Genomic DNA, 72,089 nt, shown 5'->3' on the forward strand with positions numbered 1-72,089 from the left:
GATCTCGGTTCTCCATTTCATTGTTTGACTTTGTTTTGACTTTTCAAATTTCAAAAATCCAAAAATATTTTCATTTTCATTTTCATTTTATTTTATTTTTCAAAAAATTTTCAAAAATACAAAATATTTTAGTTTATTTAGTTTTTAATTATTAATGTTTATTCAATTAAAAAAAAAACAAAACAAAACAAAACAAAAATCCAAAAATATTTTATTTTATTTTATTTTACAATTTTTAATTTTAATTTCAATTTTTAATTTTAGTTTGTCATTTTTCAAAAATTTCAAAAATTTCAAAAACTACTTTGAGGAAAGTTCATCAAAGTTCGATCGATCTGAAGTCTCAGTTCGATCGATCGAACTAATCGGGAAATGTTTTTAAAATAGACCTGGAGGGTCTTAAGATCGATCATTTAGATTGATCCAACCCTCCAAACCCTTGCTTCCCTTATTGCCACTGTGCACTCTCCATCTTCCTCATCTCCGGCGAGATCCAAGCTACACTCTCTCCCTCATCTTGGATTTTACTTCCTTTGTACCTTTTCCACTTCTCTCATCGTTTTGAGGTAAAATCCGAGATCTCATCTATGATTTAAGCTTCGATATGATGATTACACGCTTTATATGTTACATTCATGCTTTATACATGATTGAATCTCCATTTTTGAAGCTTCGAAGCACTGAGTTATAGATATGTGTATACATGTTTGAATATATGTTTTATATATTTTTGATTCATTTTGGGAGAATGGGCATTCTACAGTGATGGGATTTGATGATGTGTTGTGTTGATGGGCCCACGACCACGTTCGTGTGGGCCCCGTGCTTCCAAAGTCACAGATCTGTGACTATTTACATTCATCGCACAGTTCGATCGATCTAACTTCAATCTCAGATCGATCTTTAGAGATCGATTGAACTCATAGCTCAGATCGATCGAAGTTTTGAAATCTATCTCAAACCTTTTTATGATCAATCGAACTTTAGAGATCTCACACACACACTTCATTTATCATGCCTTATGGTAAAGCTATCTCATATATGCCCAATGCCTGTGATATTCCACATTGGATGCATTTCATATTTACATTGTTTAGCATGTTTCATATCATGTCACTTACATAGATTTATGTCATCTATATGATTTGTCTATCTTATTTGACATGCATGTTTCTATTCGTGCTTTCAATTCTTAATTCTGGTACTTACTCCCCTTGCAAGTTTTTAAATTATTTTTCAGGCTATGACTAAGCGCAAGACCGTTGCCAAAAGGCAACACGAGCCTCAGAGACATATCAGACCACAACTAGAGGAGCCAGCAGAGCCCTCTCATGCACAGGAGGAGCCAGTACAGCCTACACCACCTCAGTCACCTGCTCATGAGGCTGAGGATGACCATAGTCCATCCACCTCTGTGGCTCATCCTGCCTTTACACCATCACCATCTCCACCACGTGCTGGAGCTGAGCATTCACCAATACCATCTCCACCACGCTAGCCAGCTCAAGAGTGTGATAGGCCCGCGCTTAGATATGCACATATGGCAGTCGACCATGAGTTGGTGTTCGACACCGCCTTTTTCTCCAGATCGGTGCTGACCCGATTAGCTTACCACAATATCATTCAGAGGGGCCTTGCAGCTATTCTTGTCCCAGTTACAGAGCCAGTGTACCCGTGGCTGGTACGGTTGTTCTTCCAGAACCTCCGACCATCCCCGCGTACCACAACAGAGCTGATCACTTCTATAGATGGCCATCAGATCACTATCACTGTGGACTCACTAGCCCGCTCTTGCCAGTGTCCACACAGATGCCCTCTGGAGCTCCAGGAGCTATATCCGAGGCTATACAGGCCTTCTTATGCCGACATGGCGGTATTTCTTACAGGTCACCATACCGATGGCGAGACTTTCGCCACCCGGACATATCTTCCAGATGACCTGTGGTTCATTGATTCCGTGCTCTTTCGGAACATCTACATGGCAGGGCACAAGATTTAGAGGAGGGGAGACTATCTGACAGCCCTCTACGCTTTCTATACGGGCCACTGGGTATCTATTCCCACGCTCATCTAGAGCGTGATAAGGAAGCTATTTGACGAGTATATTAGCAAGGAGACGCCCAGACAGGCTAAGTCTCTCCCATTCGGCCACCTCATCACCCAGATTCTGATGGACCAGCGCTACCCTATTCATCCTCGGGAGCACCCTGAGAGAGGTTACTATCACTTCTTAAAGAAGGACTGGAACAAGAGCTACAATGCCATCATTACTAGACTGCAAGACCACGCAGTAGTAGCTGTAAAGGAGCTAAAGGCAGAGGTAGCAGCAGCAGATCCCGCAGCGGACGACGCACCAATCGATCTAGCTACCGAGCATATAGATATTGATTTAGAGCGCCCTGTAGACGCCACAGAGCAGTACTCTCTAGCTGGGTCGCCTATTCACGACCAGGAGCAGACTCAGGAGTTTTCTTCTGATTCATCTATACCTGAGGCTCTAGATCTGACCCCCGGCTTTGAAGTACGCCTACAGACTCTTGAGGATGCTGTTGTTACTATACAAGTTGATCTTATAGCCCACAGAGCTGATTTTGCTACCTTGCGTACGGATGTCGCGACTATATTCCGAGATCTATCCAGAGATATCCACGGAGCCCGACCTGCCCGTCTTACCTCATCATCCTGAGTTCCCAGTTCCTTCTACCTTTTGATCCATCTCTGCTCTCTGATCTCTATTTTTGTCACTGTACAATACTATTATTTTTGTAGCCGGTTTGCCAGCTTTGATATTTCTGTTGTACTTGCACTTTATTTATTTTATATATCTATTTTTACTATGGATGTCATATGATTATGTTCTCATATCTGTATATTTGACTCCATCAGGTGCATCATAGTGACTTTAGTGAGAGAGTGCTACCCGATTTTCAGGACCACCCTTATACCTCTCTCATCTCTTTATCTGTTTATCCCATTTACACTTGCATGTCCACTGTGCACTAATTATCCCATTTTGTTATCTGATGAGTTTATCCAAGTGTCAATTTTCAGGACCACAGTTCATCCCAAGTTTGGGGGGGCCATGCCACCCACTTTGGATACTTTAGTCCCGATCATTCTTGCTTAGTTGCACTGGCATACTCTTTCCCTTGTTCTCTTGCACATTGAGGACATTGTGCCATTTAAGTTTCGGGGGAATGGTGCTTTGTAGTGTTAGCTTTAAATTTCAAGATTTTGAGTATGACTTGTGTATTTGAGGGATATTTCTATGATTTGTCCATATCTAGCTATAATTTTGATCTTTTGAGGACTATATTGCTTAAAATTTAAAAATTGTTTGACTCGAGAGTCCAATACTCCTTGTATGCCTTATGGAAGCCATTTAGGAGTAAATTTTTTGAAAGATTGATATCTTGTTTGCACTTGTGGTCCACATCATCTTGATTTTGTGATTGCTTTGAGATTCATTTTAGGATTCTACACTAGCATAGGCGCACACTAGCATTCATTTGTGGGGTACATGCTTTGTTGATTATTGAATTAGTTATATCCCAATTAAGCTAGTAGTGCATTGAAAGCTTTCATTATTGATAAAGGTGGATAACGACCCCTTTTCACTGAGTAGCCGGGATTTTAGCCTCTTCAAGCACTGAACTTCTCGCTCCGAAAGGTGGAGGGCCCAAACTCTAGGTTAATAATTGAACTTATTCAATAAATAAATAAATAAATAAATAAATAAATAATAAAGGTGATATAAAAAGTGAGGACTTCTCCCAAATGGTGAGAAGTGGGTAATGATTAGATAGAGGTTGTCTTGATTTGTAGCCTAGTTGATTTGAGCTTGTAAGTCTGTAGGGGTATTTGAATGCCTAATGCCCTTAAACCGTCTAGTTTGCGAGTCATTGACCTAATGCTCGACCTCATGAATCACTAGAAAGCTTAATAGATCAACACATTGCACTATGCTTCCATCTTTGATCCTATAAAAAATATATAGTGGCTTCTATAAATGTAAAACTTGGCCCTCACCTAAATTACACACTGTTAAGCTTGTGGTGCGGCGACACACCAGTCATTTTTTTAGTGGACATACTCTGCCTTTAACAGTCTTTGGTCCTGATTTTTCCCAGATTGTTCCAAAGATGTGTGTGCCAAACTCTTCACTAAACCAAGATAGTATTCCAGCTTGATTTCTGACAGATGAAGCTGTTTTCTTCAATCTGTTTGCTATGGCAAATCTGGGCTACTTTAGGAAGAAGGATGAACTCTCTCTTGAGCACACACAAGTGCTTTATTTTCTTGCCAATAATGAGTATATTATGCTTGGAGAGTCTATTGTGTAGCTTATGATAGCTCATTACAAGAAAAACTCGCCCAAGTATTCTTCTCCCTTTTCGATGATTATCATGGAAATTCTAAAAAAGAAGAATGTGTCAATTCCTCCAAGGGCTAATCATAAGCCTATCATGACTGAGTTAGACCCTCGCGCCTTGGATAAGTCAAAAACTGCTCGTGAGAATGCTAGAAAGGTGAGGAGATCTGTTGATGAGGGGCCGTCACAAGTTTTAGAATTTACTCAACTATTTTCTTCAAGAGGGACTTTCATGAAATCTGATGCAAACCTCATGTATTCCCATCTACTTCAGCATCAGACTTTATTACTTGAGAAGATGATGGTTAAGATCTGAGATCTCAAATTACAGGTCGCTCAGCTGAGAGGACAGCCATCTGGGGTTCCGGATGAGGATGTCTACAGGCCTGTGCCTCCAGATCCGTCTCTGTAGGCTGAAGATGAGGGAGATGATGAAGAGGGGGCTGAGTATACAAATGAAGATGAGGAGAATGAGGAAGACGAAGAGAGTGATGAAGACTAGAGATGATGATTTCTTTTCTCTGAGTTATTGAGGGGGCATGGTGTTGCTTTTAATGTTATTTTTACATGTATCATGACATTATGGTTGGTTTAATTATTGCACAACTTATCTCTATTTTTGGATATTCCTGGAATATGCTTTCTTAGACTTTATGCTTATCTGAATTGTGCTTTAATTGACTTTATTGACCTGGAATTTACTATGCTTGTATTCTTTCACTCCTTTGTCAATTTGTTACAAAAAGGGGGAGATAATGCTCTACCTATTAATGTGAGGAGGAGATAACATGAGGGAATAAATAATAAGAAATAATTGGAAATACTGGAGATTTACTTCAGGGGAAGTTTTTAAGTTCTTATTTATTAAACTTCATTGGTAGTAGTTGCTTGATAGTGTGCAGGAAACAGGTCAAATTTTGAATCCAAGAAGAACAGTGTTCCAATTACCTTTAAGCAAATCATGTAATTTACTTTTCTATTTTGGGTAGATTGCAAATATTGTTTTCAGGGTTTTGTCACGAAATTCCCAAAGGGGGAGATTGTGAGATATTATTTATTTTTTGGCAATTATCGTAGACATAACAAGTCCAAGTTGAGTTCTAATTTAAATTACTTGTTCTACAAGTCATCAAGTTCAACAGGAATTACACAACTGGGAAGGAGTTCAAACTTACCATACTTAAAGAGTGTGTGATAAAAGGGTAAGGACACTACATTAGGAAGGAATATGAACAAGGTTAGATATTCTACATTTTCCATGTTAGTCTACAATTTTCGTAGAATGAACTAAGGCTGAAGGAATTTGAAATCCAAGTCTGCCAACTTTGAACCGGTTCAGCTTCCTTGAACCAGTTCAAGATGTTCAAGTTTGACACACTGCCAAACTTGAACCGGAAAGCGGTTCAAGACCTCCTGTTTGCAATACAACTTTAGTTTCTTTTTTCTAATTAATTTCCCAGTTGGTCTAGAATTGTACCAAATCCTATACACGAAATTTACCTTATTTTCAGATGGATTAGGTCATTCTATAATCTATATAAACCATGTCATATACATTGGTTTATTCATGGCTTTTATATTATAATTCAGATATTATTCAAAGCCTTAGGAAGAAAATCAGAGTTGATTTTTCTAATATCTTTCTAGAACACATACACATAAACATAGTTTAGAGTTGTCTGTTCGAATCCTGTTTGTGATCATACAGTTGTATAAACATCGATCAGACAGAGCAGATCTTCTTCTACATCATTCAGACGATTAAAGAACAGAAGTAAACGCAGTCACACTTTGGAAGGATTGGAGCATTCGCGGAGTACAATCTGATCTACCTGCTACTCTTCTACAAATATAAAGTGTAAGCCTGAGATTAAGTTGATGTTGGACAGGGAGTGGCAAAGCCAGAGGATCGTCAGTGGTTAGTGTGATATAGAACGATAGGGTGTGAGCTAGAGTCAAAGTTCAGTATACTTTGTTCCAATAATAATGGATTGGTTTACTTTAGACTGCACAAGTCCACGAGGTTTTTCCCATAACAGTTGACGTATTTTATCAACTGGGGTTTCCTCGCTAAAATCCTGGTGTCATCTCTAACTTTATACTTTGCTTTATTTTATCTGCATGTGATTAACTGTTTAATTGCTAAAATATAATATAAGTAAAGTAGTTAAGGACACAGATCTGTTTTATAAAACAAATAAAAACTTTCTTATATACATTCCACTGCGTAGGACTCATAATTTGATATCAGAGCAGATCTCTATACACTGAGTTTATCCTTGTTGGAAAGTTTAGTTTTGTTGTGTTTCTCAAAAATTGTTTTCAACATCATGTCTTATGCGTTAAAAGAGGGTGGCTCTAATCAACGTGGTCCTTTATTTGAAGGAGATAATTACAATTTTTGGAAATCAAAGATGAGAGCCTATTTGCAAAATTCTGGTGGTAAAACTTGGGCAATAGTTGAATCTGGCTATACACCTCCAACAGTTGATACAACTGTGGATGGTAAAATAGTTAAAGAGTTAAAAGATACTTTTGGTTTTACTGCTGTTGAAACTGAGCGTAATGATGCTAATGGCAAAGCTTTATATTCAATTATTAATTATGTTGTTCCATCTGAATATGCTAGAATTTCTGATTGTAAAACTGCTAAAGAAGCTTGGGATATTTTGCAGGTTACTTATGAAGGAACTTCAAAAGTGAAGTTGTCCAAAATTTAGTTGCTCTCTCATAAATTTGGCGACATCGTGATGAAAGAAGATGAATCCTTTTCTGACTTTTATTCTAGTCTTCTTGAAATAATTTCTTAACTGCGTCACTTAAGGAAAAAAGTTAGTAATAAAAAAATCTGTGAGAAAATCTTAAGGTCTTTACCTAAAAGATTTCAGATTAGGGTTGAAACTATCTCTGAACATTAGGATTTGACTACCTGTCGAGTTGACGAGATGGTTGGTTCATTAAAAACTTTTAAGATGCAGAATTTTGATTTAAATCAGAAGGAGAAAAATCTTGCTTTAAAATCTACACAGGTTGAGAATTCTGTAAATGATGACTCTGATGATGACATTGCATTCTTGTCAAGGCAATTCAGTCAGATTTTGCAAAGGCAACAGAGGAGAAGGAATAACAACAAGGCTAATCCTCAAAATTTTGACAAAACTTCAAAGTTTAGATTTAATGAAAAGAAAGTAGAAGAATCAAAAGAAACAGAATTTACTTGCTGGAATTGTGGTGGCAAAGGTCATGCAGCCAATGTTTGTCCTAGTCCTAGGAAAGAATAAAAGGATAGGAATAAAGGAAATACAATGAAAGTTTCTATGGTTGAAAATTCTACTTTAAGTGATAGTGATTCTCCTCAAGATGATTCTAATGATTTTTCTTATGTCGCTTTTCTTGATACGGATCCTCATGTCGTTCATTTATCTGACTCTAACAGTTCAGATAGTGAAGAAAATGAAGTTCATGATGAACAGATTGAAAAAGTTGAAAAGGACGATGAAAGATTGAAGAAGATGGTCAAAGAAACCATTGAGACCAAATAGGCAATTAATAAGCTAGCAAAGGAGCTTATCCATGCAAAAGGAGAGAATGAAGATCTAAAGAAACAGATTGATGAAGGCAAAAGGAAGGCTATTGAAAGCAAGTCTGTCATCACTAAGCTTGAGAAACAGATCATCATTCTTAAGGATAAGGTAAGTGTTGCTAATTCATTAAAGGAATGCCTTGCTTTGAAAATTGATTATCTTGAAATTGAGTTGAAATCTGAAAGAGATAAACTGAAAAGGTTCAATATGAGTCAAAACTGTTTGAATAAGATAATCAACATGGGTAAGGATGTGAATGATAAAACAGGGTTAGGATTTGTTAAAGGTTCTTCTAGTAATCAAGATAAAAGAATGTTTGTTAAACCTGCTATTATGCCTAAACCATGTTTGCCTGATGCATCACATTCTGCTATATCTTATGTGCCTAAATTGTTGCATTACACTTTTTGTGGAAAAAATGGACATAAGTATAACTTATGCCTTTATAGGAAAAAGAAAGATTTTTCTAAAATTGAGTCTCACAATTTTCATTCTAAAACACAAGGTGCGTTCTAAAGGGAAAAAGAAATTGTCACCTAAGGTTTCTAGAACTGAAATTTTGCCTAAGAAAGAGGTAAAGAGGGAAAAAGAATTTCAGGAAGTGAGAGTGAGAACTGTGTGGATCAAAAAGTTTGATTTGATCAATTATGTGCCTGTTGAGTCCTTGGACCAAGTTTCCAAGAGGACTTTACCCTTAAACTGAGTTCTACAAAATTCAATGATCATGGCATGTGTTTAAAAAAAGTTTTTTTGCCATTGGATCATTTGTTAGGGTTTGGTTAGGGTTTGATTTTCTGATCATGATCTTCCTTGTATACATGTGAAAGTTCTTTTGAAGAATTTATGATCTATCTTTGAATGCAAATAGAGACACATGATAATTTGAATAAACATAGATTCTTGGTTTGTAATCTATACAGTGAAAGATGATTTTCATTGTTTAGGGGATTTTTAGAGTTGAATCTCTTAAGTTCATAGACTTTTGTGCACTAGTCCATCTTTGACAAATTTGGTTGAAAATCTTTTGATCTGTTGACTAGGGTTTATTGTTCACAAAAGCTATAAAGGTTATTGTTTTTAAAAAATAGGAGATAAAAACCAAAATAAAAAGATTGAAAAATATATTCAGCTTGAAAGAAAAAGAAGAAAAAAAATGCTGAATAAATGGCTAATGAAAAAGCTACCTATTGAGATTTGATCGAAAGCTCCCATTAAACTATGAATTGAAGAGAAAAGTGGAGATACGTTGAGTTAGGGAAATTGCTGACTACTCTTTAGAGTGAAAGCCACCTTGGAAAAATTGCTCAAAACAATTTTATCTTGATGTTTTTCAATAAGGTTTAGACAATGATCTGTTGAAATTCAACTGAAGATGGATTAGATTGGATTTCACACACACACATGAACTTGTTAGATTAATTTCTAAATCTTTTAGTAAAATTTGCAAGTTTGATTTCATATTGTGATTACTTTCTAAGATTTGAAATTATTTGAAAAGTATGTGGAGTCAAATATTTGTTCTCTGAGATAATCTTAAAATTCTCTGAAAGGGTTTTGAATCGTGTGTTAACTGGATGATTTTAATGATTGGTGATTTTATTTTTAGTTGATTTATAAAAATAAAAATAAAAATAAAAATAAAAAGAAAAAAAATTGAAAAATTTTGAAAAATTCAAAAAGATTTTGATTTTTAGGTTTTTAGTTTGTTTTGTTCCTAGTTTTAATCACTGATGTGTTAAAATTTCTGGAAAATCATTGGAATACTTATTTTTCAAAAACAACACTGTTGTTTCAAGACTGGAGGTCTTGAACCGGTTCAATGAGGGATGAACCGGTTCAAGCATGTCATTTGACCACAATCAAGTGACTGTCAATCTTGAACCGGTTCAAGATTGTGGAACCGGTTCAAGTCTTGTGCACTAAAGTGCACTGCCCTTTTTGAACTGGTACAAGAAGGCTGAACCGGTTCAAGAGCACGAGCTTTGGTTTTTAAAACAAGCCTCAGGCCTCATTTTTGCATACCGTACTCCATCTCTCTTGCTCTCCTTCACTCCATATCCATACACCACTTACATATATATATTCATATGCATCATATCAATTTCTTGTCATTTATCCATGATATATAATTGATCATTACATAGTCTATATGAAATTGAAAACAAGAATTGAAGATTGTGAGGGTTGAAAGTTGACAAATGGGTTTAGATGAGTTATATGGAGTTTAGGATTAGAACTTAGAGGATTGGTTAGTCTTTTGCATTGCTTGAAGAGATTGAAGCTTGATTGTACTTGGGGAATACCACTTCGCATTTGTTGATTGATTTTGGGGTGAAGTAAAGATCAAAACAAGGTTTACTATAAACACTTTTGGGGTTGCATACCAAGTGTTTGATAAAATTCCTGAACGAGTTTCAAAGCTTCAAAGTGAGAAATTTTTTTAAACAACATGCCTCCTAAATTATCTAAAGAAGCTAAAGGAAAAGGAATTACAAATCCTAGACCACCAAAGAGGTCTAGAACTAGCATTTCTATTCAAGAACCCCAAAGTAGTTCTCAAGCTCCAAGCATGGCTCCTATTCGATATCCTTCAGTTTTTAGCACTGGAAAGATTGAATTTACAGCATCACATTTTTATAATGAAGAGGCTTGGAAAGTGTATAACTCTGTTTACAAGGATGAACCAATCAAAACAGAGAGAAATGTTAATCTACAGAAGCTTCAAGACACTGCGGGACAAGCTCTAGTGAACTACATCAAAGCTCGTCATTGGTTTTATTTCACTAGACTTGGCAAAGGCGTTTATTGTCCGGATATGATTAGCTATTTCTATGCTAATATCCGTGAAGTTCATGACTCTCACTTCATTATATCGCTATTTGGAGTTGATTATACTATTGAAAAGGAGGATATTGAAACTATCATTGGTCTTCAGGACAGTTGTTGATGAGCGCTAAAAAATGCATATTTAAACCCCTTAAGCTTAGGCATTCTAGTACCGTTATCTACCTTACTTTACTGTTTTAGATTGATTTTGTATTATTTCCATTTTCAGGCACTTATCCCAAAAATAAGCTAACTCAGCCAAATAAGAGCTTAATTGAAGCAATTCTGGGATTAAACAAAAAAAGGAGTAAAGTGGAGAAAGAAAGAAGCAAATGAAGCCAAAGGTGGGAAGCAGCAAAGTTCGATCGATTCAACTTCAAGGTTCGATCGATCGAACACTGATCAATCTTAGTACTTCAAGATAGATCCAAACCTTGACCCAGAGCAGATAGTCCAAAGTTCGATAGATCCAACACCACCCTTCGATCGATCGAACACTTTTGTCCTTATTCAAATGATTGATCTTATCCACAGCTGTTCCACCCACTAACCACTTTTGTCCTTTTCCCAAAAATATCTCCCAAAATATCTCGGATTTGTCTTTTCCCAAAAAACTCAACCAGTTGGATCGATCCAGCCTCAGTTCGATAGATTTCAGCCAAGTTCGATCAATCCAAGTCTAAGGTTCAATCGATCAAACTTCCTCTAGTGCGAAAAAGTTAAAAAACCAGCTTGTTCAATCCGTCATCTATCCAATCATTAGAGAATATTCTTTGTACGACCCCAGCTCATTTTGTGTGTCACTTGACCTACCTATAAAAGGAATATGATGCACTTTTTGAGATATAGACAATTGTAGGGATTATTCTCAAAGGAGGCAAGCTTAGAGGAGGAGGAGGCTAGAGACACCATTGGAGTTCTTCATCAACAAGGAACAGATTTCTTCAATGGAGTTAGCCCTTGAGGGTTGGAGCAACATCACCATGAGTGGCTAGACATCCTCTTGGGGCTAGAGTTAGCCCCAAGCATGCTTTCTATATCTTAATCTTGTGTATTATTGAGGTATTAGTGTTGTAATTAATGTTTTGACACTTTGATATATATAAATCTTGATTGTTCAATGATTTATGTGGTTAAATGCTTTCAATTGATCATTTCATTCTATCCATATGTCTATGTATGTTAGAATAGATGTTCATGTGCGTGTCTCTAGATTTTGTGTTATTGATGCATGTCTATGTGTATTGATGCTATAGATTTAGAGATTGTCAAAACATAGTGCTTAACGGAATGCTCTTGTGATTTTCTTGATGGTTCATACTTATTCCTTGATGGATTATGTCTCTCCCTTAGTTTATTTTCATGCTAGTAGTATAGATGTAGTGTAGTTGTAGTGTAGTGTTAAATGGGAGGACAATCCATGCTTGTTGTTTGATGATCCAAGCTTTTGAATGTAAGTAGCATATGTCTCTAACCTTGTGTTGTATTTGGATTATGAGCTTAATGAAAGGATTACTGGCTTGTTTTGATCTATTGTGCCTTTCACGTGTTGTTTAGACAATATATGCTTCATTGCTTAGATATATTGTGCCTTTCACATGATGTTTAGACAATACATGCTTAACTAGTCATCCTTGCTTGTTGAATCAACCAAAAACACACACACACACACACACCAATATTGCAACACACCATTTACCCTCATTAATCACTTGTCAATGGTATAGAAATGCATTGTTTGGTGGTGACCTCTAAACCCCAAGACCCTTTTCTCTTATTTGCTCTTAATTGCATTCTTTTGTTATCACTTAGTTTAATTTAGTTGCTCTCTAGTCTAATCAACCACCCAACCATTTGTTTGATCACTCGACCTACTAGCCCTAATAGCAATTCCACAACCTTTTTCGACCCTCACAATTGATCGGTTGGTCAATTAACATCAACCTTCGCAATAGCACGAATCATTGTAAAATAGGGCTATTGGTCGGGTAAGTCGAACCACTGGGACTGCGCTAGTCTTACGGCAACCTTAGTGTCTAGAATCTTTCTAGAATGATGAAGGGTTTATAAAGGTTTTGTTGTTTGTCACTTAAGCTAAGAATATTGAAATTGCATAAATTAGAAACTTGCAAGAATTAAAAAGAAATGAAATACAAGTAGAGAAAAACTAGGGAAATGAATCCGCTCCAACCCTATACAAATTCTAGATTGAGATTAAATTGGGAAAATCAACATAAATGATGGTCATGACACATAACAACCCTTGGTTGCTATACTATCCTCAAGAGGTTCATTAAATCAAAAACAAGAATAATCCATCAAAGATTCACATGCTTGAACTACCTAAACTAGGGTGTAGTCTTCAACATGCTCCCTAAGCCAAAGATTATCAAGCCCTTAATTAAATGATGAGAGCACACAAAGTTAAGAATCAAGTATAAACCATCAAAGGGCATCCTAAGCAATGATTTATCAAAGTTCTCAAACTCCATGCCATTAAAACCATTCTATGATCTAACTTCCATTGTCACTATGGAAATGCAAGCAATATGATTAGGAAGAGAAACCATCTAAGACAAGATGAATAGCTCAAAATAATCATGTATAGACATTAGAATTCATTACAACACATATGATGCTCTAGATCATAAAATCACCAACAATAATACATTGAAATCCCAAAAGTAAAATCTACACTAGAACATGCTTACAAGGGAGGGGCTTCATCACCTCCCTAGAGAAGATTTAGTTACCCATAGGAGCAATGGAAGAAGGAAGAAGCTTGAAGACCTCCTCCATTTTCGTGCTCCCTTCTTCAAGCTTGAAGAACTCTCTCTCCTTGCTCTCTTCTCTCTCCTCTAATCTTGTAGAATATAGGATAATGATATGTGTGGCCTTCCTTGCCTTATCTCCTTCAACAAAGCTCTCTCTCTCCTCCAAAAAAACATCCCCAACCACCTCATAAAGAAGTAAGTAGAAAATGAGGAAACCAATGCACAAGTGGCTGCCAAAATGAGAATTCCCGAAGGCAATTCTGCCCCAAATTCGAGCACTCTAAGCAAGGCCTCGAGCGCTCGAATTTAGTGTAAAAATGCCCATGCTTCACTTGCTCCGCCCAGACCTACTTTGGTTAAACAGCCATAACTTTGCGCTCCGAACTCCGAATGACAAACCGTTTAAAGATTTGGAGAGCTGATTCAGAGCTTTAAAAACTTCATGTTTTGATGAAGACCCAAATCTCAAGTCTGGTTGGTCGAAAATGGGGATCAAGGCAGAATTTCATTGCTGCCAGGCAGTTCCGCGCACCTCTGGTAACAAGGCCATAACTCTCTGGTCCGAGCTCCGAATGACGAACTTCTTGAAGATTTGGGAAGCTGATTCAGAGCTCTAAATATGCCATTTTATAATGGAAGTCCAGTTCTCGAGTTTGCAAGGTCAAAATGGTGAGCAAAGTCCTGACTCCACTGCTGCCAGAAATTCAGAATTGTGCCTTTTGATGGCCAAAACTCCACAAAGCCTTGATTTTGCTCCTTTTTTGGCAAATGGACCTGAAAATGCATAAAAACATAGAAATGAAGATAATCTACATAAATTAACATACAACGGACTTTACTAATGCAATTTAAGGCGCTTGAATATATAATATTCGGCGCTTATTATACCCCCAAACTTACATTTTGCTAGTCCCTTTGCAAAACTACAATGAAAAATTTAATGAAAAGACAACCATGGGCTTGCTACTGCAAAAATATCATCCATGGTAAAATAAGATATATACATTGCTCAAAAAATAACTTGAAATAGAAAAAGAGCTGGAGATGGGGTCATTGGGAAGACTACCTTGCATATATGAAGCGTTGATACAAAAATTGGCTAAATACATTTCCACATACATGCATCAACATCAAAGTCTATATAAATAACTCAATTATCATCTCTTGAATGGAAATCAACTCTAGCTTCAGTGAAAGTGAATTAGATTCTCAACATGCGGCTTTTACTTTCTTTTCCAATTCCAAAGCGCAAGTTTTCAAATCATTGAATTCCCCTTTAAATGAGGTCCCTAAGGCATGATTTTATTTACAAGACAACTTTTGTTGCTTGTTGACAATTTATTGTAACTCAAGCGAAACATAGAATGGTTGTGCAATGCTGAAGTCCCTTAAGCTTTCTAACCAACCCTTGTAGCAAGCGTTAGGCCAACAACTCCCAAACCAGATGGCTTTAGGGTGTTAAGTGTAGAGACACTCCATAGGGCTTAATAGCTCAAGTTGAAAAGGCTACGAACTCCAACGAACCATGTTTATTACCAGTTTATTTTTTTTGAATGACCGTGCAATGTTTAAGTCCCTTAAGCTTTCTAACCAACCCCTGTAGCAAGTGTTAGGCCAACAACTCCCAAACCAGACGGTTTTAGGGTGCTAAGTGTAGAGACACTCCTAGGGCTTAATAACTCGAGTTGGAAAGGCTACGAACGTCAACTGATCATTATTTTCTTTCTTTCTAAGTTTTTTTTTTTTTTTTTTTTTTTTTTTTTTTTTTAGATTCATGCCAAAAGTATTCATCCATTAGGTTCATCAAATCAGATTAACTAGGGCAAGGTCAAGGTCAATCAAGTTGCATGCCTCACAGTTAAGTTTCCAATGTGCATCTGTGCATTGTGAAGCTTAAAAGAGTGTCAAATCCAGCGAGAATTTAATTGAGACATTTATACAGACTAATTTGAATCTACATGATCATTTCAACTCAAATTTTCTTTATTTTCAAAAATATCAGCTGCTTCTATACACAAAGTTTTAAACATATGCTTTCATCTCCAACAGGTTTCAAATTCCATTATCATTGCTTAGCAAAAATGTAAAACCAAAAATACATAAATGCACCCCCAAACTTGAATGTCACATTGTCCTCAATGTGAGAAGACAAGTAAATCAAAATAAGCGCAAAGAGGGTAAAAGAACAATAATACCAAGTGGAGTGACGACGACGTAGATGTTCAGCCATGTGAGTGCGCAACGGCGTCCCCCAAACTTGGACATGAAGACCTATCAAGACAGAACTAATGTACACAGGTGAAAGCATAGGTCTCTTAAGAAAAAAAATCAAAACAGAAATGAAAACACTAAGACGAATGTGATTGCAAGGTAAAAATCCATACAAAATACAAATTGGCACACATGAGTCATAAGTGTAAAATGGAAAACAAAACAATGCCAAAAGCCGTGCATTTAGAGAGATAAAGTTGGCTTAGGCAATTCGTCAAACACGTGGTGTGCAAGACAAAAAGGAAGAGGGCCAAAGGTTGATTAGAGATGAGAAAATCCAAAAATTTGGCCCTGCAAATGCAATACACAACTCCCAAACAATCACAAATCCTTCACACAAGCAATCCCATCCTCCATTGATCAAAAATTGAAAGAAAAAGAGGGTAGACACTTACCCAACAATGGAGAACACAAGGCCCATTATTTGTGGTTAATGGAAGATGTGGATGAGAGGTTGATGATGGTGCTTGGGTTAGAGGAGAGTGGGGAAAAAGGTGGAGGAGGTGAAGGTGGGTTTGCATGGGGTGGTGAGGTTGGTGGTTGGGTTGTGAAGTTGGTGGAGGAGAGGGGTTGGCAGCCGAGGAGAGGAGATGAGGAAGGTTGGGGGGTTGATGGTGGTTGAATGGTGTGAGGCCGAGAGGGATGGTGGTTCACATTTAGAGCACTCCAAATGGGAGCTAGAGTGCTCTAAATGAAGGCAGTAGCTTGGGATGAGATTGGTTCACATTTAGAGCACTCTAAAATGGAATTAGAGTGCTCTAAATACAAGCAGCAGCCTCGGAATGATGGTGGAGAAGTTTGGAGCAATCCAAATGGAAGCTAGAGCACTCCAAACTTGGGCAGTGAGCATGCAAAATTGGTGTGGTAATTTGGAGTAATCTGAATGGGATTTGGAGGGCACGAAATTGGCTCAGTAGGCTAGGGGGTGAGCTCGGCTGTGAGGACTGAAGCAATGAGTGAAAGGGAAAACATGCAAGACAGTGAGCACCATAGAAGTTGAATTTGTTGCAATGGAATATGGAATGTGAGCAACATGGAAATGGAAGTTGTTCAAAATGGAGTCCATGCATGGAAATTCAGTGGCTTGGAGATGAAAGAATGCATGCAATGAATGCATGCAATGAAAGAATGCATGCAATGAATTTTAATGTAGGGAAAATTTTTGAAGCCTTGCAAGAGAATTCCAATCCAATGCATGGATGGAAAATTTTTGAAACTTAGCACTTTATCTCTAAAGCATGGAAAAAATTTTAAAATTTGCAAATTCAGTCCATTCCACTGCATGGATGGAAAATTTTTGGAAAAATTGTCGAATTGCTCAACATTTCTAATGCCTAGATGAAAAATTTTCAAACTTTGCATTTCATCTCCAATGCATGGAAAATTTTGGGGAACCATGATCCAACAATGCGTTGAAAATGAGAGGTTGTGCACATGAGTTGCATGCCAAAGATCCTATGAACTTGCTCGAAAGCGATGGAAATTTCCGGGAATGAAAATTAGAGCTGAGAAGGTCTAAGAGGCCAGTCTAAAATTGCGGAACGCAACTGAAGATCATTTCAGAAAAATCAAATTTTTGGCTTTTCTAAACCATTTCCCAGAAAATTTCAAGGCACGAGCAATTTGAGAAGGTAGGGATGTTTGGAACATCGAAAGAATTTCTTCCCTTGCTTTGCTAAATTTAATGTCGATAGCTAGACGAACCAGGATCAGGATCCATTGGAGAGATGGATCCTTAACGCTCCGTATGCAACTTGCCTCCTTCATATGGTCTCAAACTTAGATCAATGAATGGTGAGGGATATTGATCCTTCCGAAGAGAAACAAGTTTGGCCTTAGAGGATTTGAGCATCGCTTTTAATCTCACTTCTTTTATTTTCAGATTTAAGCAAAGGTGTTGCTTGTTCGAGATTATGGAGGCTCGTTGAATGTCATTGTTTTGACTAACAATGGTAGGATCATGACCTTCCATATTTGCAATCTCCAAGTCATATACCTCATTGTACTCAAATGGTTTGTTCACAGGTTGAGTATCATGGACAATGATTCTAGATTGGGCTGGAATGATTGGAAGAATTTTCAGCAACTTGTCAACATTCTCCTTACCTTTGTCCGGTGGTTCACCCTCAAAATGTTGAGGTAACTCCGGTGAAGAAATGGAAGGAGATGGACAATCCCACGATAGAGATGGATTTGGTGCTTCCCATAAAGGAGAGGAAAATGGTGATGGAATATCAAGCAAGGAGTTGACTTCCCGAATGGATTTGTCCACACCAAAATCCTCAAAATCAAAAGGGACCAAGTAAGCATGTAGGGGATCCTCCGTTGAAGGAGGTGGGATTGGATTTTGAATGTGTTCATCAGCAATAGTGATTTCAAAACACTCATTGTCATCTGAAGGAAGTTGCACAGCATTGAAGATATTGAGCTTAACATTCATATTCCCAAAAGAGATATCCATCAATCCGGATCTACAGTTAATGGAAGCATTAGCTGTAGCTAGAAAAGGACGTCCGAGAATTATGGGAATATGTTTTCTTGGATCATGGACTGGTTCCGTATCAAGAACCACGAAGTCTACCGGGAAGTAGAATTTGTCCACTTTTATGATCACATCTTCAATAATTCCCCGTGGTTGCTTAATAGATCGATCAGCAAATTGTAACACTATCGGAGTTGGCTTTAGATCTCCCAAACCAAGTTGTAGGTAAACCGAATATGGAATCAAATTCACACTAGCTCCTAAGTCAAGGAGGGCCCTCTCGATTTTGTTGTCACCAATGACACAAGAGATTGTGGGGGCACCCGGATCCTTATACTTCGGAGGAGTGCTGTGCTGAATGATCGCACTAACATTTTCGGTTAACCTCACTTTCTTTGGTAAATGACTTCTGGAAGTGCGCTTTTGAGTGCACAAATCCTTAAGGAATTTTGCATAGGGAGGAATTTGCTTGATAGCATCCAAGAGAGGAAGATTGATCTTTACTTGCCTAAAGACCTCCCACATGTCTTGAATTTTGCAATTCTTATTCCCAAAATGTGTCGACTCTTGAAGACGTTGAGGGAACGGAGCTTTTGGCTCATAAGTAGTTTCCACATTTGGGGTGATATGCGTGGGACTTCCGTGAATGGTATTTGGACAAGAAGAACTTGGATTTGGACTTGAAGAGCTTGAATTTGGATTTTTCAACGGAGGGTTTTTCTCACTTGTGTCTCCATCAACCTTGTTGTCAACCACTCTACCACTCCGAAGGGTGGTGATAGCTTGAACTTGTTCATGAGTCGGCCCACTCGGAGGAGGGGTTTCATCAATCACATGCATTCCTCTAGGATTTTCAAATGGTTGAGCGGGAAGCTTACCCTTGTCTTTTTGAAGAAGTTGGTTCACTTGGTTAGCTATTTGTCCCATTTGATTTTCGAGCCTAGCTATGGATTGAGTATGGGAGTGAACCATTTGGAGAGTAGGTTGCAAGGATGTCAAGAGATGCTTGTTGGAATCTATGATTTGCTTGTTTAATGATTCCATCATTTGCACATTTAATGATTCCATCATTTGCTTGTTTGCAGCCACTATCTCATCAATTGGATTTACAGGAGGTTGAGTGGAGACATTTGGATTGTATGGAGGTTGGTAGCTTGAAGAGGCTTGGAAAGGCCTACCTTGATATTGAGAAGAGGGCTGATTTTGAGGCCCTTGATTTTGAAGTTGGGAATTTTGTGGGGCTTGTTGCCTCCACGAAAAATTCGGATGGTCTCGCCAACCCGGATTGTAGGTGTTGGAATATGGATTGTTCCCGGGCCGCGAGAACATGGCATTAGCTTGCTCTTGGTTGGGACTAGGAAATTGCTCCGGTGTGGGGCAATCTTCCGAGAGATGAAATGGACTATTACATGAGGCACAAACCGAACTTGCCAAATTTTGAGACAATGAAGGGGGAAGATGTGGTGCCATCAATTGGTAGAATTTATGAGCAATGGCATCCACTTGAGATGATTCCTCCCTTATTGATTTTTGTTGACAAGGATTGGTGTTCTTTGGAGTGGTTGAGGTCGGGGCCCTACGAGAATTGTGTTGAAGTGAATTTTCACTCAAATTCTCAAGTAAGGTCCAAGCCTCATCCGCATTCTTGGACATGAACATCCCACCACAAGAAGAGTCAACCATGAATCTATGGGTGTCGGTCAAGCCGGCATAGAAAGCTTGCACTAATTGCCATTTTGGGATCAAATGATGAGGACACTTCCGAAGAAGATCTTGTAACCTTTCCTAAGTCTCGTGGAGTTGTTCTCCATCAACTTGAGAAAAGCTTAGAATGGAACGCCTCATTTGGTTGGTTTTACTCACCGGATAATACTTCTTAAGAAATTCTTGTTGCAATTGAGCCCAAGAAGTAATAGAGTTGGGAGCGAGGGAGTTCAACCAATATTTTGCCCTATCCTTTAGGGAGAATGGGAAAAGATAGAGATGAAGTGCATTGTCCGGAAAACCTCTCAACCGGATGGTCGAACAGATTTCAAGGAACTCATCAAGATGCTTATATGGATCTTCATTATCAAAGCCATGAAATGATGGAAGCATTTGAATGGTACTAGACTTGATCTCATATTGAGCTGCATCGATGTTTGGCATCACTATGCAAGATGGAGAAGCATAGGTGGTAGGGATGAAATGATCTCTAAGAGTCATTGGCTCGATATTAGGAATTTCAGCCCTTTCATTCCTCGGATTTCCTATATTATCCCCCATTGTATTAAATTCAGTTTCAAGATCCCGTGTAAGAGTGGGTTCCCTAAGGTTCCGTCTAAGAGTTCTTTCAAGAGAGTTAATATCAATGGGAGAATCGATTGTGGGTAAGGAAAGTGACCTACGACCGAACATCAACAACAAAGCATAAACTCAACAAAGCAATTCATCAACCACAACTCCACATACGGTGTTCCCTTTCTCCTCAATTATCAAGACAAAAAATGTAAATGGCCACGACAAGGACCGATGCTTGAATACAAAATATAAACAAGTTAAGAGCCTCGACAAGGGCTTCACAACTAAATTAAACACATACACAATATTCACAATGCGAAACTAGAAGTCACGAGACTTACCTGGGGTCCTCTAGACTTACAATTTGCTAGCATTCCCACGGCGAGCTTCGAGTTCCTAGAATCTTACAACACGAAGATGATCAAAACACACAAGGAATATTCACAAGACACAATATTCACAATCAAACTAAAATTAACCCTAAACTTTGGTTGCTAAACCGTTTGCAGTCCCCGGCAACGGCGCCAAAAATTGATCGGTTGGTCAATTAACATCAACCTTCGCAATAGCACGAATCATTGTAAAATAGGGCTATTGGTCGGGTAAGTCGAACCACTAGGACTGCGCTAGTCTTACGGCAACCTTAGTGTCTAGAATCTTTCTAGAATGATGAAGGGTTTATAAAGGTTTTGTTGTTTGTCACTTAAGCTAAGAATATTGAAATTGCATAAATTAGAAACTTGCAAGAATTAAAAAGAAATGAAATACAAGTAGAGAAAAACTAGGGAAATGAATCCGCTCCAACCCTATACAAATTCTAGATTGAGATTAAATTGGGAAAATCAACATAAATGATGGTCATGACACATAACAACCCTTGGTTGCTATACTATCCTCAAGAGGTTCATTAAATCAAAAACAAGAATAATCCATCAAAGATTCACATGCTTGAACTACCTAAACTAGGGTGTAGTCTTCAACATGCTCCCTAAGCCAAAGATTATCAAGCCCTTAATTAAATGATGAGAGCACACAAAGTTAAGAATCAAGTATAAACCATCAAAGGGCATCCTAAGCAATGATTTATCAAAGTTCTCAAACTCCATGCCATTAAAACCATTCTATGATCTAACTTCCATTGTCACTATGGAAATGCAAGCAATATGATTAGGAAGAGAAACCATCTAAGACAAGATGAATAGCTCAAAATAATCATGTATAGACATTAGAATTCATTACAACACATATGATGCTCTAGATCATAAAATCACCAACAATAATACATTGAAATCCCAAAAGTAAAATCTACACTAGAACATGCTTACAAGGGAGGGGCTTCATCACCTCCCTAGAGAAGATTTAGTTACCCATAGGAGCAATGGAAGAAGGAAGAAGCTTGAAGACCTCCTCCATTTTCGTGCTCCCTTCTTCAAGCTTGAAGAACTCTCTCTCCTTGCTCTCTTCTCTCTCCTCTAATCTTGTAGAATATAGGATAATGATATGTGTGGCCTTCCTTGCCTTATCTCCTTCAACAAAGCTCTCTCTCTCCTCCAAAAAAACATCCCCAACCACCTCATAAAGAAGTAAGTAGAAAATGAGGAAACCAATGCACAAGTGGCTGCCAAAATGAGAATTCCCGAAGGCAATTCTGCCCCAAATTCGAGCACTCTAAGCAAGGCCTCGAGCGCTCGAATTTAGTGTAAAAATGCCCATGCTTCACTTGCTCCGCCCAGACCTACTTTGGTTAAACAGCCATAACTTTGCGCTCCGAACTCCGAATGACAAACCGTTTAAAGATTTGGAGAGCTGATTCAGAGCTTTAAAAACTTCATGTTTTGATGAAGACCCAAATCTCAAGTCTGGTTGGTCGAAAATGGGGATCAAGGCAGAATTTCATTGCTGCCAGGCAGTTCCGCGCACCTCTGGTAACAAGGCCATAACTCTCTGGTCCGAGCTCCGAATGACGAACTTCTTGAAGATTTGGAAAGCTGATTCAGAGTTCTAAATATGCCATTTTATAATGGAAGTCCAGTTCTCGAGTTTGCAAGGTCAAAATGGTGAGCAAAGTCCTGACTCCACTGCTGCCAGAAATTCAGAATTGTGCCTTTTGATGGCCAAAACTCCACAAAGCCTTGATTTTGCTCCTTTTTTGGCAAATGGACCTGAAAATGCATAAAAACATAGAAATGAAGATAATCTACATAAATTAACATACAACGGACTTTACTAATGCAATTTAAGGCGCTTGAATATATAATATTCGGCGCTTATCAACAATCCCTTGGGACGATCCCTACTCGCCCTAACTATATTCTTAGTGAAGGTAGTAGTGGATACTATAAATGTAAAACTTAGCCCTCGCCTAAATTGCACACTCTTAAGCTTGTGGTGCGGCGATACCCCAGTCGTCTTTTTAGTGGACATACTCTGCCTTTGACAGTCTCGGGTCTTGATTTTTCCCAGATTTTTCCAAAGATATGTGTGCCGAACTCTTCACTGAACCAAGATAGTATTCCGGCTCGATTTCTGATAGATGAAGCTGTTTTCTTCAATCTATTTGCTATGGCAAATCTGGGCTACTTTGGGAAGAAGGATGAACTCTCTCTTGAGCGTGCACAAGTGCTTTATTTTCTTGCCAATAATGAGTATATTATGCTTGGAAAGCCTATTGTGCAGCTTATGATAGCTCATTACAAGAAAAACTCGCGCAAGTACTCTTCTCCCTTTCCGATGATTATCATGGAAATTCTGAAAAAGAAAAATGTGTCAATTCCACCAAGGGCAAATCATTAGCCTATCATGACTGAGTTAGACCCTCGCGCTTTGGATAAGTCAAAAACTGCTCGTGAGAATGCTAGAAAGGCGAGGAGATCGGTTGATGAGGGGCAGTCACAAGTTTCAGAATTTACTCAGATATTTTTTACAAGAGGGACTTTCATGAAATCCGATGCAAACCTCATGTATTCCCATCTACTTCAGCATCAGACTTCATTATTTGAGAAATTGATGGTTGAGATCTGAGATCTCAAATTACAGGTCGCTCAGCTGAAAGGACAACCATCTGGGGTTCCGGATGAGGATGTCTACAGGCCTGTGCCTCCAGATCCGTTTCTGCAGGCTGAAGATGAGAGAGATGATGAAGAGGGGGCTGAGTATACAAATGAGGATGAGGAGGATGAAGATGACGAAGAGAGTGATGAAGACTAGAGATGATGATTTTTTTTCTCTGAGTTGTTGAGGGGACATGGTGCTGCTTTTAATGTTATTTTTACATGCATCATGACATCATGGTTTGTTTAGTTATTGCACAACTTATCTCTATTTTTGGATATTCTTGGAATATGCTTTCTTAGACTTTATGCTTATCTGAATTGTGCTTTAATTGACTTTATTGACCTGGAATTTACTATGCTTGTATTCTTTCACTCCTTTGTCAATTTGTTACAAAAAGGGGGAGATAATGTTCTACCTATTAATGTGAGGAGGAGATAACATGAGGGAAGAAATAATAAGAAATAATTGGAAATAATTGGATATTTACTTCAGGGGGAGTTTTTAAATTCTTATTTATTAAACTTCACTGGTAGTTGTTGCTTGATAGTGTACAGGAAACAGGTCAAGTTTTGAATCTAAGAAGAACAGTGTTCCTATTACCTTTAAGCAAATCATGTAATTTACTTTTCTGTTTTGGGTAGATTGCAAGTATTGTTTTTAGGGTTGTTGACCTTAAGGATTTAATCCAATGACAATCTAATTGTTTTGATGATAACAAACCATTAATGGTGTTTAAGGACTAATGTTCACATTGAGTGTTATAGATGACTTATATTCAAAGAAGAACCTCAATGAAGATCATAAAGACCATTCCAAGTATTCCATTATTCAAGATCACATCAAGGACAGAAATGGATACAAAGAAGAGTTGAAGTTTCAAAGAAATATAGCTTGAACTACAATGAGCAAGAAAGTAACTCAAAGGAAGGAAGAAAGCAAGACTACCTTAAAGCCTAAAGATTATAAACAAAGCTTGAAGAAAATGGTAGATAGGATGGTGAGTGTTTAGGATTCAATGTCGAAGTATCTATGAATCCATTTGAAGTTCATCTCTATAGGACCATGCATATCATATTATCATTCATATGCTCCTATATCCATTAGCAATAGACTATGCACTTCATTCATATATAATTGTCATATGGAGTCTTTGCTAAAGAGTCAGTTAGTTCAAGCTTGCATAAGCTTTGAAAGAACTCAACACTTGAGCTAAAATGCTAGAACCATGCACATCAATTACATCATTCACTTTAGTCTATACAAAGCAGAGTCTAAGGCTTAGAACTTTATTACTCATCTCTAAAGCCTTAGTAAAGGACATTAGGACCCTAGTACGCACTTGATGAAAAACTATCTTTCTGGCCAAGTATGAAAAATGGCTAAGTGTGAAAAATGAATTTTTCAAAAAATAATTATTTCAAAATAATTTTTCCCAATAATAACTCTTTATACTTCAAATAGCCTAAACTGATTTTATGGGATTTTTTCATCAATTCTACATTGGTCTACACAAGGATTCATTTTTACGAAAACTGTCAGAAATCCAAATTTGTACTAAAACTAAATTTCTACATTTTGATTCAGTTGGATTTCAATTTTCTAGTATCTTTTATTAAATCCAAATGGGGGGTACTTCCTTATTTACATTGTAAACTTAAATGTTTTCAATGGAAATAAGCTGTGTGCAAATGTCCTGTATTGAAAGTCCTAAGCATAACCTGTACTGAAAGTCCTAAGCAAAAACCTGTCATCTGTCAATACACCAGAAAACGTCGACTAGTTTGATGCATACGTCGACCGGTTCATGAAGTATACGTCGACCGGTTTGAAGCATACGTCGACCGGTATCTAGGCAGTACTGAAATTTCAGAAACATAACATACGTCGACCGGTTTGTAGTATACATCGGTCGGTTTGGGCCATACGTCGACCGGTTTTTGCCATACATTGACCGGTTTATGCCATACGTCAACAGGTTCTTGTCGGATCTGCATATTTCAAACTGCAACAGCTCTATTTTCCTTGACCTTTGTGCATTCAACTCCTAACAGCTATATTGAGCTTACAAACTCTATAAATAGAGTGGGGAATGTCTTAATAATCAAGAGACATCATTTGAAAGCCTTCACATTGCATTAAAGAGAGCTTTTGTTCTCAAATCTTTTCTTCATTTCTCTCATTCACTCTTATTCTATCTTGAGAGATTTAATTAAGCACTCAAAGGGCTTTTGCTCTTGCTTGAATCTTCATAGAGTTTTTGCTCTATTATACACTTGAGAGATTATAAGAACTTACATTCTTCACTTATATCATCTCCTCTTATTCATTTCATTCATAGAGTTTGAGCTTCATTTATATTCATCAATACTCTAGTTATGAGTTGAAAATTATACTACTATCTTTGAGAGATCTATTGTACTTCATTATTCTTGCTACTATCTATTGTAAGGGTTGGTGTGATCCAAAGGAAGACTAAGAGAAGGTTGTTCTCTTAGCAAGGAAAAGAAGCAAGGTCTTGCTTCATGTAAATGTTTGCTCTCCACCCGTAAGGAGAAGCCATAGTGGATTGGGAAGTCTCAAGAGGAGTCTTGACCCGAGGAGTAGGAGTTTCTGAACCTCGATAAAATCGCAAAGTCAATGTTTGCAATTTCTCTTCCTTTATCTCTCTTACAATTGAGCTATTTAATTACTTATTTCATATCTTTATAATTGCACAATTGTGTTAAGTACTTTGCTTGAAATTGTTTTTCTATATTGCAAAAATTATCCATTGTTTGTCATTGACTCTATTCACCCCCCCCTCTAGAGTCAATACTTGGGTAACAAGGGTTTTTTCACGAAATTGCCAAAAGGGGAGATTGTGAGATATTATTTATTTTTTTGGCAATTATCGTAGACATAACAAGTCCAAGTTTAGTTATAATTTAAATTACTTGTTCTACAAGTCATCAAGTTCAACAGGAATTACACAACTGGGAAGGAGTTCAAACTTACCATACTTGAAGAGTTTGTGACGAAAAGGGTAAGGGCACTACATTAGGAAGGAATATGAATAAGGTTGGATATTCTACACTTTCCATGTTAGTCTACAATTTCCGTAGAATGAACCAAGGCTGAAGGAATTCGAAATCCAAGTCTGCCAACTTTGAACCGGTTCAGCTTCCTTAAACTGGTTCAAGATGTTCAAGTTTGACACACTGCCAAACTTGAACCAGTTCAGCTTTCCTTGAACCTGTTCAAGACCTCCTGTTTGCAATACAACTTTAGTTTCCTTTTTCTAATTTATTTCCCAGTTGGTCTAGAATTGTACCAAATCCTATGCACGAAATTTACCTTATTTTCAGATGGATTAGGTCATTCTATAATCTATATAAACCTGTCATATACATTGGTTTATTCACGGCTTTTATATTATAATTCAGATATTATTCAAAGCCTTAGGAAGAAAATCAGAGTTGATTTTTCTGATATCTTTCTAGAACACTTACACATAAACATAGTTTAGAGTCGTGTGTTCGAATCCTGATCGTGATTATACAGTTGTATAAACATCGATCAGACAGAGCAGATCTTCTTCTACATCATTCATACAATTGAAGAACAGAAGTAAACGCAGTCACACTTTGGAAGGATTAGAGCATTCGCGGAGTGCTGTCTGATCTACCTGCTACTCTTTTACAAATATCAAGTGTAAGCCTGAGATCAAGTTGTTATTGGACAGGGAGTCACAAAGCCAGAGGATCGTCAGCGGTTGGTATGGTGTAGAACGATAGGGTGTGAGCCAGAATCAAAATTCAGTATACTTTGTTCCAAGCATAGTGGATTGGTTTACTTTGGACTGCATAAGTCCACGAGGTTTTTCCCATAACAGTTGACGTATTTTATCAACTAGGATTTCCTTGCTAAAATCCTGGTGTCATCTCTAACTTTATACTTTGCTTTATTTTATCTGCATGTGATTAACTATTTAATTGCTAAAATATAAAATAAGTAAAGTAGTTAAGGACACAGATCTGTTTTATAAAACAAATAAAAACTTTCCTATATATATTCCGCTGCGTACAACTCACAATGTAGACTCATAATACTACTATTTAAGGTAAAGAATTTAGTAATCTGAAATAACTCTAAGTTTGTTGTTTGAAATATTGACCATATTGCCCATTTAGGTGTATCAACTGTACAAATAAAACCATTAGAATATCTAGTATGAGGATGGAAATTTAAAGAATTAAGAGTAATAATGTGAATTTGAGAAGACAAATGATGGTGAAAATTGTTAATACTAATCAACAAATATTGGTTCTATATACTTCTTATGTATCTATAATTTCAACTCTAATGCAAATTTTCTTTTCAATACTATCATTCAACTAGTATACTTGATTGACTATTAATACCATAATCAAATCATAAAAAGAAGCATAAATTTCATATTTAGAAATGAATGAGCATTAAAAATGAGGATCACCTGGAGAAAGTTTTCTGACTTTTTGGAAAAAGTTGCAGTATTGAGGTGCAAGATCCTGGAAGGAAAAATGTTTCTACTTTGATAAGGTCTGAATCAACCTTTCCCAACGGTCCCTCATTGTTTCATATGCAAAATCAAATATTTCCCTTCCATCTCCTGATGAAATTACTTTCAGAAGTTTCAGAACTCTTAACTGAGCATCACGTGAGATGCCCATTTTTGAGAAGATCATATAAGTTATCATTCTTTGGTATACAGCCTCATCCTTTACTAATGCCCACCTGAAGAAGGAACAACAATGTGATGACTTGAAAAATATACTTAAATTTTTAATCACGTATATAACATAAAGATGTCACATTTAGCCTTTCTTATTTTTCACTATTTTTTTTCTCACTTTCCTAATTTCTCTCACTTCTCTTGGATTCAAACATATAGGAGATGCATGGAAGATGCTACTTGGAACGGCTGTAGCAATGATGTCTGACTATGAGGATGTTGAAACCATTTGATGTTAAGGCTGCTACTATTTGGAGCAGCTGGAGCAATGATGCCTAACTATGAGGATGTTGAAACCATTTTGATGTTAAAGCTGCTAGCGAATATTTTGTAGTTTTTGTTTAAAAAATTGGAGATTTTATAGTTTCATTATGAAATTAAGAGCTTGAACTTTTTATAGATTTTGTAGCGCTTTTGTGATAATTCTTTTTCTGAACTTGATATTGGTATAGAACACATTAACTGTATTCTTTTTATTCAGAATTTGTCCCATCGGATTCAGAAAAGTTGCATACACAATCTCCTTTTTTTTTTCCTTCATACCTTGGACTCGCAACATAAAATGTTTTAATCATACAAATCAAACCGAGCCCAAAATAAAAACATAATAATAAAAATAAAAAATCAAATGAGTATTAGGGACAGTTTTTAGCTGTTGCAAATTTAAAAATAAATAAAAAAAATTATGTATTAGGGACGGTATTTACTGTCCCTAATACTATATGTATTGGGGACAGTCACCAAAATTGTCCCTAGTATATAAATGATTAGTGACAGTTTTTACCGTCCCTAATACCTTTTAGGGACAGTATTATTTGGGACAGTAGGTACCATCCCTAAAGGTCGAGTTTTTTGGGGATGGTCATTTTTTACCATCCCTAAAGATCTTTTGGCACGCAACAATTAGGGACGGACGATTTTGATCATTTGGGACGGTCTTGGGGTTTTTAGGGACAGATTTGACTGTTCCTAAAAACCAAATTTCTTGTAGTGAGTACTAATTCCTAATTGATTCCACAAATACGACGTTGCCAATCAATCAATCAATCCCCGGCAACAGCGCCAAAATTTGACGAGGCCGCTCGATATACGCCAAAATAATGTAGTGAATGTGCGGTTCAAAATTTGATGAGGCCGCTCGATATACGCAAAAATAATGTAGTGAATGTGCTGTTCAAGAAAAGCCTTTTGGGTCAAGTTTAAATTTATAAAAACCACTACCAACACTACTACTAACGTAGCAAGAGTGAGTTGGGATAGTCCCAAGGGATTGAGGTGTCGTACTAGGTTGAGGAATCAAGATTAGGGTTAGTAGGTCTAGTGATCAAAATGATGGTTGGTTGGTTGAATTAAACTAGATGCAAATAGAACTAAAGTAAACAATAATACAATAGAGAGAATAAAAGAGAGAGAGAGAGATCTTGGGATTTAGAGATCACCACTAAGCATACTTTTCTACACTTTTAATGAATGATTAATGAGGAGAAGAACATGTATTGCAACAAAGTGTGTGTGTGTGGTTGTTTCAACAAGCATGGATGACAAATTAAGCATTGTCTAAACAATATGGTGGCTAGCACAACATATCAAATTAAGCCATTAATCATTTCTTTAAGCTCACAATCCAAACACATCACAAGGTTAGAGAAATATGTTACTTGCTTTCATAAGTTAGAACATCAACAACAAGCATGGATTGTCCTCCTATTTAACAACTACACTACAACTAAGCTAATGACATGAAATTAAACTAATTAAACTAAGGCAAAGGCGAAGGCCAAGAGTTTTACATTTATAGAAACCACTACTACTTTTCACTATAAATATAGTTAGGGCGAGTAGGAATCGTCCCAAGGGATTGTGAGGATCGAGCAATGTCGTGGAATTGTAATTAGGGCTAGTAGGTCGAGTGATCAAACAATTGGTTCGTTGGTTGTTTAAAGAGCAACTAAATTAAACTAAGTAATAACAAAGAAAATGCAATTAAGAGTAAGTAAGAGAGATAGATCTTGGGGTTTAGAGATCACCACCAAGCAATGCATTTCTATATCATTGACAAGTGATTAATGAGGGCAAATGGTGTGTTGCAATATTGGGGTGTGTGTGTTTGGTTGATTCAACAAGCAATGATGACTAATTAAGCATGTATTGTCTAAACATCATGTGAAAGGCACAATATATCTAAGCAATGAAACATATATTATCTAAACAACATGTGAAAGGCACAATAAATCAAAACAAGTCATTAATCATTTCATTAAGCTCACAATCCAAATACAATACAAGGATAGAGACATATGCTACTTGCATTTAAAAGCTTGGATCATCAAACAACAAATATAGCTTGCCCTCCCATTTAACACTACACTACAACTACACTACTCCTACACTACTAGCATGAAAATAAACTAGGGGAGAGGCACAATCCATCAATGAATAAGTATGAACCATCAAGAGAATCACAAGAGCATCCTTTTAAGCACTATGTTTTGACAATCTCCAAATCTATAGCATCAAAACACATAGACATGCATCAATAACACAAAATCTAGAGACAAACACATGAACATCTATTCTAGCATACATAGATATATGGATGAATGAAATGATCAATTAGAAGCATTAAACCACATAAATCATTGAATAAACAAGATCTAAATATATCAAAGTGTCAAAACATTAATTACAACACTAATCCTTTAATAATACACAAGATTAAGATATATAAAGTATGCTTGGGGCTAACTATAGCCCCAAGAGGATGTCTAGCCACTCATGGTGATGTTGCTCCAACCCTCAAGGACTAACTCCATGGTTGAAATCTGCTCCTTATTGATGAAGAACTCCTATGGTTTCTCTAGCCTCCTCCTCCTCTAAGCTTGTTCTCCAAGAGATGATATGAAAACAATGTTGGCTCCCTTTGTAAAAAAAAATCCTTATCCTTATATAGGTAGGTCAAAATGACACCCAAAATGAGCTGGGGTCGTGCACACAATATTCCCTAATGATTGGATAAAGGACAACTTTTAATGAGATGGAATTTTAACTTTTTTGCACTGGAGGAAGTTCGATCGATCGAACCTTGGTCTTGGATCGATTGAACTAGCTGAGATTTATCGAACTTAGGCTGGATCGATCCAACTGGTTGAGCTTTTTGGAAAAAGACAAATTCGAGATATTTTGGGAGATATTTATGGGAAAAGGACAAAAGTGGTTAGTAGGTGGTACAGTTGTGGATAGGATTAATCATTTAAATAAGGACAAAAGTGCTCGATCGATCGAACTTTTGGACTTTATACTTTTGGGTCTAGGCTTGGATCTATCTTGAAGTGCTAAGATCAATCATTGTTCGATCGATTGAACCTTGAACTTGGATCGATCGAACTTTGCTGCTTGTCACCTTTGGCTTCATTTGCTTCTTTCTTTCTCTACTTTGTTCCTTTCTTTTTTTAATCCTAGAATTGCTTCAATTAAGCTTTTATTTGGCTGAGTTAGCTTATTTTTGGGATAAGTGCCTGAAAATGGAAATAACACGAAATCAATCTAAAACGGTAAAGTAAGATAGATAAAGGTACTAGAATGCCTAAGCTTAAGGGGTTTAAATACGCACTTTTCAGCGCTCATCAGACATGCATCAATAACACAAGAAATAGAGACAAACACATGAACATCTATTCTAACATACATAGACATATGGATAGAATGAAATGATCAATTGGAAACATTAAACCATATAAATCATTGAATAAACAAGATCTATATATATAAAAGTGTCAAGACATGAATCACAATACAAATCCCCTCAAAAATACATAAATCAAGAAGTAGAAAGCATGCTTAGGGCTAACTCTAGCCCCAAGAGGATGTCTAGCCACTCATGGATGATGTCTTCCAACCCTCAAGGGCAAGCTCCATAGAAGAAATATGTTCCTTGGTTGATGAAGAGTCTCCAATGGTGTCTCTAGCCTCCTCATTTCCTTTGCTTCCTCACTAAGTATGTGTGTGTAAATTTTCTAAAAAAGATCTACTCAAAAAGTGGCTCATATTCCTTATATAGGTAGGTCAAAAATCACCCCCAAATGAGTTGGGCTCGTACACCAATAATCCTCTAATGATTGGATATGAGACAACTTTTAATGAGCTGGAATTTGGATTTTTCTCGGGATTTGGGAAGTTCGATCGATCGAACTTGAGGTGAGATCAATCAAACATGGCTGAGATCTATCGAACTAAAGCTGGATCGATCCTCAATGGTGGCGCCTTTTTGGATAAAAACAAATCTGAGATATTTTGAAGATATTTTTGGGAAAATGACAAAAGCGGTTGGTAGGGTGGTACAACTAGATAAGATCAATTATTTAGATAAGGACAAGAAGGTTCGATCGATTAGAGAATAAGGTTGGATCGATGGAACTTTGAGGTTTTTGAATAAGGACAAACATGGCTCAGATCCATCTTGAAGTACTGAGATAGATGGAAGTTGGATCAATCGAACTTTTCTTGAGATCGATCGAAATTGCTGAAATTCCACCTTTTACTTCCTTTTGCTCTACTTTGCTCCTTTCTTTGATTCATCCCAGAATTGCTTCAATTATGCTCTTATTTGGCTGAGTTAACTTATTTTGGGGATAAGTACCTGAAAATGGAAATAACACAAAATCAATACAAAACGGTAAAATAAGATAGATAAATGTTCTAGAATACTTAAGCTTAAGGGGTTTAAATATGCACTTTTCAGCGCTCATCAGTGATATTGTGGTGGCGGCTTTTAGGATTTCCATAACCTTAGAAGGTGAAGATCCTAAGAAGAGAATATATTGTTGTCTATGACGATGAAGATGACAACAACACAGATGATATTCTACATCGTCATGAGTAGCGAATTCCTCTTTTAAGGCACTGATGTTACCCATCTGATTACTATGATTTGGTTATTTTAACTCTGAGATAATTTTAATATATATTATATTTCTTGATTACATGATTATGAGCAATTGAGACAACTCAATTGGTTCTCTAAAGTTTTAATAGTTTTTAAATTTTTATTACCTTGTCTTAGATATAACTATTCATTAACTGTAATCAACCTATTCTTATTTGACGGTATCTAACAGAGCCCTATCGGACATAAGAATGGAGATCATGTAATGGTGTTCCAATATTTTTTATAAATGAATATTTTCATAGTCTATGCATAGAAAAGATGGATTATTTACAAAATTAGTTAAAGTAGTTAAAGTATGTATGTGGATAATCCTTACTAACCGCAGATAAGTTATAGTTAGCTGCAATTTATAAAACATCTTTCTTTATAACTCGAATTGAACGAATGTTATTAAGTTCAATTCATTTGAAATATAATTTGTTAAATCCTCAGAGTTGAAATAGTTAACCTTAATATGAAAGTTGTGGTGAAGTCAAAGCCCCAAGACCTCTCTCTCTAATCACTTTAGTTTAATTTAATTTAATTTAATTTTATATCCGTGACAACCAACTAATCAATCCATTCAACTAGCTACCTGTAAACCCAATATTAGTTAAAAACAAAGCAAAAAAACTCCTTTCCCTATGGGATCGACACCCTTTATATAGTACAATCCTACAAAGATTCGTGCTATTGTGAGTGGTAATAAACCGATGACACAACAAAGATCTGCAGTAGCAGTTGTGTCAAGTGGTACGTGTGGGGCATGCATAACTCAGTTAGGTGTGTTGTTCATTTCGTTTAAATTAATATTCAATAACTTCAACTGAATTAATAATAATGTTGATTTCTTGCATCATATGGTAGGTGAGTAATAGAGGAAGAGGAGGTTCAAACACTCAATCTTTAAACACTCCAGCTATAAACACTCAAGCTTTAGTTGGAAGTTCAAAGACTGCATCTTTAGTTGGAGTTGGAGGTGTAAACACTCAAGCTTCAACTGGAACACTTAGGAGAGGTTCAGTTGCAGATTCATTAGCAGTAAGAAATGGTTTGGCTAGAAGAATAGTTCAAACAAGAGGTCATACTAGTATTGGAACAAGAGGTGGTCTACTCGAGGTACTTCCATGAACATAAAATAAGTGATTTTGATTTATAATTTCCTATAACCAAATTTATATTTTTCATATTTGATGCGTAAGTGAGAGTCACTTCAACACAACCCACTCATGGCAGTGGCTTTGAGATACCTCCATCAACACAAAATACTTAAGCATCCTCTTCAAGGTATATGAGTGTCATCAGTAGACATAGTGATAAAATACATTTGTGTTATTAAATAATATAGGCGCCGCATTGTTTGAGGCTTATTTAACTTTATTTTTTCATTTGGCAGGAAATGATTATATTGAGGCTTCATTTGGCAGCTAGTGAACATGTGTTTTTGGTTATGGATTATGTTGCTGGAGATGTGTTTTGGTCATGTGTATTTTGGGAGTAGGTGTTTTTGCTGGTGGTTTTGCTCGTGTGCGCTTTGAACATTTATTTTTGCTAGTAAAGCAGTTGTTGATGTGTTTGGCCATGGTCGTTTTTTCGGACATATGATATTTTGGACTTGTGGTTTTTTTGGACATGATGCTGAACTTCTAAATAAAATTGCTAGTATGATGTTCGGCTTTATATATTTTTAAAAGTTTATATAGTTCAATAGGTACATGTCAAACTTTTCAAAATGGGTTGTTTTATTATGTTTTTCTGTGTGAGTTCCGAAAGAAACAATGTCGGGATAGACCCAACTACTTAAGTACTCAATTTCTGTATATATAGTAGATGTACATTTGCATTAAACTATGTTTTTCGGCTAAGATTCTTTACTTGGAACACCATAGACAGGAACTTGGAAGCTATGAAATTTGATTATTCTTTTTATTTTTTATTTTTTGCGTAGGATTGTTTTTCTTAGGATTCAATATTATTATTTTTTTATTTAAATTTTATATTTGCATTTGATATTTTGGAGTCTTAAAAAAAATAATAAATAAATAAATAAATAAAAATCAATTAGGCTCATTTTGGGGTATCCGCAAAAAGGAGGGATTGAAGGTCCTTGGTGTTGTCAAGAACATTAGTGGCTTGTGTCAACCCAAATTAGATTTCAAATTAGGCAAGGGTAAGTGGATGTTCTTTAGCTTAAGATGTGTCTTTTATAAAACCCTTTCGTTCTCAAATACATTTGATTAACTTGCTATGACCAAATCAACCTCCATGGCACTTTTGATGTTAATGAGAACATTTCAATTTTTTATCATATTTGTACACGTGATGGATGATCTTAGTGATCTTTTCTCCTTGGAGATAATTTTTCATCAGTAGAAATAAAAGGACGAAAGAAATCAAATACAAAAAAGAATCATGTTGGAACCTAACACGCACCAGATACATAAGCTAAAACAAAAGTGATAGTGAATGCTTTCATTCTTTTTCAAGTAGATGCATTGACAATTTTTGAAAAAAAATAAAAGGCCCATCAGAATGATGTAAAATTAAAAGGAGTGGACAGTGGTTGGATAATAAATGAATTTTTCTTTCTTCTTCTTTTTTCTTTTTTTTTTTCTTTTCTTTTTCTCTTTTTGTGAGTGTTTGCTTAAATTATCTGTGTTCATGACAAATACAAATTGTGCCCTTGAACGTCCAAATGTAACTTATTATACATTTACAAGTACAAACCATGTGGAGGATATGTACATGGGTATATATAAAATAAGTACGATAACAATTTTGTCTAAAAAATATCTAAAAAAACTCAGTATCCAAACGGTTCCAATTCAACTAACACCCTTCTGTTAAGTCACTCCTTCGGATAGTTGAGGGGGGTTTTTTGGCAAAAAAAATAGAAAAAGGATATTTAGTGCAAACGCAAATAGAAAAGGAAGGTTTAATGACGTTCACCCTTTAATAAAAAATAAAAAATCAAAGACAAAGTATATGTCCAAACAGGCCTAGTGGACACTTTAGTCAATTTTTATTTTAGATCTCATTCAGTTAACTCTAGTCTGTTAAATCACCCCCCTTGGAAAGTTGAGGGGGGGTTTTTAGCAAAAAAAATTAGAAAATGGGTGTTTAGTGCAAAACCCATATAAAAAAGGGGAGTTTAATGTTCACCCTAAAATAAATATGCCTTTTAAAAATAATAATAATAATAATAAATAAAATTATATATATATATATATATATATGTCTTATTGTGTCATGAGTACAGAGAGCATGACGTGCCAATTTTTTTAATTTTTAATTTACTAATATTTTCTAGCTTTGTTCTGTTGTTGGGATCCATTGACCCGTTAAAAACGAGCTGAAGTCTTTCTTTAACAAAAATAGCTCGCTGGAAGTTTATATATGTTTTGATTAGGAAAGTTGTATTATTATATATATATATGTATCCCAAGTTGTAACTTAAGTCAATTATTAGTTGATAAATATATTCTGCCATTCTTTCACACACACACACACATATATCCCAAGTTGTACCTTAAGTCAATTAGTTGATCAAGACTTAGTTGAGATCAAGTAAGAACAATATTTGTACATTTAGCCCAAACTACGCTGCTGAAGAAGTTAATGCTTGCACATGTGATATATATATATATAATACTAACACTTGCTAAAATAAAATAAAATAAAAATTCTAACTACAACAATTTATTGAGAAACTAATCCCTATATGTATCTGAAAGCAAAGGGATTATCACAAATAAAGCCTGTACAGTTCTGTGGTGGTTCCTATAAATACATGACCCTCTACCTCCATTTCTCTACACACCAGATCAAAATCTATTATAAGTGAAAATAGAGAGAGAAAATGTCAATTTCCAATAGTATGATGACTTGGGACATGATTTTTAGGCAAAATGATGGGAAACTGTTCCTTCAAACAATGGAGAGTGTTTCTAATTCCGATGACTCACCACTCTACCTGGAAAATGATAGTGATGGAACGGTGAAGGTTGGGGGCGACGAAGAATTTGCTGCGTCAGCCAATTTAAGTTGGGTTAGTTCGGTTGACCCAAACGACAAAAAAGTGACAGGCATTGCAACGACCGCTCTTGAGAGCAAAAAGGAATGGGAGTTCAACCGTGTCCTTGCCGGCGTCAAAGTAAGTGTAGTTCTGGGGTACGTTTACGGTCTTGTTATCAAGGCCAAAGCCAAAAGAGATGGAGGTTCCAAAATATTCTTTGCTGTTGTTTTCAGTAGCTTCCTTACCAAGAAGGATATGACACTGTTCCTCGTACCATTGCCGATTTAAAAGTTGGCACCGATGCGCCGCATCGCTGTTTCACTGTCGTTTCCTATTCCTAGTGTCGTCCTGTTATTGTCATCGCTGTTTCACTGTCGTTTCCTATTCCTAGTGTCGTCCTGTTATTGTCATGTGTGGTCGTGTGGAGGCATTGTTGGACCATATTGTGTGTTGTAAATTGGTAGATGATCGAAGAGTCCCATTAAGATCATATATATATATATATTATATCTTCTTAATGTTACATATCTGCCAATTTAAATTTTAAAATAATATTAAATAAAAGGACCTGTTGTTAGCCGACCTCTATACGGTTTTGGTAAGTCCTACTCGATGTAAATTTGTCGACCTTTATATGCATGTGTTGTTTGTTTTATCTTGTTTTTCTTTTCTTTTTTTGCAAGTTTTATCTTGTTTGATCATGGCTATTTTTGTACTATATATATATACAGACAATTATGTACAATTTTATGTGTGCTATATCTCTGTTGTTTGTATCACACCCTAATTCATTTTTTAGAAACCTAAAATCCAAGGTGCATGTGAGGTGTAGAATGGATGTGAAGGAGCTAGTCCAGCAGGATTTGTAGGCTTCAAGGTCCTTTAACAAACTACGAGTGACAGCATGTGTGTTAAAAGATTTAGAATTCAAAAACACAAGGTAAGAGAACTCCATAATTCTTCACATTTGATTCAATATTTGCTTAATATATACCTGGACAACTAGTAGTAATGATATAGTATGAATCAAAGAACCATTATTTTATACTCATCTCAAGCCAAAAAGGATTCTAGGGCTATTTTGTACTACATACATATAGGGCTCTGTTTGCACCTTAAAAATATTTTTCGATCATTAGTGCTGATCACTTACTTAAAAATATTTTTATTCGACCATGAGGTGCTGATCAGTTGGATTGCAATATGATGTGTTGTTTTAGTACTTCTATTTAGAAGAAGAGTCATAATTAGCATGCGACTTAGTAGGGAATTACTTCCAGCACCACATGTGAGATATATTTTTGTAATTGGCTAATTTCGTTGTCGAAATAAAGTCCAATCGAGTTGTAATTTTTCGGTTACAAATTTTAAAGATGGAAGATCGGATGCAGATTTGAAGAAGGTCAAGTGTTTATAATATACTACACTCCAAGATGATGAGAACAATGCTATAAGATGTTTTGAGAGATAGTGAGAACATTTAGGAAGGCTTTTGAAAGGTTTTGAACAAGATTTTACATTTTGTCCATCTTAAACTGGTTCAAGATTTATCGAACAGGTTCAACTTGAACTGGTTCAAAATTTATCGAACAGGTTCAACTTTAGCAGAGTGGCGATTTTAGAGTCTGTCCATCTTGAACCGGTTCAAGATTAATCAAACAGGTTCAAGACGTCTTGGTACTATTCTAACTTCAGTTTCCTTCTTCTGAATGTTTCCTTTTTTATTTCAACTTTCTTCTAAGTCCTACGCACAAAATTTATCATATTTTCTAAGGGATTAGGGCTTTCAAAACTCTATATAAACCATGTCATATACATTGGTTTATTTAATGGCTTGAGGGAAATTCAATTCTATATTTTGAGAAAGCCTTTTTAGAGAGAGAAAATTCAGAAAATCAAATCTGATTATTCTGAATTTATTTATGAGAGTATACACATATATTCATGAGTGATTTAGTGGTATTGTTCTCTATCTCATCAGAATCGGAGCTATACTGAAGATTCAGATATTCCAGATGAGAATCAGGATTTAATTCTTCTACAATCGAGTTCAGATCTTGAAGAACAGAAGTAAGCGCTATCACACTTTGAAAGGGTTGGAGCATTGTTAGGAGAACCTCTTTCATGATTTTCTTCTATGAGCTTTCGTTACTCCCCATGGAGTTGCAGAGCTTTTTATGTTAATAAAAACTCTGAAAAAGAACGAGGAGTTCCTCGATTGGTTATTGATTATCGTCCCCTCAACCTTGCTTTGAGCTGGATTCGATATCCAATTCCAAACATTAAAGATCTGTTAGATAGATTACAATCTGCTGTAATTTTTTCTAAATTTGAACTTAAATCAGGATTTTACCAAGTACAGATTGCAGAAAATAATCGTTATAAAACTGCTTTTTGTATACCTTTTGGACAGTATGAATGGATAGTAATGCCCTTTGGTTTAAAAAATGCTCCTTCAGAATTTCAACATAATTTGAATGACATATTTAATACTTATACTGAATTTTCTATTGTTTATATTGATGATATTTTAATATTTTTAAAATCAATAGAACAACATTATAAACATTTGAAAATTTTCAAAGATGTTATTTACAGAAGTGGTTTAGTAGTTTCTGCTCCTAAACTAAGAATTTTCCTCACCCAAGTAAGATTTCTTGGTCATGAAATTTGTGATGGAAAAATCAAAACAATTGACAGAAGTATTGATTTTGCCTCTAAATTTCCTGATGAAATTAAAGACAAAACTCAATTGCAGAGATTTCGTGGTAGTTTGAATTATATTCGTAACCATTACAAGAATCTTGCACAGGATACAACAATTTTATATACACGGCTCAGGAAGTCACCTTCCCCTTGGACTGAAGAATATACGAGAGTCGTCCAGAAGATTAAATTTCGTGCTAAACAGATTCCTTGCTTAGCCCTTGCAAATTCTTCATGGTTTTCATGGACCGGTTTCCAGTGCACCCATCAAAGAGTCTGTCCATCTTGAACCGGTTCAAGATTAATCGAACAGGTTCAAGACGTCCTGGTACTATTCTAACTTCAGTTTCCTTCTTCTGAATATTTCCTTTTTTATCCCAACTTCCTTCTAAGTCCTATGCATGAAATTTATCATATTTTCTAGGGAATTAGGGCTTTCAAAACTCTATATAAACCATGTCATATACATTGGTTTATTTAATGGCTTGAGGGAAATTCAATTCTATATTTTGAGAAAGCCTTTTTAGAGAGAGAAAATTCAGAAAATCAAATCTGATTATTCTGAATTTATTTATGAGAGCATACACATATTCATGAGTGATTCAGTGGTGTCGTTCTCTATCTCATCAGAATTGGATCTATACTGAAGATTCAGATATTCCAGATGAGAAGCTGGATTTAATTCTTTTACAATCGAGTTCAGATCTTAAAGAACAGAAGTAAGCGTTATCACACTTTGAAAGGGTTGGAGCATTCGTGGAGTGATGTCTGATGTACCTACTACTCTTCTACAAATATCAAGTGTAAGCCTGAGATCAAGTTGCTGTTGGACGGGGAGTCGCAAAGCCAAAGGATCGTCAGCGGTTGGTGTGGTGTAGAACAATAGGGTGTGAGCCAGAGTCAAAGTTCGGTATACTTTGTTTCAAACATAGTGGATTGGTTTACTTTGGACTGCATTGTCCACGAGGTTTTTCCCATAACAATTGACGTATTTTATCAACTGGGGTTTCCTCGCTAAAAATCATAGTGCAATCTCTTTAAACCTAACTTACTTTACTTTTCAGTATTTATATTTATAATTGTGGATGTTTAATTGATCATGCAATTTAATTAATCATAAATTAAGTAAGTTAACCTAATAATCAAATCTAGGTCATTAAAGGAGTTAATCACAATTAAAATCAACTGTTTCCGTACCCCGCGTAACTCTTATTTCACAATTTGGTATCAGAGCGGGATACTCGATATACAGAGTAGATCATATTTGTTGATTGATTGTTGATTTTTTCATCATGTCTGAAGATTCATCTGTTGTTGATGTGTTGCCTTTATCTCCTATTTTTTATTCTGCCACAAGCATGCAAAGTGAATGGTCAAAATTTAAAAAGGATTTTGAAAATTTGTTAGAGAAATTGAATCTTGCTGAACTTGATAGAGATATTTATAAGTTAGAAGTTTCTGTCTCTAATAAGAATTTGGAAGAAATTGGCCTTAAGAATTTGAATCTTCTTCATAAGATTGATTTTTTGAAAAAAGAACTTAAGAAGGTAAATTTGTTTAATAAATCACTGGAACTTAAAATTAATAATTTGAGTAGTGAATTTGATAAATCAAAACAGTCGTTTCAGAAAATTGATATTGACACTTGCAAAATAGATAAGTTGAAAGGTGTGGTTGAGAATGTTATGAGTAACAAAGATTTGGCATCAACTTCAAATGATCTGTATTTTCATAAATCTAAAGATGTTTTTGTGAAAGTTGAAACCAAGTCTTGTGTTATTTCTAATTCTCCTAAACTTATTTCAACATGTCATTTTTGTGGTGAAAAAGGGCATATCAAATATAAGTGTCAAAAAAGAAAAATTGAACTAGGAAAGAATTTGAAAAATCTAGAGAGTTTAAAATTGAGGAAGAAGAGGATTAAGACTGTTGAGCCTTGTGATACTTTGCTTAGAATAATAGGGAAATCATTGCATAATGAATCTAAACTTGTTTGGGTAAAGAAAGAGAATTTTAAATGCCTTGCCATGCACACTGCACTTAGAACACTTGGTCCATGTGGTTGGTACTTTGATAGTGGTTGCTCTAGCATATGACAGGGGATAGAACATTATTTACCACGTTTAAGGAATGCTCAGTTGGTCTTGTTACTTTTGGTGATGGTAAGGCTTCTACTGTAAGTGGTAAAGGTAAGATCAAATTTTCAGGAATTAGGGAGTTAAAAAATGCTCTATATGTTAAAGGTTTAGCTACTAATCTGTTGAGTATTAGTCAAATATGTGATGAGGAGTTTCAAGTCAATTTTACTCAATAAGGATGTTTTGTAACTAATGAAAAAGGTGAATGCGTCTTGAAATGAACTAAAACTTTTGATAATTGTTATGTTGTATTTTCAGATCCTTCACTTATGTGTTTTTTTCCAGTTACTGATGAAGCTGTTTTATGGCATAAAAGACTTGGACATGTGAATTATAATGATTTAGTGAATTTTTCTAACAATGATCTTGTTTGAGGTTTGCCTAAATTGAATATGCCTAAGAATGAAATATGTGGTCCATGTCAGTTAGGAAAACAAACTAGAGTGTCACATAAGAGACTTATTCATAAAGTCACTTCTAGACCTTCAGAGTTGATTCATATGGATTTGATGGGTCGCATAACACCTGATAGCATTGGAGGAAAAAGATATTTGCTTGTTATGGTTGATGATTTTTCTAGGTTTACTTTTGTTGCATATTTGAGAAAAAATTTTGATATTTTTGTGAATTTCAGGTCTATTTGCCAACTTATTCAAAATAAGAAGGGATATCGAATTAATCGGATTAGAAGCGACAATGGAGGTGAATTTGAACCTAAGGAGTTTATTGAATATTGTGATAAGAATGACATTAAGTATGAATTTTCAGCACCTAAAACACCACAACAGAATGGTGTAGTGGAAAAAAAAAATAGGACAATCGCAGGTATGGCTCGTACTATGCTTCAGGAGAATAAGATTGCTAGTCACTTTTGGGCTGAATCGGTACGTACTGTTTGTCATATCCTAAATTGAGTTTATCTTAGGCCTGGAACTAACAAGACTTCATATGAATTGTGGTATGATAGAAAGCCCACTGTTAAATACTTTAGAGTCTTTGGAAGTAAATGTTATATTCTTAGATATAGAGAACACTTGGAAAAATTTGACTCTAGAAGTGATGAAGGTGTGTTTTTAGGTTATTCACAAACTAGTCGGGCTTATAGGGTTTTTAATCTTAGAACCAAAGTGGTCATGGAGTCTATAAATGTTGTATTTGATGATACAAAATCTAAGATAACCTCTTCTCAACTTGATGAAGAAGAAACTAATTTTGAAATTACAGGAGAAAGGAAAGTACCTGCTATTCAAGAAGAAAAAAGAGTTGAGGATTTAGGTGGAGAAGGTGAAGAAGTTAAAGAAGATAAGGATGAGGAATTAGAGGTTACCACTGATGAACCTATAGGAGTTCCTACACCGTCTCTAGATATTCCCACATCTAGCAGTTCTAGAGTTAGATTGAGTCATCCAATTGATAATGTGATAGGTCATTGGAATAAGCATGGTACTAGGAGTACAGTCCGTGATGATGTAGGACACTCATGCATTGCAGATGATATAGTTCACTCATGTCACATGGCTCAGTTTGAACCTAAGAATGTTGATGAAGCTCTTCAAAATTCTGATTGGCTATTGGCTATGTAAGAAAAATTGCTTCAATTTGTGAAGAATGATGTTTAGGAATTAGTGCATCAACCTAGTGATGTTAATATCATAAGGACCAAATGGATCTTTAAAAATAAACTTGATGAGCATGGTCTTGTGATGAGGAATAAAGTTAAGCTAGTTGCACAAGGATACACTCAAGTTGAAGGAATTGATTTTGATGAGACTTTCGCACCTGTTGCTCTACTTGAGTCTATTCAACTTCTTTTTGCTCTTGCATGCCACTTTAAATTCAAATTATTTCAAATGGATGTTAAAAATACTTTTCTTAATGGTATTTTGCAAGAAGAAGTTTATGTAGCACAACCGAAAGGTTTTATTGATCCACATAATCCTGATTTTGTTTTTCATCTTAAAAAGGCTCTTTATGGTTTAAAGCAAGCACCTAGAGCATGGTATGAGAAGTTGACTTCTTATCTATTGCACAAGGGCTTCAGAAGATGAGGAATAGATAAAACATTGTTTATTTTCAGGAAAGGAAAAGATTTTCTTGTTGCTCAAATATATGTGGATGATATTGTTTTTGGTGCTACATGTGATAACCTTGTTCATACTTTTTCTAAAGATATGAGTAAAACTTTTGAAATAAGCATGGTTGGTGAACTAACTTTCTTTCTAGGTCTCCAAGTGAAACAACTTGATGATGGGATTTTCATATCTCAATCAAAATATGCAAAGGAGCTAGCTAAGAAGTTTGGTATGAAAGATTCAAAGCATATTCAAACTCCTATGAGTACTTCATCCAAATTGGATAGAGACTCTGATCCTAACAAGGTTGATCATTTCTTGTATAGGAGTATGATTGGTAGCTTGTTGTATTTGGCAGCAACTAGGCCAGATATTTCATTTAGTGTAGGTGCTTGTGCTAGGTATCAAGCTAATCCTCGGGAACAACACATTCTTGCAGTCAAGCGCATTATTCGTTATGTCAATAGTACATTGAATTATGGATTACGTTATTCTTCTGAATCTAACTCTGAGATTGCAGACTATACTGATACTGATTGGGCTAGTAACAAGGATGACAGAAAGAGTACTTTAGGTGGTTGTTTCTATGTTGGTACTAATCTTGTTTCATGGTACAGCAAGAAGCAAAATTGCATATCTTTATCATCTTGTGAGGCTGAATACATTGCTGCTGGAAATTGTTGCACACAATTGCTTTGGATGAAACAGATGCTTCTGGATTATGGAGTTGATCAAGGTACTATTGCTATCTTTTGTGATAATACTAGTACAATTAATATTTCAAATAATCCAGTTTTGCATTCTAGGACTAAGCACATTGACATTCGACATCACTTTCTTAGGGAACTTGTTGAACAAAATGTTATGTCTTTGGAAAAAGTGCATACTGATCAAAATTTGGCTGATATTCTCACTAAACTATTAGATGCTCCTAAGTTTTCTCATTTTAGGAAATCTATTGGTGTTTGTTGTCTTGATTAAATGCATTGTGAAGACATAGTCTAGAAAGGATCTTTATGCATATCTTGAGAGTCTAGATTATGTTTTTGGGAAGTTAAGCAAACCATATTGATTATGTTGAACACAAGGAGTTTCATGACACATGGATTATCTGTGTAAAGCATATAATGGCTATGAATTGAAAAAATTGGTTTTACTTACTTATTTCGTATAGTAAATGAATCATTGATGGTACATTTACTTGAGATATCATTGTTTTGGTCAAAGATAATGTTGATATGATTGATCATTATCTTGAAATTTAAACTTGCTTTATGTGTTTTAGACCAAAAGAGTGAAAAGAAAAAGAAATTTGAAAAACAACTTGGAATAAAAAAGTTCTTAAAATAGAAAGAAAATTTTTTTTGCTGTTTTTGAAAAAAGTGAGGTGGAAAAGGCTACCTTTGGGAATTGTCCGAAAGCTACCTTAACTCGAAACAAATGGGAATAAGGGAAAGAGCTGGCTGCCCATAAGCGTGAAAGCCGCCAATGTGCAAAAAGAAAAAAGGAGCACAAAGAGAGAAAAAAATGTCTTTTGCACATGTTAATTGTTTGATTTCTAAGGATATGTGATATCATTGATTTATTATCTGAAATCTGAACAATTGACAAATCATTGTTTTTAGAACTTGGTGATGATTTTACTACACTTACTAAGTTTGTGGAACTTAAAGAATTGATCTTGGTTATTTCTGTTGATACCTATAATCTTGTGGAGTCTACATTCTCATTGGGTTTAATTTACAAGATTTATATGGTTGGTTGCTTCCTACTTCTAGGATTTGTCTTCCTTGAGACCCTTGTTAATTTGTAACAAAAAGGGGGAGATAGAGATTAGAGTCTTATCATTCAGGGGGAGATACTTTTGCATTAAGGGGGAGAAATACTTTTTGCATTAAGGGGGAGAGCCGTTATTCATTACATTCCATTGCATTGACATTCAGGGTATTTTTAGCTTTGCTATTTTCTGCTTGTGTTTATTTTCTTAATTAAGCTTTATGGGTAGTTGTGTTTGAGCTAATATGCAGATTATAGGTTGCTAAATGTGTTGAAGCTTCATGAGGTTCAAGAAAATGTCTGCGGTTTATTTCTTTTAATAATCACTATAATTTACTTTCCTGCTTGGGTAGATTGCTGAATTGTTTTTAGGGTTTTGTCACGAAATTGCCAAAGGGGGAGATTGTGAGATATATTTTTGTAATTGGCTAATTTCGTTGTCAAAACAAGTCCGATCGAGTTGTAATTTTTCGGTTACAAATTTCAAAGATGGAAGATCGGATGCGGATTTGAAGAGGTCAAGTGTTCATGATATACTACACTCCAAGATGATGAGAACAATGCTATAAGATGTTTTGAGAGGTAGTGAGAACATTTAGGAAGGCTTTTGAAAGGTTTCGAACAAGATTTTACATTTGTCCATCTTGAACTGGTTCAAGATTTATCAAACAGGTTCAACTTGAACTGGTTCAAAATTTATCGAACAGGTTCAACTTCAGCAGAGTGGCGATTTTAGAGTCTGTCCATCTTGAATCGGTTCAAGATTAATCGAACAGGTTCAAGACGTCCTGGTACTATTCTAACTTCAGTTTCCTTCTTCTGAATGTTTCCTTTTTTATCCCAACTTCCTTCTAAGTCCTATGCACGAAATTTATCATATTTTCTAAAGGATTAGGGCTTTCAAAACTCTATATAAACCATGTCATATACATTGGTTTATTTAATGGCTTAAGGGAAATTCAATTCTATATTTTGAGAAAGTCTTTTTAGAGAGAGAATATTCAGAAAATCAAATTTGATTATTCTGAATTTATTTATGAGAGCATACACATATATTCATGAGTGATTCTGTGGTATTGTTCTCTATCTCATCGGAATCAGAGTTATACTGAAGATTCAGATATTCCAGATGAGAAAAAGGATTTAATTCTTCTACAATCGAGTTCAGATCTTGAAGAACAGAAGTAAGCGCTATCACACTTTGAAAGGGTTGGAGCGTTTGTGGAGTGCTGTCTGATGTACCTGCTACTCTTCTACGAATATCAAGTGTAAGCCTGAGATCAAATTGTTGTTGGACGGGGAGTCGCAAAGCCAAAGGATCGTCAGCAGTTGGTGTGGTGTAGAAGGATAGGGTGTGAGCCAGAGTCAAAGTTCGGTACACTTTGTTTCAAACATAGTGAATTGGTTTACTTTGGACTGCATAGTCCATGAGGTTTTTCCCATAACAGTTGACGTATTTTATCAACTGGGGTTTCCTCGCTAAAAATCCTAGTGCAATCTCTCTAAACTTAACTTGCTTTACTTTTCAGTATTTATATTTATAATTGTGGATGTTTAATTGATCATGCAATTTAATTGATCATAAATTAAGCAAGTTGACCTAATAATCAGATCTAGGTCATTAAAGGAGTTAATCACAATTAAAATCAACTGTTTCCGCACCCCGCATAACTCTTGTTTCACACCACATCATCAAAACGTCATCCTTCATATTTGCTTAAAGGCACGTGCTTGTGAAGGAAATAGTACAAGATGATAAGGTTTAGACAAATTATGTTTGAATTCAAACTAAAGTTTGAATTTAAATTCAAAAGGGAATTACAACTGTTTTCAACCGCTGCTTCAGATCTCTATAAATGGCACCTGAAGGGGCTGTGCAAAAGGTCCCTGACTAACACAAATTCTGCATTATTTTTCTTACAATGTAACATGTACCCTTAGTATTTGTCTTGCATTGTATTTCTTTTTTCTTAGGAGTAGTGCTGTTAGAATCAAATTCTTATACCTGTATCACTTGTGTAAGATTTTCACTTATGAAATAAAATGGACACTAGTACTTAAGTGTTCCCTCCATTGTTATTTTATAAGTTTATTTAGGATTGATGAACCCGTGTGCAGTTAATGTTGCTCCCTTCATCCAATTCCAGCCCTTATTTTATTTTGTTTTGTCAAAAATCCTCTTAATTGAGGCGCTGAAGAATCTGAAGGAATGGGTCATCCTTGCCTTCTAACAATTGCTTGATTCCATCTAGAGGTTGATTTGCTGATTCGTATGCATTCAAGGATAGTTTGGCTATCCATTCAACCCTTTAGGTCTAAACAGACTCTGGTACGCCCTTAAAAAAAATAGCCAAATAGGCTCGTTTGACATAACTTTTGCTTGTGCTTTCATATAGAAGAAAAAGAGAATCGCAAATTATCACTTCCATTTCACTTTTACGTTAGTGGGGATTTGAACCCAAACCCTTTCAGAACACAACACGTAACACGCATCACCCTTTAGCCAAATGGACAAAAGGACCACACATCACCCTTCAGCCGAAGGACGAAGGGGAATACGTATCACCCTTTAGCCTTGACATGCGTCACCTTTCCAGCCAAAGGGATGAAGGGAATATACACCCCTTCAGCAAAAAAGACAAAGAAAAATGTGGTATTTGAACCCACACCCTACATGATGATCGAGCATTTTCTAAGCCCAAGAGACATCACAAAGGAATTGAATCAGAACGCCCAACAGACATCACATGAGAATTGAACCTTTTCTAATCAATCCACCGAGATGATCACATGTGAGATTCAAACCTATGCCTATTTGGACCACAACGTGCAATAGCGCGTAAAAAAGCTAGGTCTCTAATTAAATATGTTTTCTTAATTTTGATTTTCTATTGATATCATGATTAAGCTAAGCTTTTCCTAGTATAAATCAAGAAGAAACATATTCGAACGTGTACAATATACATTGATAACATGAAAGTTACGTACAAAATACATGTCACATAATACAAGTTATAGAGATCGATGTATATACACCGGACTGTTTCCAAACCGTTGTGCTATCTATGTTATAATCATGTGTTCTAGACATATATAATCACTAAAATGCAATTTAAATGTTCCATGTGAACATATTTAAAGTCAGTTATGACACTATTTGAATAATGTTTGTAGTGATCAGTGCACAACAAATATTATAAATTGCTTTTAAAGTCTATTTTATGTACACGGACTCCTATGAATATTTTTGCCCATTATCCACAAAGGAGAATTGAATGATTCACATTTTTAGTATTATTTGATTGAGTCTTTGAATGATATAATTATAATATTAAAATATTCAATTCGCATTCCGATGTATGTACATTAACTATTCTATATGTTTTATTGAGTAGACTAACACACTTTTTTAGAAGAATTTCTGGGAAATATATTGTTATTGAGTGGGTATTGAATCATAAGTTATGAATAATATGTATTTGTTGTCTCTAATCAGCTTTACATGCTCTAGTACATGAATAGAGATAAAGTGGCCATCGCCAAAAGAGCCGAAGGTAGAACACCAGAAGAGCCGAAGGCTAATTGCCAACAAAGTGGCAGCAAGCTGAATGCAAAACATTAGAAGAGTTGAAGGCTAAAAGCAAAAAGAGCCGAAGGCTGATTGAAAGCAAAGTGGAAATAGTAAACCGAAAGCAGAACACTAGAAGAGCAAAAGGATGAATGTAAGAAGAACCGAAGGTTGATTGCCAATAAAGTGGCAGTAAGCTGAAGGCAGAACACCAAAAAAGCCGAAGACTAAATGCAAGAAGAGTCGAATGCTAATTGCCAACAAAGTGGAAGCAAGCTAAAGGTAGAACACCAGAAGAGCCGAAGGCTGAACGCAAGAAAAGCAAAAGGTTGATAGCCAACAAAGTGGCAGCAAGCCGAAGGCAGAACACCAGAAAAACTGAAGGCTGATCATTCAAACTCGATCACCAAAGCTAATCCCGAAGGCTGATCATTCGAACCCGATCACCAAAGTTGATCCTGAAGGCTGGTTATCTGAAACCGATCACCAAAGTTGATCCCAAAGGCCAATCATCTAAAACCGATCACCAAAGCTGATCCCGAAGGCTAATCATCTGAACCCGATCACCAAAGCTGATCCTGAAGGCTGGTCATCTGAAACCAATCACCAAAGTTGATCTTATAGACTGATCATCCAAAACCAATCACTAAAGCTAATCCCAAAGGCTGGTTATCCAAAGCTAATCACCAAAGCTGATCCCGAAGGATGAACATCTAAAGCCGATCACTCAAGCTGATACCAAAGGCTGATTATCTGAAGCTGATCACCAAAGCTGATCCTGAAGACTGATCATCCAAAATCGATCACCAAAGCTGATCCCAAAGGCTGATCATCCGAAGTTGATTAGTACTGTAGCTAATCCTAAAGGCTGATCATCTGAAACTAATCACCAAAGCTGATCCAAAAGGCTGATCATCTGAAGCTAATCACTATAGCTAATCCTAGAGGCTAATCATCTGAAACCGATCACTAAAGCTGATTATCCGAATCCGATCACTAAATCTGATCCCGAAGGCTGATCATCCGAAGTCAATCACTAAAGCTTATCATCCGAAGCCTATCAATAAAGCTAATTCTGAAGGTTAATTACCCAAAGCTGATCCTGAATGATGATCATCCAAAGGCGATCACTAAAGCTGATCCTGAATGATGATCATCCAAAGGCGATCACTAAAGCTAATCATGAATGTCGATCATCCGAAGCTGATCACTAAAGCTAATCACAAAGGTTGATCATCCGAAGCTAATCACGAAAGCTGATCATTTTAAGCTGATCACTAAAGATGATCACCAAATAAAATCACCATGTTGATCACTAAAGATGGTCATCAAGGTTATTCACCATCATTATTCATTAAGGTTGGTCACTTAAGGTAATCGTGAAAGTCGATCACTATCAGCCTGAGTAGATCATGAAGACTTAACACCAACGACCTAAACAGAATAAGCTCAATATAAGGCACAACCTCATCACAAGGGGGGCAACTTAGCGACAACAGAAGTTATACTAGCAACCTTTAAAGACCTTCATTTTGGGTCCCTTATAAACGCCAAAAGGATTGATATGAATTATCGCTATCAAAGAATAATATCGCATCCTTTCAAGTGACATGACCATTAGTTCACTATAATTAATCCATACAATTCAAAGCACCAATTACGATTAATTCCCTCCAGCTATGATTGCCGCATCAAGCTAAAGGAAATTGGGGGCAAAGTATAGAGGAAAATTTTCCTACCAATCGCAAAGCTCCACGTATACGCAACTATGTAAAAAAAGCCAGCCCAAAGAACAAGGCCAGAGTATAAGGGCTCGAACCAAGAGACTAGTCCGAAGGACCAAGGAAAGCCCCATACGCCAAGGAATCCCAAAAGTAACTTGCAACCCAGAAAGCCAAATACAAAGTATTTACCAGCACTGCTATAAGTAACGCACACAACTATAAGTAACGCACGAACAACAAATTGCAAAGAATCAGGGAATTGATTGAGTTTTCAAAAAGGATGGTCCTAAAAAGGTTCTATGAAAATCTCTCTTTACAATATAAATAGGACAATGCATGTGTCCAACCCAAGTTGGATGTTGGTGACGTGGCCCAATCATTGTAAGATAAGTGTCCAAAAATAATTAAAAATAAATAAATTTAAGTTGAGTATTGCCCAATTATTCGGGTTTGACCCTTTTTTTAAAGGGACCAAAATAACCCTATCTTCTCCCTCTTTATTCTCTTTCTCTACCTCTTCTCCTTCATCTACGTCTCAAACCCTATTCGTTGCCACCACTACCGCCACCAACAGATCCAACAACACATCTCTCTTAACTCCTCCTCAATTTCCCTCATCATGAACCCCATACCAAACTTCTCAACCTCACCAAACTTCTCCCATCAGACCCACCCTCACACAGAATACACATTCGTACATGTCATAGCCCTGGAGGTGAAGAAGATGACTGGTTTATAGAGCTTGATTTAAAGGGAAAAGCCCACCGGTTTACAAGCGAAGATCGATGATCGATTTGAAGAGGTTAATTTGAGTGCTTTCGCCGCTCGGTTCATTCTCACCATCTTCAACAACGTCATCAATTCATTCTCACCAATTACAAATCCAAACACATTCATCACTAATTACCACCACTGCTCACCCACCAAACATAATCCCATCACCAATTACAAACCCCAACTCTTGCTGCAAGACTAAATCAGTCCCATACATACCCAGATCATACCCAAATCAGTGTTCCCGTTCGCCCAAATCAGAGCTCCCGGTGCCCCAAATTAGAGCTCCTCTGCCGTTGATAACTCCAGTTCGCCACTTGCTGACGTACTTGACTACTTGTGAACGTTCTTCCACACGTACCGATCGTGGGCGTCCTACCGCCGTTCCGAGTTCGCCGTCTAGTCTTGCCGATGTTACTCCTCGCGGTCTCTTCTATATACATATATATATATATATATATATATATATATATATATATACAAACACACATATATATATATATATATACACAAACACATACGTACCCTTTTATATATATACCCAATATATGTGTGTAATATTGGATATATATCCTGCCGACAATTATGTGTGCAAACATGTGTGTAATATGGGTATGTGTACGTGTATATGTGTGTATAATCATATATGTATATATATCGTGAGTTGGTGGGTAGTAAGTGGCTGCGGCGGTAGTGGCAACCTTGATGTGGTATAGGGTTTGGGATGTGGGTGAAGAAGAAGAGGTAGAAAGAGAATGAAGAGGAAGAAGAGGGAGAAGATAGGGTTATTTTGGTTCCTTAAAAATGTTAGAGCAACAGGTCAAACTCGAATAGTTGGGCAATACCCAACTTAATTCTAATTTTATTTTTTGACACTTGTCTTATGTTAATTAGGCGGGATGAAGTTCATTCAGGTTGGACACAAGCGTTGTCCATATAAATATGGGCAAAGGACCCTAATAAAAGGCAGGTTGTTCTCACTAATATTTTGTTTCTTCTTGCTTTTGAATATTTTTGAGTATTTAACAATTTTTCATTGTTCATAATTAAATATTTGAGTATTGAAATTCTTAGATTAAACCTCGGTGTTCGGTCCTAAATTTTATGCACCCACAATATGCAAAAAAGGACATTGACAAAATTAAAGTAATTTATTGAAGAAGTATAGTCTGTTCATTATTTCCAGAATTTAGACAGGTGTGCATATAGGCATATGCATTATGAAATCAGTGGTTACACAACTTCACGTAGGTAGAGATCAGGTATGCATACTGACTTTAAATTCTTTATACATTAGTTGTAATATTGGGGCAACAAATTGATCCACCGCAGAACAATTGTCACGTCCCGAGCATCACTTCATTTTTAAAAGCTAGCCATCTGTTGAGATGGTTATGCCATTATGGGACCATGAATACATAAATCGACCAAAGGGATATTAAAATGCATTCTCTTTGTTGACTAAATTATTAATCTTTTTAAAACCAAAAGTTCGTATAAATAAAAATTGTGTAGACGTCCTCATTAGTTATTTATTTATTTATTAATTTGATGATACAGTGTTGGTTATGTTAAATATAATAATAATAATAATAAATAAATAAATAAAATATATAAATGTCTTATTGTGTCATGAGTACAGAAGAGCATAACGTACTAATTTTTTAATTTTTAATTTACTAATATTTTCTAGAATTTGTTCTGTTGTTGGGATCCATTGACCCGTTAAAAACGAGCTGGAGTCTTTCTTTAACAAAAATAGCTCGCTGGAGTCTTTCTTTAACAAAAATAGCTCGTTGGAAGTCTATATATGTTTTGATTAGGAAACTTGTATTGTTATATTTCCCCCTATCTCTTTCTGCCATTCTTTTCATATATATATATATATATATATATATATATATATATATATATATCCCAAGTTGTAACTTAAGTCCATTATTAGTTGATAAATATATTCCCTCTCTCTTTCTACCATTCTTTCATATATAGCTTTGTTCTGTTGTTGAGATCCATTGACCCGTTAAAGACGAGCTGATGAAGTCTTTAACAAAAATAGCTCGCTGGAAGTCTATATATGTTTTGATTAGGAAAGTTGTATAATATTTCCCTCTCTCTCTTTATGGCATTCTCTCTCTCTCTCTCTCTCTCTCACACACACACATATATATATGTATCCCAAGTTGTAACTTAAGTCAATTATTAGTTGATAAATATATTCTCTCTCTTTCTGCCATCCTTTCTCACACACACACAGATATATATATATATATATATATATGCTATCACAAAAGTGAAAAACAACCCTCAACTATTTCTCACACATATATATATCCCAAGTTGTAACTTAAGTCAATTATTAGTTGATAAAATACATTCTCTCTCTGTCACCATTCTTTCATATATATATATATATATACATACATAAATACATACGCAAAAGGGTTAAAAAACTCAAGTGCTAGCACAAAAGTGAAAAATATTCCCCTGAATTATCTCGGGTTATAAATCAACCCCTCATTTATACAAAAATGTTGCAAAAAGGACTCTCTTGATCACCGAACCACATTTTTAGACGCTCAAAGGGTCAAAATTATCAAAATACCCCCACTTATTAATTTATATAAAAGTTATAAAATATCATAAACGTACAATACTCATAATACCCTTCAGGGAGCATCTTGCAAGTAACCAATTGTTCACTTTTTTTTTTTTTTTTTTTTTGAAACTTTGCCTAATAATAATAATGATAATAATATTAATATTAATAATAAATAATAACTAATAATATTAGTAGTAATAATAATAAAAATAATAATAATAATAGTACTAGTAATAATAATAATAATAATAATAATAATAATAAATTGCTTAGTTGTAAGATATGTGAATCACTTTTAGAGTCATTGCGAATTAACAACAATAATAATAATAATAATACTAGCAGTGATAATAGTAATAATAATAAAAATTTAAAGTAATAACAAAAATAAATTGCTTGATGGATCCATATACCTATAAACAAGTTTCACAAGCTCATAAATTATCAAAATAATAATATTATTATTATTATTTAAAATAATAACAAAAATAAATTATTTGAATATATATACACTACAAGAAAAATGGTTATTAGTGACCGTCTTTTAGGGACAGTACAAAAAACTGTCCCTAAGGACACTATTTTTGGGGCATGGTCTTGCTTAAAAAATTGTCACTAAAAACACTATTTTTTGGCACGGACTTTAATTATCGTCTCTAAAGCCCAAATAATTTTCCCACCTTTGCTTACTACTATCGGGGGAAACTTAAAACCTTACCAAATATAATTAAAAATTAGTCTTTAAGGACGATAAATATACTGTGACTAATGTGAACTTAAAAAACGACGACGTAGTTTTTGTCAAGAGGTATATATATCATTGCTTAAACCCACTACATAACTCTGCTCTCTCTCGTGTTGAAGTTGTTCTGCACAACTCTGCTCCCTCTCTCTCGCGTGGCCTCCATTACGCAACTCTGCTCTCTCTGTGGCGTCGAAGCCCTAGCTTTCTCTCTTTGTCCCCTCTATAGCGCGAAAAAAGCTCTCCCTCATTGAAATCTCTCTCTCAAACCTACAGATTCACTTTTGCTCCCTCAATGTTGGTCTCTATTTGCCAGCGACGACACACAGAGAAAGAGACCCTATCTGTAAGTCCTAATTTTGGGTTGAAGACTTCGGTTTCAAAACCCTAATCTGTAAGTTTCCTTTTTAATCACTAGTGCATGTTCTGTTTAATTGGATCGCCTGATTTTCTCCTAAACAGTCAAAACACCCTTCAAACATTAGATTCTCATGATCCAACTGTCAGTGTTATTTATAATATTTATGCTATTATATTAATTTCAATCCATCAATTACTTTTTATTCGATCACTATTGAAGGACGAATTTATGAAATTATGCGTTTTTAGGGTTTAAGCTGACATTTATGAAGTTAAAAGGTTCAAAGATTTGCATACAGCGTCTAGGTCTAGGTCTCCACAATCAATACTACGCCCGGTAAAACAATTCGAAAGTGACCAATACCCATATTGTATGGGATTTTTCTCTATTAGATCCAAAATATACATGGTTATTAATATCTATTATCTCTTATAATTACTAATTATAATTTGTTTTAAATCTAGATACTGGGCATATGCAAGAGCAGCACCTTCGGCAACTGCTATGTGGAATTATTCAGTGGATTGATCCTCCTGATGCCATCTCAAAAACAATCGATTGTGGAAAAAGTGAAAGGTTATATTCCTGTAGTCCCAACCCTCTTTCTGTGATTACTTTTCCTTTGATGTCTTACCTGTTATTTTGTTCTGTTCAGTGAGATGCTTGATGGTTGCCATGCACTTCTGTTAATAACAACGGTAACTAATCCCTTTGTGTTTAACCAACTTTTGAAATCTATACTATCAGCTTTGCAATATTCTCTTGTGGCCCTTCAATATATATCTTTAATTTAATGTTTTTTGTTAATTACAGTTGCATTCACATTACAATGTCCTTTTATGACATATTTATTTTGTTCACAATTTTACATAAGTTGACTCTTTACCTTCATGTTCAGCCCTTTTGGCACTCTTAGCCTGTTGTCTGGCTTGATGTGTGAAGTTATAAAAGTTCTTATGGTAAAATACACTGAAGAGGAGACATGGAGTTGGGTGGCATGTGATACTTTATTAGATACCTGGACGGCACTTCTTGTGTTATATGTTCCATTATTTACTTTTTCAGTATCTTGTCACATGTGCATGCAATTCTGAAAACACTCTCATTCTTTCATTTATCAGTATATTTGGAAAGAAACGTTGGGCAATTTGATGGTTATTTTCTTCCAAATCCTCATTCTGCGTTAGAAGCATTGTTATTATAGGTAAATATTATCAAGTATTATTGGTGTAAGATGAGGTTTGAAAAATATGATAGTTGCTTTATTAAGTACATTTTTCTTCCTCTACTAGTCTAATAGCAGCTCATAAACTTAAAGTTTTGCCATTCATCCACAACTATTGTGTATTACTGGTCAAAATATATTACTTCCACCAGAAGGGATAAATGCGGTAGCCAATCTCTTTGCCTTGATTGTAGAGTCTGAATTAAAGGGTAACTATGATGTTTATACTCTATTTTGCTTTTCTTTTACTTATTTAATGATTATTATTGGTAACTCTGATGTTTATTTTGGTAAAAAAAAATATATAATTTGTGGAATTTCAAAAATGTAAATGTAATGAGTATTAATGTCAAATAGCTAAGGTTGTATTGTAATTAATAGCCTTTTAACTTTCTGATATATAGATTAGGACCATTCTTGAATAAACACAGAGTGACATTTGGGAATAGATCATCTTCCTATTGTATACTGTAAGATAGACATACTTCTATAAATAAACTTTGAGAATGAAGGGCAGATTCAGAACAATTCGTGTTCCCTTTTTATGCTTTTATCTTCCTTAATCAGGTCTTTAGAACCTTTTATTTGGGATAAGCCCTAATTGAAAGATCTAATTTTTTTATTTTCTTTGTCTTACTATACAATTTTCTTAGTATTTATTTTTTTGTTGTCATCCTTGTATTAGCGTGTGTTTTGCTGCCTCATATTTGGTCCAACAAAGTGTAGTTGATGTCATAGTCAACTCAACTTCACTCCATAACTCCTGCTCCCACCTTTTTGTTGCCTTGTGTTTTTGAACATATAGGAACCTATAAAACAATTGAGTGATGTTATATAGTATTATTTAATGAAATATTTCCTGTTATATATGTGCTTTAGTTTGATGAACTTTTGGCATAATAAAAAATAATATTGCAAGTGGACTTGTGTATTTATGAAATAAGTTTAAGTTTACTCAACTAGCTTTATTGTTTAATTTTACATATGTAAGAAAACTCTTAGTACTTCTTTCCAGAAAAAGAATTGTTTGTACTTTTGTCTACTTGGCAATTGCTTCAACATTATACAATACAAAGTTATCTTGGAGCCTTCATTTATATTTTTCTTTGCTGGTCCCTTCAGTTCTTAATGTTTAAGGTCTGTTTATATTTCACTTAAATTTGATCTTGTTACATATTTTTTTTTTTTTTTTTTAAATCTGGATCAAAATTTATTGTTTGTATGAGTCACATTATTGGCAGTTTTTGGAGTACCAGCACATTTACAATTTACCTTATGAAATTTTTTATATGATCCATATATTTGATCCATCTTTTTGTGTATCTTATCTTTCTTCTCAATGAGACCAGATTTATATAGCAAAAATGGATTGTTGCAGTTCTTTTCATGGTACAGTTCTTGTCTACGCCAGCGAGTCAGTAATGATCTACCTATTTAGAAGTATACTTATGTCTTCTTTAACAATTTTGATTGAAAAGGACACTGCAAGTTTAATTATTACATTATATATTAGGGATGATTTGGTTCAATTATCTCTGGAAGTCTACAAAATTATCACTTACTGCAATTAGTTGGGATGTAGGCTTTTTTTTTTAAGTTAATGTAAATGTCATTTATTGTATTTCTAATTCATGTTTACAATGTCAATCAGTGAAGCATGAGCTATCTTTTAGCAGTGTTCTTGGACCCAATGTTATTTACAACTCCAAGAACCAAGGTGATTCAGGTTCCGGTGGACACTTGCATATGTTGTCTACATCAGTTCTTCATCGACCTGAGCGACCTGATCAACCTGAATGCCGATATTTCATTAGCATTGGGAGCTGCAAATATGGATCTGATTGCAAGTACAATCATCTTATGAAGAGAAGCTCAGCTATTCATCTTTCAGCGATAGTCAGCACCATTGCCACAACCACCTGAATGACCAATTTGATTGTCTTCTCTTTAGTGAATTGAATATTAAAGACATTTAAGCAGTCTTGCTGAATATTTAGTTAATACTGTGTAATCTTCTTGGTTATTGGATTATTTGAGTTGGTATGTTTTGTTGAATATTTGGCTAATTGTATTGTGTTGTAAACATTATATTGTGATAATGGTTTATTTTGTTATAAAAAAAAATAAAAATAAAAATAAAAACACAAAATCTAGCACAGCCAATAATAATAATAATAAATTAATTAATAAATAAATAAAGCATTAGGTACAGTTTCTGAGTTTCCTAAATGTCACAAATATAATAAAAAATTAAAAAAATAAAGCATTAGGGACAATATTATTTGGGACAGTAAGTCCGTTTCTAAAGGTTGAGCTTTTTGGTGACAATCAATTTTTTTTCGTCCCTAAAAATCTTTTACGATGCGCTAATTATTGACTGACGGATTTGATCATTAGTGACGGTTTTGGGGCTTTTTAGGACACTCTTGACTGTCACTAAAGCCCTATTTGTTTGATGGATATTACCGCATACCTTACGTTAAAGACCCTTTAAAATATATATGTAAAAAAAGGCATCGATAAGATTTAAATAAGTTATTGAAGACATGCATTATGAAATCAGTGGTTACGCAACTTCACGTTGGCAGAAATACTGAAGTTGTCACGTTCCGAGCATCACTTCATTTTTAAAAGCTATCAATTTGTTGAGTTTATGCCATTATTGGACTCTATGAATGTATAAATTGACTTAATCAACCAAAAGAATATTAAAATGTATTCTCTTTGACTAATTATTAGTCATTTAAAAAACAAAGTTCGTATAAATAAATATTGTGTAGACGGCCTTATTATTTAATTATTTATTTGATGGTATAGGGTTGGTTATGTGAATGGTTGGGCATGATGATTATCCTTATATCTATCACATTGGACTTAAGTCACATGAAGTTGGTGAGGGAGTTTGAAAGCAGCAAAATTAAGTTACAATAGTAGAAATGGGAGCAAGAGCGTGCGCGAAGCATAAGAGCAAAAGAATTTGGAACATTTCTTACATCACATGTTGAACAACTATTATCAAGTAATCATTTGTCCTTGGATGATGAAGATGCCTTCAAGCAACCCTACAAGGTAAACTTAAAGAATCTTCTTTTGGTACCCAAATTTTCTTGGGTCCTTGGGAGTTAGGTAATGGCGCATAAGTTCCTTTTGGAACCCAAATCCTCTTAGTCCTTATCCTCTTTCTAAATGGACAATTTTGAATTAAGTGTCATAATTTTTTTCAATAATTGCATTTAGGATATTGAAAAGAACTTCTGTCAAATGAATCATTTAAGAACTTTCTCTTTTTCAATAAATATGCATCTTTAATATGAGGATCATACACTATCTCATTTTTTAAAAAGACACTTCCTTGATTACCAAGCATAATACTTAAGTTCTCATTTTCTTTGGTAAACTTTGCTAAAATGTCATTTTGATCATCAATGATTTTCTTTAGAAACTCATTTTCTGAAGCTAGATCAATTGATGAGGACTATTTAAGGAGTACACATTTCATTTCATTTTTCAATGATTCATTTTCAATTTGAATCTTTTCTAATTTTTGCATAAGACAATGATTTTCCTTTTTCAAAGAGCCATTTTCCATTTGAACTTTTTCATTACTTTGAGAGAGATCATGGTTTTCCTTTTAAAAAGAAGCACATTTCACAAGCATTATTTCTAGCACACCATGTAACTCTTTGAACGCATTATGCAAATCATTATACTCATCAACTAATTCATTATAGGAAATTTCTAAATTAAAAGATTCATGATTAGAATTTACCTCATCTTCATTGGCCATGAGACAAAGATTAACCAACTCTTTGATGTTACTTGCGTCTTTGCTAGAAACTTGGAGAGCTATACTCTTCTTTGCATTGCATCACTTTCTTCATTATAAGTGGATGAGTTAGTTCTACCAATAACATTCAAATGATTAGTAATGTTAGTAAAACCACCATGTATCTCATTTATGCTAGAGGATTCATTTATAGTTAATTCCTTATAATGACTTGATCCAACATAGGCTAATTCAAGCAAGTTCCAAATTTCTTTGGCCGTTTTACAAAAGATAATTTTATGAAACTCATTTTTGCTCAATGCATAATAAAGATAACATATGACTAAAGCATTACATTGAACTAATCTATGATCATTTTCATCCCATTCACTTTTTGATTTAGGATTTCCTTCAATAACTTTGGTTGGGATATGATCACCATTTTTAACAACTTTCCATAAATCAATATCAGTACTTTTTAGAAAGGCCCTCATTCTAATTTTTTAATAAATATAATCATTTCCATCACAACAAGGAGGTTTATGTGATACCTCTCGAATCCGAAACACGGGTTGATCAGGCCCAGGCCCAAACCCTTGGGGAAATATCAAACAATTAATATTTAACAAACACATAATACAAATTGAAATAATAAGAAATAAATAATAAATGGCTGGAAAGAACTCTAATTGAAAAATCCTCAAAGTATAATCATTAAAATCTATTAATCCAAAACCTCCAATTATTTAATAACTCGGGAATCCATCTAGAGGACTCCTAATAAAAATCCCAACTGTAAAATACAATAACTGTAATCAAAATCCAAACTGGTAAGAAAGCAGTCCTACGTAGTCGGTGGAATGGAAGTCTGTATCTGCTCTACACGATCAACTTCTAACCCTGAAACTGATGAGCACCTGGAAAATAAAAGGGTGGGTCAAGCCCACATGCCAGTCCTATTCTACTATAATCCAAACAAGAATCTGATACGCGGATACATCCTAGATAAACTCAATAATATCTAGAGTAGTCCATATATGTATATACTACACACTATAGGACGCTCACTAGTCCAATAGGTCTGTCTCAGCCTGAGTAGAGATACCATGCAAATCGCACATTACGTGGTCATGTGTACCTAGACCTACCAGGGAACAACACTACTGTCCAGCTATCCATCCTAGGCAATATACGCACCCTAACCATGGTCATGAGACTCAAGCTCATATCATGGCATCATAACATAAATATATAAAGTCCGTGTCCTCCTAATACAAAATATCATCCATCTGATATAGTGGCTCGATATCTGTATAACAATTCATTCCAGAAATCCAATTATGTCATTCAGTTACTTACTGACCTGACACTAACAGAAGTCGGACTTAACTTTTATTGTTAATCCAAATTTCAATCCAGATTAGGTAGGCTTAGTGTCTGAACTAATCCATACCTAGTATGCCACCGTCCCATACCAGTGCACACTATCCTCCATTTACCATAGTTAACCAAAAACAGTATAAATAGTTATCAACTACATTCCAAAATAAACACAAATACAATTTCACATATATAAAACTAAATCATGCATCCACTAACAGAGTTAGAATCCAAATCCCATTCCTTTAAATTTGTAAAATAAGATTACTCAATCTACCTCTCCAAATAGTACCATACTATTGCAATGTATAACCGATTTAAACACTAGTTAACTCCATTTAAGCATACACATAATTAAATTACTATATGCCTAAATCACAGCTGAAAACATGATTCTCAATTTAAGATTTTTGCAGAGAAATCAAAGTTTCAAAAACAGTAACCAACAGAAGTTAATTCTCCAATCCTTCACCTACGAACTCTCTGTTTAAGCTTAGATTAATCCCATCCACAATATCTAAATGTAGGCTTGCTTCCCAACAATTTTATAAGTCTTAAGCAATGAATTACATTATTCAGTAGCACACAGACAGCCTTAGAAATCCAGTTTAACCAAACAGATCTCAATTTATCAGTTTTACGTATTAAAGGAGAAAGAGAAGGGTCTGAAAACAAAAAACCCTTCTCCATTTCAAGGAGAGCCTTCTCCACTTTAAGGAAAGCCTTTTCCACTTCAAGGAAAGCATTTGTTCTTCTGTTGTCTTCTCCGACTCCGGTGGTTTCCAGTCTTTGAATTCAGTTTCATTACAGGTTTTAAAGTCTCATCCTCATCCCAGATTGATCACAAGACAGAGTTATACAATTAAGAATTTAATTAGACATCAATGTTTAAAGCAAACAACAACCATATATAAACTGAACTTGTAACAACTGAGCAACAGATTTAATTCAATGATACTAGAAACTGATTTAACATGTATAAATGATTTAATTAAGACTTAGTTTAATTCCTGGAGTCTAACTAAGCATGCACAGAACACAGATTCATGGGAAAGAGAAGAACAGAGACTTGCCTTTGAGTTTCAAATTTGAAACTCTAAACCACCATTCTCTAAACTTTCTATCCAATTCCCCACTGTCCAACTCCCCACTGCTGTTCCAGAAACCACGTTCCTTCCTCCTTGATCCAACCTAGCCTTCCTCTCCTATCTCCTTCTCTGTTTCCCTCTGTATCTCACGGTCTCTATGTTTACAAAATTTACGTTTATTTTCTTAAAACCTTAAACCTCAGTTACTGATATTTATAGGTGTATATTAATAACCATATCCTATGAATAATTAGAGACTAAGTCCTAATTCCAACCCTAATCGGCCCATGAAACTATCTATGTTTCCATACGGCGGCTTACCTATACGTGACTTGCAATCCAAAGTTAACTGTAACTTAAAAATATTCAATAATTAAATCAAGTAAATAAGTTAAAATCCAATTAAGTAAAACAACATAATGAAAAACCAATTAAATAATCAAATACACTTAAACAATTAATTCCAAATAAATAATTATAAATAAATCAATTAATTCAATTAAAAATAAATCACTTAATTCAATTTAATCACCAAAATAAAATAATTGAGCAAATAATCAAATAACATAACATATAATCAAATAAAATGCAATTAAATATTTAATTAAATACCAGGAATATCCTTCTTAAAATTAGGGGTATTACAGTTTATCATTGGGTTATCCTTCTAAGAGTGTGATACTACCATTGTTGGCCATGATTGTACTCTAAGACAGTTAAGTCCTTTAATAGAGTTTAGGCGTTGATACCAATTGTTGCCCAAGGATTGACTTTAGAGGGGGCTGATCGAGTCGATGGCTAATTTTTGCAATTTAAGGATATACAATTTCAAATTAACCACATAAGTAATTATGCAATATTCAATAGTTGAAACTAAACAATTAATAGCACAATTGTAAAAAAAAATAAGGGAAAAGAAGTTGCAAACAATGACTCGGCGATTTTAGTGAGGTTTGGAAACTCCTATTTCTCGACTCAAGACCCTTCTTGAGACTTCCCAATCCACTATGACTTCTCCTTACGGGTGGAGAAAAAACCTTTACGTGAAGCAACTCCTTGCTTCACCTTATTAAGAGAATAACCTTCCCTTAGTCTTCCTTTGGGTCACAGTAACCCGGTGGGTCAAACCAACCCCTTACAATTTATAATAATAAGAACAATGAAGTATAAGAAATATCTCTCAAAGATTGATGTACAAATTTAGCTTTCAACTAAAATATATATGAATATCAATGAAGTTCAAACTCTATGAATAATATGAATAAGGGAAGATAATATAAGTGAAGAATAAATGCTCTTATAAACTCAATAGGATCTCTAAAGTATAGAACAGAGCAAAAGCTCTTTGAATCCTTAGTTGAATCTCTCAAGTATAGTATATGAATGAAGGAGAGAGATGAAGAGAAAATATGAGAACAAAAGCTCTCTTTGATGTCTAATGAGGTCTCTCAAGTGTCGGCTCTCTTGCATACCCGCATATTCTTTAGATTGTGTATTTATACGCCCTTAGAAGAATATAGCCGTTTGGGGGTATTATGGTAAATTCATATGATGTTAAATAGTCAAAATAGCCGTTGGGAAGCTTATACTCATTCATCTAACCGGTTAGAAGGCTTAAACTATTCGAGTAGATGAGATTCAGATCTTATCTAACCTGTTACAAGGATGTTCCTAACCGGTTACATCAGTTGTGAGTGCATTTTCAGTTTTAGAGCAACTACTCGATTACAAGAGGGTTCCTGACCAGTTACAACAATTGAAATGTGAAAAATGATCTTTTCTACTTTAGTGTAAGTAATCGGTTACAAAGACTTTCCTAACCGGTTATGAGTAGTCATACTTAAATGGTTCATTCTATCCATTGTACTCCTCGGTTAGAACAGATATGCTAACCAGTTACTGGATGTGATTCTCAGAACATGCTCTCTGTCCTGTTCATCAACTCAGCTAGAGGAATTTTCTTAACCGGTTATATGGACATCAGATTTTGGTGACAGTGGACAGTTTTTCTGTAGGACTTCTACATACACCTTAATTTCATTGAAAACATTTAAGTAAATATCAATTTATTTTAAGTTTATAATGTAAATAAGGAAGTACCCCCCATTTTGATTCAATAAAAAATAAAAGAAAATTAAAATCCAACTAAATCAAAATGTAGAAATTCAGTTTTAGTACAAATTTAGATTTCCGACAGTTTTGCTAAATATGAATCCTCATGTAGACCAATGTAGAATGGATGAAAAAATCCCATAAAATCAGTTTAAGCTTTTTGAAGTATAATGAGTTATTACTTAGAAAAATTATTTTGAAATAATCATTATTTCAAAAATTCATTTTTCACACTTAGCCATTTTTCATACTTAGCCAAAAACACAATTTTTCATAACGAGCATTCAGGGGTCCTAATATCCTTTGCCAACTCATGGGAATGAAGGCTTCTCCTGTCTTAATAGTTGACCAATATGAATCATATAATTGATGTGCATGGTCTTAACATTTCTAGCACAAGTGATGAGTTCTTTCAAAGCTTAAGCAAGCTTGAACTAACTCATTCTTTCGCAATGACTTCATGTGTTAATTATATATGAATGAAGTGCATAGTCTATTGCTAATGGATATAGGAACATATAAATGATGATATGATGTACATTGTCCTACAGAGATGAGTTCCAAATGGATTCATAAGTATTTTGACATTGAATCCTAATAATTCATCATTTTATCTATCACTTTCTTATTTGTCCATGATCGTATATGCTTCGAGGTATTCTTACTTCCTTGTTTTCTTTCTTTCTTTGAGTTATTTTCTTGATTATTGATGTTCAAGCTATCTTTGGATGGACTTTACAACTTCAAGTCTTCTTTGTATCCATTGCTTTGCTTGATGTGTTATTAAATAATAAAATACTTGGAATGATCTTTAGTACTTCATTAAGGTCATTCTTTGAATGTGAATAATCTATATAACACACAATATAAACATTAATCCTTAAACACCATTAATGGTTTGTTATCATTAAAACAACTAGATTGTGCTTGGATGAAATCCTTAAGGTCAATAGTATTTTTGATAAATTCAGGACCCAAAAATCTGCTCTCACCGACCACTAACTAACAAACAGGAGATCGACATGGTCGGCTGTACAACACCTCAAACGGTGCCATACCAATAGTCTTCTAAAAACTATTGTTGTAGGCAAACTCTACAAGAGTGGCAAATAATCCTCCAAGTTGCCCTTAAAATCAAGGACACAAGCTCGAAGCATATCCTCCATGATCTGATTAACCCTCTTGGTCTGCCCATCAGTCTGAGGATGATAAGTAGTTCTAAGATGTAAATTGGTACCCAAAGCCTGTTGAAAACTCTCCCAAAATCCTGATACAAAGTTCGAATCCCTGTTTGATGTAATAGACATCGATATGCCATGCAGTTTCACAATCTCCGTAATATAAAGCCTCGCCAACTTTTCTGAAGTGAAATCAGTATGTATAGGCAAGAAATGAGCTAATTTTTTTAACCTATCAACAATGACTCAAATAAAATTGTGGTTTCTTTTGGAATTTGGTAATCCCTCCACAAAATCCATAGAGATACTATCCCATTTCCACTGCAATATAAGAAGCGGCTACAAGGAGCCAGGCGGTCTCTAATGATCAATTTTGACCATCTGACAAGTACTACACTTGAAGACAAAGATGGCTATGTCCCTTTTCATACCTGCCTACCAAAATTGTCGCTTCATGCATTAATACATCTTATCTCCACCTGGATGGATAGAGAACTCAAATTTGTGAACCTCCGTCATCAGATCTTTTCTTAAATCATCAACAGAAGGTACTACTAGGTGTCCTTTTTACCTCAAGCCTCCATCTGCCCTAATAGAGTAAAATGGGATATCACTATAAGCTAACTCCTTAACTCTATCAATGCACTGCTGATCCATAAATTGTGTCTTCAGTATTTTATGGATGATAGCAGGTGTAATTACTATGCATACTATAAAAGCATCAGACAACTCATCTACAGTCTTCAAAGCATTCCATTTTGTAGCAAACATCGTAGAAAGACTAGTATAGGGTCGGTGACTGAGTGCATCTGCTACTGCATTCGCTTTCCCTAGGTGATATTGTATGGAGAAGTGGTAATCTTTTACAAACTCCAACCACCTACGCTGTCTCATATTGAGTTCCTTTCGTGTGAAGAGATACTGCAAACTCTTATGGTTACTAAATAGTCTGAAGGACTCCCGTAACAGATAATGCCTCCAAATGCGTAAGGCAAAAACAATAGCTGCTAACTCCAAATCGTACGTCGGATAATTAAGCTCATGAGGCTTAAGCTTACGAGATGCATAAGAAATCGGTCGCTCCTTCTGCATTAAAACACACCCCAGACCCTGCAAAGAAGCGTATGTGTAGACAAGATGCTCTATCCCACTTTGGGGTGTAGCTAGAACAGGTGCAGAAGTCAACTTGCTCTTCAATGTGTCAAACACAGTCTGACAATGCTCATCCCATACAAACGGTACACCCTTTTTAGTCAGATGGGTGAGTGATCCCGCTATCTTCGAAAACCCCCGGATGAATCTGTGATAATATCCTGCCAATCCTAGAAAGCTGCAAATCTCAATGGGTGAGGTAGGTTGTCCCCACTCAAAAACAATTGTGACCTTGGCTGGATCCATCGCTATCCCCTTCTCTGACATCATGTGTCCCAGAAACTTCACTTCTGTTTGCTTAAAGTCACACTTCTCGAACTTGGCATACAACTGGTGCTCGCGAAGCCTCTGTAACACTGTGCAAAGATATCTAACATGATCGTCCTCTGACTTAGAATAAATCAAAATATCATCAATGAATACGATGACAAATTGATCTAAATAAGCCCTGAAGACTCTGTTATCAAGTCCATAAAGACTGCTGGTGCGTTAGTCAACCCGAAAGGCATGACACGGAACTCATAAGAACCATATGTAGTGAGAAAAGCTGTCTTAGGAACATCTTGCTCCTTAACCCGAAGTTGATGATATCAATCTTAGAGAAGTACGTAACTCCCTTCAATTGATCAAAAAGATCGCCAATCGTAGGCAAAGGATACGAGTATTGGTATTAATCATACATGCTAAAAATAAATTGAGGCGAAACGCTATAAAAAATTGAATCTTGAAAATTTGACACCAGCTCATATTATATCAATTCAACTTGGTATAACTTGGACAGTTATAATTTAGACAATTGTAATTTAAAGAATCTGATCTGTTTGAATATGAAATCATTCACTTTTACAACTAAAACTAATGGATTTTTTCAACTCTGCTACCCGTGATCTCCCTCTTACTGCCCGATCACTGACCTGTTGCTAACTCTACTCTACTACTCTCTTATCTAAAAGGTTGTAAAAAATCATTATTCTACTCTTCTTTTTAAATTTCTTAGAAAGTGATAGCAATTAAGCATGGTTCAAAGTAAAATTTCAGTATTAAATCTGATGCAAACTTCCCACAAACTATCCCTATTTTTCAAAATGGATAGATCAAGTCGATTTCAATTTCACCTCATGCAACATTATGGAAATATATCAACTCCACAATAAGATAACTAAGAATGAATTACTAATTAAGGATGTAACATGGATGAACAAATTCAGACCCCACCAAAATCTTTTTTGACTGTAGGTTAATTTGGAAAAGTACACCTTTACAATCATTCCATGTTGTCCTTCGACAAGTGTCAAGTAAATTGAGTTTTATTTGCTATGATTTCATTTTAATGTCATTGTTAAAATCTTAAGATTCTGATAAGAGTATTTGAGTTTATGAGTTCATCGAGTTAGAGGTCAGGTCGGGTCAGGGCATTTAGGTAGAGCGTTTTGCCTCGTTAAAATCTTAAGATTCAGATCAGAGTATTCGAGTTTATGGGTTCATCGAGTTAGAGGTCAGGTTTGGTTAGGGCATTTAGTTAGAGCATTTTGCGTCCTAGGTCTTGACTTAGGTTTAATGTTAACTACACCGAGACTATCACCTTAAATTAAACTTAGTAAGTGGTGTTTTTTTTAGGTATGTGTCCATAGGTGTTATTTTGATAATAAATAAAAAATAAAAAAATAATTATCGTCCTTGGCATATATAATCCCACTAGAAGAAGGTCGAATTTTTTCTTGGTGAAATATATATTGGATTATCCATATATTTATAGCATAAAATGGAGGTGCGTCTAAATTTTCTAGTACATTTATCTTTTGGCATACATGATTAAAATGAGGCTTAAAAAAGAACCAAATTAACAAAAATTTTGAAGGGAGAGTATTGATTAAGTAACTAATTTTTTTGAAATCGAGCATACTATTATTGACTTTAATTATTTTCAACAAGTGAACGTTGCCGGTAAATAGATGAATATATTAATGCAGCAAATAAACGAGAACTCCAGGGTAATGCTTTTTAATTTATTCATTTTGTTAAATAAAATAAATAAATATGCCTTTTAAAATAATAATAATAACAAAGAAAATATATAAATGTCTTACTGTGTCAGGAGTACAGTAGATCATGACGTACTAATTTTTTAATTTTTAATTTACTAATATTTTCTAGCTTTGTTCTGTTGTTGGGATCCATTGACCCGTTAAAGACGAGCTGAAGTCTTTCTTTAACAACAATAGCTCGCTGGAAGTCTACATATGTTTTGATTAGGAAAGTCGTATTATTATATTTCCCTCTCTCTCTTTCTGCCATTCAGTCATTCATTCATATATATATATATATATATATATATCCCAAGTTGTAACTTAAGTCAATTAGTTGATCAAGACTTTGTTGATCAATTAAGAACAATATTTGTACAGTTAGCTCAAACTACACTGCTGAAGAAGTTAATGCTTGCACATGTTATATATATTATATATATATATATCCGAAGTTGTAAATTAAGTCAACTATTAGTTGATAAATATATTCCCTCTCTCTTTCTGCCATTCTTTCATATATATATATATATATATATATATATATCCCAAGTTGTAACTTAAGTCAATTAGTTGATCAAGACTTAGTTGATGCTCAAACTACGCTGCTGAAGAAGTTGATGCTTGAACATGTGATATATTATATATATATATATATATATAATACTAATACTAGCTTGTTAAAATAAAATAAAAATTCTAACAACAAAAATTATTGAGAAACTAATCCCTATATGTATCTGAAAGCAAAGGGATTGTCACAAATAAAGCCTGTATGGTGGTTCCTATAAATACGTGACCCTCCACCTCCACTTCCCTATCAAAATCTATTACAAGAGAAAATAGCTACAGAGAGAACATATATACGGCGAGAGAAAATGTCACTGTCCAGTGATACGGATGCTTGGGAGACCCTTTATGAGAAAACTAATGGGAAGCTTTCCGTCCAAATAATTGATGGTAGTGCTCCTGACAAGGTGGTCTACCTACAAGAGACATGTAATGGGAAGGTGGAGGTTGCTGATGTTGATGGGGTGGTCCACTCTGTGCTAGACTGGGTTACTCTGGTTGACCCAACTGACTCGAAAGTGATAGGCATCGCAAAGGAGGCGACCAAAGAAAATAAATTGGAGTTCAATGGCGTCGTTGTGGGCATGAAAGTGAATGTAGTTTTGGGGACCGCGTACGCTCTTCTTATCAAAGCCAAATATAAAGACGATACCAAATTACTCTTATCTGTTGCTTTGGATACCTTCCTTTTCAAAAAGATCCTGTTATCCATACAATTACCATCGTTCTACTCGTCTGCCCTAAACAAAAATATATCGCTCGACTAAAAGTCGGCACCGATGCGGAAGTATCTATCACTATGGTTTGCTTTTCCCATTCCTAAGATCGTCCTCTTATTCTTATGTGTGGCATTGTTGTATGTTATTGTGTGTTAATTGGCAGATGAAGGGTCCCATTAAGATTCGTATGTATATATATATATATACATTCTTAATGTTATCTGTCAATCTAATATTAAAAATAATATAATATAAATAAATAAAAAAGGACCATGATTGATGTTAGCCAGCCTCTATTCGGTTTGGATAGTCCGTACTCAGATGTAACTTTGTTATTGATCCATTTTATATATATTGTTTGTTTTTATCTTGTTTGAAAATCAATCCAAATATATATATATATATATATATATATATATATATATATATATATCAATATATGTGTTGCTTTAAATCCCAGCATTCCAAACCCACTGTGTTGGAGAATTCATCTCTTACTAGCCCGATACTGGCAGATATGCCAAACAGGAACACGAAGGGATATTTGTTTTGTTGGCTCCCAGTAGCAAACGTAGACAACAAAATTAAATTTGCACAAATTTGACTGTTTAAATTCTTCAGGACTCCACAAATCACAACAATCTTTCATTTGGAGGTTGGAGCATTTGTACACCTAATCCATCTTCTTCTCATGCATGTTGGTGCGCTCATCTCTGTCTTTAAGCTATGCACTGTGAGATATATTTTTATAAATTAGCATATTTCTGTAACAAAACAAGTCTTAGTCGAGTTGTAATTTCAGTTACCATATCAGACTTGAAAGACTGCGGAATTCAGAGGTTGAACAGAAGAGGAAAGTACCGTTGATCATCAAAAAGGAAAGAATAACACATTAGGACATCGTTTCTCACTTAGGACACAATTACCTATATGGTATATGTTCAGAGTTACCAAAATACAAAAAATCCAAGTTTTAGTTGGATTCTGTCCGGTGGGAACCAGTAGGAGAAATGGGAACTAGTAGCCAAAGTACGTCGAAAAGGCTTTTGACCTTCTTGAACCGGTAGCAAATCTGGGAAC

At 35.3% G+C, this 72,089-nt stretch overlaps 1 protein-coding gene across 12 annotated transcripts; it reads left to right on the forward strand.

Moving 5' to 3' along the window:
• The first annotated feature begins 55,548 nt into the window (after window positions 1-55,548).
• LOC132311548 (zinc finger CCCH domain-containing protein 12-like) lies at window positions 55,549-59,372 on the forward strand. Of its 12 annotated transcripts, none has more exons than XR_009483054.1 (5): window positions 55,549-55,780; window positions 56,260-56,371; window positions 56,451-56,493; window positions 58,370-58,438; window positions 58,672-59,370. XR_009483054.1 is itself a non-coding variant. In XM_059809482.1 (5 exons), the coding sequence occupies exons 2-5, from the start codon at window positions 56,271-56,273 to the stop codon at window positions 58,941-58,943; spliced, it is 507 nt and encodes a 168-aa protein (XP_059665465.1). In that variant the 5' UTR covers window positions 55,549-55,828; window positions 56,260-56,270; the 3' UTR covers window positions 58,944-59,372. The 12 variants fall into 12 exon arrangements, 6 of the variants coding, with proteins under 6 accessions (XP_059665465.1, XP_059665464.1, XP_059665467.1 ...); XM_059809482.1 differs by having other exon boundaries at window positions 55,549-55,828; window positions 58,370-58,460; window positions 58,672-59,372; XM_059809481.1 differs by having other exon boundaries at window positions 58,370-58,460; window positions 58,672-59,371.
• Window positions 59,373-72,089: the final 12,717 nt, after the last annotated feature.

The sequence above is a fragment of the Cornus florida genome, unplaced genomic scaffold, assembly GCF_030987335.1.
Source record: "Cornus florida cultivar Cherokee Brave unplaced genomic scaffold, ASM3098733v1 CherokeeBrave_3.0.0_Hap2_Chr06, whole genome shotgun sequence".
NCBI lineage: Eukaryota > Viridiplantae > Streptophyta > Magnoliopsida > Cornales > Cornaceae > Cornus > Cornus florida.

Coding starts and splice junctions, on each gene's coding strand:
- LOC132311548 (XM_059809482.1), top strand. CDS start 56,271: ATGCAAGAGCAGCACCTTCGGCAACTGCTATGTGGAATTATTCAGTGG. Junction 56,372..56,450: donor GATTGTGGAAAAAGTGAAAG/GTTATATTCCTG, acceptor TGTTCTGTTCAG/TGAGATGCTTGATGGTTGCC. Junction 58,461..58,671: donor AATGATCTACCTATTTAGAA/GTATACTTATGT, acceptor AATGTCAATCAG/TGAAGCATGAGCTATCTTTT.